This window comes from Gossypium arboreum, chromosome 2, assembly GCF_025698485.1.
Source record: "Gossypium arboreum isolate Shixiya-1 chromosome 2, ASM2569848v2, whole genome shotgun sequence".
NCBI lineage: Eukaryota > Viridiplantae > Streptophyta > Magnoliopsida > Malvales > Malvaceae > Gossypium > Gossypium arboreum.
The window spans coordinates 3,408,505-3,479,140 of record NC_069071.1 but is presented as its reverse complement, the minus strand read 5'-3'; the positions used below and the strand labels follow the sequence as shown (position 1 = coordinate 3,479,140).

At 31.4% G+C, this 70,636-nt stretch overlaps 8 protein-coding genes and 1 long non-coding RNA gene across 12 annotated transcripts; 5 read left to right on the top strand and 4 right to left on the bottom strand.

Annotated features, from left to right (window-relative positions):
- Positions 1-14,660: 14,660 nt before the first annotated feature.
- On the top strand, positions 14,661-17,393 carry LOC108467981 (uncharacterized). The gene is made up of 3 exons (XM_017768824.2): positions 14,661-15,224; positions 15,301-15,458; positions 17,068-17,393. Exons 1-3 carry the CDS (start codon positions 14,975-14,977, stop codon positions 17,212-17,214), a joined length of 555 nt encoding a protein of 184 aa, XP_017624313.1. The 5' UTR covers positions 14,661-14,974; the 3' UTR covers positions 17,215-17,393.
- Positions 17,394-20,310: 2,917 nt separating this feature from the next.
- Positions 20,311-24,156, bottom strand: LOC108469930 (zinc finger CCCH domain-containing protein 40-like). The gene is made up of 5 exons (XM_017771055.2): positions 23,975-24,156; positions 23,420-23,590; positions 22,337-22,606; positions 21,538-21,761; positions 20,311-21,429 (listed from the first exon to the last, which is right to left on the bottom strand). The coding sequence occupies exons 2-5, from the start codon at positions 23,522-23,524 to the stop codon at positions 20,514-20,516; spliced, it is 1,515 nt and encodes a 504-aa protein (XP_017626544.1). The 5' UTR covers positions 23,525-23,590; positions 23,975-24,156; the 3' UTR covers positions 20,311-20,513.
- Positions 24,157-26,438: 2,282 nt separating this feature from the next.
- Positions 26,439-34,630, top strand: LOC108470287 (probable amino-acid acetyltransferase NAGS2, chloroplastic). 4 transcript variants are annotated; one of them, XM_053023694.1, is made up of 11 exons: positions 26,439-26,571; positions 26,739-27,091; positions 30,627-30,714; positions 30,904-31,112; positions 31,324-31,475; positions 31,970-32,393; positions 32,488-32,585; positions 33,004-33,115; positions 33,331-33,490; positions 33,875-33,947; positions 34,154-34,630. In XM_053023694.1, the coding sequence occupies exons 2-11, from the start codon at positions 26,843-26,845 to the stop codon at positions 34,302-34,304; spliced, it is 1,716 nt and encodes a 571-aa protein (XP_052879654.1). In that variant the 5' UTR covers positions 26,439-26,571; positions 26,739-26,842; the 3' UTR covers positions 34,305-34,630. The 4 variants fall into 4 exon arrangements, with proteins under 4 accessions (XP_052879654.1, XP_052879651.1, XP_017627074.1 ...); XM_053023691.1 differs by having other exon boundaries at positions 26,440-26,571; positions 26,667-27,091; XM_017771585.2 differs by having other exon boundaries at positions 26,489-27,091.
- Positions 34,631-36,214: 1,584 nt separating this feature from the next.
- Positions 36,215-39,215, top strand: LOC108468047 (telomere repeat-binding factor 2-like). The gene is made up of 7 exons (XM_017768899.2): positions 36,215-36,366; positions 37,068-37,227; positions 37,358-37,569; positions 37,729-37,813; positions 38,095-38,178; positions 38,415-38,758; positions 38,856-39,215. Coding segments are annotated over exons 2-7 (876 nt in total). The 5' UTR covers positions 36,215-36,366; positions 37,068-37,077; the 3' UTR covers positions 38,857-39,215.
- Positions 39,216-40,006: 791 nt separating this feature from the next.
- LOC108468915 (ADP-ribosylation factor-like protein 8a) lies at positions 40,007-42,593 on the bottom strand. The gene is made up of 6 exons (XM_017769783.2): positions 42,397-42,593; positions 41,392-41,473; positions 41,235-41,267; positions 41,002-41,123; positions 40,492-40,653; positions 40,007-40,416 (listed from the first exon to the last, which is right to left on the bottom strand). Exons 1-6 carry the CDS (start codon positions 42,432-42,434, stop codon positions 40,299-40,301), a joined length of 555 nt encoding a protein of 184 aa, XP_017625272.1. The 5' UTR covers positions 42,435-42,593; the 3' UTR covers positions 40,007-40,298.
- Positions 42,594-45,555: 2,962 nt separating this feature from the next.
- On the top strand, positions 45,556-48,396 carry LOC108467622 (uncharacterized). The gene is made up of 3 exons (XM_017768332.2): positions 45,556-46,078; positions 46,496-46,998; positions 47,346-48,396. Exons 1-3 carry the CDS (start codon positions 46,036-46,038, stop codon positions 48,195-48,197), a joined length of 1,398 nt encoding a protein of 465 aa, XP_017623821.1. The 5' UTR covers positions 45,556-46,035; the 3' UTR covers positions 48,198-48,396.
- Positions 48,397-53,608: 5,212 nt separating this feature from the next.
- Positions 53,609-55,625, bottom strand: LOC108467953 (protein SHORT-ROOT-like). The gene has a single exon (XM_017768783.2). It carries the CDS (start codon positions 55,341-55,343, stop codon positions 53,766-53,768), a length of 1,578 nt encoding a protein of 525 aa, XP_017624272.1. The 5' UTR covers positions 55,344-55,625; the 3' UTR covers positions 53,609-53,765.
- A 7,224-nt stretch (positions 55,626-62,849) lies between these two features.
- On the bottom strand, positions 62,850-65,407 carry LOC108469104 (uncharacterized). The gene is made up of 4 exons (XR_001869041.2): positions 65,054-65,407; positions 64,081-64,353; positions 63,472-63,601; positions 62,850-63,363 (listed from the first exon to the last, which is right to left on the bottom strand). It is a non-coding gene; the product is annotated as an uncharacterized LOC108469104 (long non-coding RNA).
- A 1,363-nt stretch (positions 65,408-66,770) lies between these two features.
- On the top strand, positions 66,771-70,110 carry LOC108467834 (WAT1-related protein At4g15540-like). Its single transcript, XM_053023681.1, has 5 exons — positions 66,771-67,000; positions 68,558-68,768; positions 68,854-69,012; positions 69,391-69,539; positions 69,765-70,110. The coding sequence occupies exons 1-5, from the start codon at positions 66,951-66,953 to the stop codon at positions 69,889-69,891; spliced, it is 696 nt and encodes a 231-aa protein (XP_052879641.1). The 5' UTR covers positions 66,771-66,950; the 3' UTR covers positions 69,892-70,110.
- Positions 70,111-70,636: the final 526 nt, after the last annotated feature.

Sequence of the window (70,636 nt, the reverse complement as noted above, 5' to 3'; positions counted from 1 at the left end):
GATTCTACATTAGTGATCTATCAGTTCAAAGGTGAATGGGAGACATAAGATATCACGTTTTGCTACCTCCCACGAGATGAAAACCAGATGGCTGACGCCTTGACAACTTTAGCTTCTATGATCAAAGTAAACAAATAGGAGCATATGAAACCTATCCAGATGAGTATCAATGAGACTCCGACTCATTGTTACAACATCGAAGAAGAGGAAGAAAATGACGATCACCCTTGGTATCAAGATATATTACGATATGTGAGGAATCATGAATACCCAAACCAAGCGACAGAGAATGATAAAAGGACATTAAGAAGGCTAGCCAGTGACTATGTCTTGGATGAAGAGATCCTATATAAAAGAAGGAATGATTAGGTGCTCTTAAGATGTGTAGACGCTATCGAGGCTAAGCAAATCTTGGAAGAGGTCTATGAGGGTGTCTGCAGAACACATGCTAATGGTTTCACAATGGCCAGACAAATCATGAGATTCGGATATTGTTGGTCTACTATGGAGGGGGATTGCATCAACTATGCCAAGAACTGCCATAAATGTCAAATTTATGGAGATAAGATTCATGTACTGCCTTCAACTCTTCATGTCATGACTTCTCCATGGCCTTTTTCTATGTGGGGCATGGATGTCATTGGGCCGATCTCGTCAAAAGCATCTAACGGGCACCAATTCATCTTTGTGGTTATCGATTACTTCACCAAATGGGTAGAGACCACTTCTTACGTCAACGTCACGAAATCAGCTGTCAGCAAGTTCTTAAAGAAAGAGATCATATGTCAATATGGGATACCTGAGAGGATCATATCAGACAATGCACTAAACTTGAACAATAGCACGATAGAGGAGATCTGTAGCCAATTCAAGATCAAACACCATAACTCGTCACCATATCACCCAAAAATGAATGGTGCGGTGGAAGCGGCCAATAAGAACATCAAGAATATTGTGGGAAAAATAACTGAGACTTATAAAGACAGGCATGAGAAATTACCATTCACCCTCTATGCCTACCGAACATCAGTCAGAACTTCTACCGGGGCAACATCTTTCTCTTTGGTCTACGGAATAGAATTGATTTTGCCTATCGAAGTTGAGATCTCGTCCTTTTGAATGTTGTCAGAGATAAAATTAGATGAAGTAGAGTGGACCCAATCTCGATATGATCAGTTGAACTTGATTGAAGAAAAGAGGCTAAGAGCTATTCGTCATGGACAAATGTACCAAAAGTGGATGATATGAGCCTATGATAAAAAGGTGAGCTCTAGAGAATTCCATGAAAGGGGCCTGGTTTTGAAAAAGATCCTTCCCATACAAAAAGATTTCAGAGGGAAATAGATGCCAAACTGGAAAGGACCTTATGTGGTGAAGAAAGCCTTTTCTGGAAGAGCATTGATTCTAGCCGAAATGAATGGTAAAAACTTGCCCAATTCTGTAAACTCAGATTCCGTCAAAAATTATTTCACCTAAAGAGGGAGAGGCCAAGGCGAAAACCCGTAAGAGCGCTTTGAGACAAAAAAAAATTTTCGGAGAGGTCAAGGCGAAAACCTGCAAAATGACGCTTTGAGACCAAAGGGGCTTTGAGTTGAAAACCCAAGAATGGGCTATTCAAATTTTAATCAAAGATAGGGCATGTGGTAGTCTTGTCTTCTCTGAATTAACAAGAAGGAGGGATGTGACATCTTGAGGCATCAACAAAGTACTCTTGGTCTTTTAAACACATATCAAGTTCAAAAGGTCCTCAAGAAGTTCTGTGCAGAGAAGCTCATGCTACGATATCTGGGGCACCCATTTTCATTTTATCCATTTTGTATCTTAGCAAACTTGCTATCTTGATTATTTTATTCATTTCGAGCTTTGCCTTCAATAAAATTCCATCTTGTCCATTGCGATAATCTTTTTCAAGCATATTTCATTGAAATGATGATTAATGGACTAACGATATTCAAAAAAGAAGTTCTTCATATTACTTTGAGACACTTCTAAATAGTGCAAGAACCTGAAACGGGACCAATTAATTAAAACTAACCCAAATTCCAAAGTTGGAAACATCGGAAAGAATAGCCCCAAATTGTGTTTATTTTTCGGGCTTTCTGCCAGAGATACCAACTGAAGAAAAAACCGAATAATATGTCATTGATAAAACCTCGATGAACAACGAGTAATATCGAATTAAGTGTTAAAAATGACATTTTGCATTCATACAAACATCAGTCATACACATCTAGTTAGGAGCATTTAATTCATTTCGATCATAGCATCCTAATCATTTGGCATAAGCATAGGTTGAAGTTACAAGTCTTATTTCCCTGAAGTTGCAGTGAAGTGAAGAGATTGAAGACAGCGAATCTTATCTCCCTAAAGTTGCAGTGGGGCAGATTGAAGCTACAAGTCACAAACCTAATCCCTCTGAACTTGTGTGGGGCAAGTAGAAGTTACAAGTCTTATCTCCCTAAAGTTGCAGTGGAGCAGACTAAAGATAGCGAATCTTATCTCCCTGAAGTTGCAGTGGAGCAGATCGAAGCCACTAACCTTATCTCGTTGAAGTTGCAGTGGAGTAGGTTGAAGTTACAAATCTTATCTCCCTAAAGTTGCAGTAGAGCAGATTGAAGACAGCGAAACTTATCTCCCTGAAGTTGCAGTGGGGTAGATCGAAGCCACTAACCTTATCTCCCTGAAGTTGCAGTGGAGCAGATTAAAGTTACAAGTCTTATCTCTCTGAAGTTGCAGTAGAGCAGATTGAAGACAGCGAATCTTATCTCCCTGAAGTTGCAGTGGGGCAGATTGAAGCTACAAGTCACAAACCTAATCCTTCTAAGGTTGCTGTAGGGCAAGTGGAAGTTACAAGTCTTATCTCCCTGAGGTTGCAGTGGAGCAGACTGAAGATAGTGAATCTTATCTCCCTAAAGTTGCAGTGGAGCAGGTTGAAGTTATAAGCCTTATCTCCCTGAAGTCGCAGTGGGACAGACTGAAGACAGTGAATCTTATCTCACTAAAGTCGCAGTGGGACAGATTGAAGCTACAGGTCACAAACCTAATTCCTCTGAGGTTGCAGTGAGGCAAGTGGAAGTTACAAGTCTTATCTCCCTGAGGTTGCAGTGGGGCAAGTGGAAGTTACAAGTCTTATCTCCCTGAGGTTGCAGTGGAGCAGGTTGAAGTTATAAGTCTTATCTCCCTGAAGTCGCAGTGGGACAGATTGAAGACAGCGAATCTTATCTCACTAAAGTCGCAGTGGGACAGATTGAAGCTACAGGTCGCAAACCTAATCCCTCTGAGGTTGCAGTGGGGCAAGTGGAAGTTACAAGTCTTATCTCCCTGAAGTTGCAGTAGAGTAGACTAAAGATAGTGGATCTTATTTCCCTGAAGTTGCAATGGAATAGATTAAAGATACAAATCACAAATCTTGTACCTTTGGAGTTGCAGTAGAGCATATTGAAGATACTTGAAGAAAAGAAGCGCCAAAAGAAGTCGAGACTCAACAGGGCCAAGCAAAATTGCCCCTTTTATAGTCTTTGCTTCGTTCTCGTTACACAACAACGAACGAAGAAGAGCAGCTGTAAGACCCAATTTTGGCCCGAGCTAAATAGTCCCAAACAAAACACTTGTTAATAGTCCTTATTACAACTTAAGACCACAAACCCATATCAAACTCAAACCCCTAACCCAATTCCTATAGGCCCAATGGCCTAAAACAATTCAGAAACCCTAGGGTTTCTGAATCACCTTCGCGTCGTACCCCATCCATGTGCGCCCTCGGCACGCACACTGCCCAAGGTTCGGCTTTGCCTGCAACGTTGCACCAAAACGGCCACTTATGGCCCCGTTGACCCATTGTGCGCTGCAAAAGAAAACAAAAAAGGAAACAAAGCAAAACAACAGAGCAAAAAGGCGAAAACAGAGCAGAAACGAAGCAAGAAAATAGCAAAGGCATAGGCAATAGCTATAATATTAAATCGAGTGTATTTTTCGGCTATTTAAGCCCAGAAACTAAATGTTGTAAGATTACGCACACACATAGATATCAATCAAAACAGAGAATATTGAAAAAAAATGTGATTATTTCCTCTAATGTTTTTGTTTTCATTTGTAAGGAAAATAAAGCAAAAAACAAAACTACCAAGCCGTTCTGGTTCGATTTTCTCTCCGGCGTCGAAAACCTGGAGCCCTTAGGGCTCAGTTTGGGGTTCAGTCATGACGGTTTCTTAAAGGAATCGAGTCTTTAGGGGCTCTCTTTCTTTCGCTTCTTTTTATCTTTGTAGATGGAGGGTGACTCATTCGAAGGGGTTTCAAAAAAGGGGTCGAAAGAGCAGATTTTGGGCTCCTCTGGCCGTCGTCTACGGCGGGGCCATGGCGAAGACCTACCGGACCCCTTGGTCGGATTCTGGGCTAATACCCAGAGAGATAAACCCCCTTTCCCTTTTTTTTTCTAAAACACAAAAGAAATGGAGTTTTTTAAAAAAAAATTGACTTTTAAGGGCCCCCTGGTACGACGTCGTTTTGGGGCAAGCATTAGACGCCCAAAACGGCGTCGTTTAACACCTCGACCCAAGATCCAACCCGAAACTGCCAAGGATCCACGTGTTTTTGGACTTAGGGTCTATTTGCGCCATCAGTCCTTCCGCTTTTGAGGTGGTTTTTAATGCGGTCCTTATCTCAGTCTTTTTACTTTTTTCAAATTCGCCCCTATGATTTCTTTATTATGTTATATTGGTCCCTGATAAAACTACGCGTTTTGGGGGACGGGGTTATTACCCATCTGGTCCTCCCATGTTATTCACGTGCTCATCAAGGTCCTAATCCATGTTTTATTGAATTTTACTTTTTAAATTCATCTCCTATTTTATCCCAATTTGCAATTCCATCATTAACCTTTTAGTTTCATCCTTTTTTTATACATTATTTTATTATAAACTGCTTATTTATTTTAATTTGTTTCATGTATTGTATATATTGTTTATTCTAAGTTGTACTTGTATAATTTATTGCAAACTGCTTTATTACATGTTATTTAAAATTGTTCATGCTATTTTCCTTAAATTGCTTTATATTTATATTGCTTATCTTAAATTTGTCTTTATATATTATTTATTTTAAAATAGTTTTATTATTTAGTTTAAATTTTTCTATACATTACATGTCTTTAAATTGTTTCAGTATATTATGTGTTTTGATTTTCTACTTGTCTAATATTCATTTTAAAATTCATTCATGTATCACTATTCAATTTATTATCTTTTTATTTCTTCTTTTTATCTATTTTAAATGTTCACACTTATTATTTGTTTTCAAAATCTCCACATGAAATTTGTTGTTGATGTTGATGATTTCAAATTTCCCTACTCTCATATCATTCATTCTTTATTTATTTTAAAATTTGTCAATTTTTATTCGTGTTAGTTTGTTTGGTATTTCTTTTAAAATTGTCTTTTAATTCATCAGTCTTCAAGTATTAATGATAGTATTTGCATAATGTATGATGTGAGTTTATTACTATTGTATGTATCTTAATTTGCTCTTTTTATTTTCATACTATTGTCACTCATTTGTATAGTACCTTATCCATGTATATTGTTCCATGTTTGTAATTTCGTCTTTCATTCGCGATTGTCGCATTGTAATTTTCAACTTATTGATCCAAAATTAATGATTCCATTTTATTTCAAGTCAAATTAATGTATTTTGAGTCGACTTTATAAAACAAAGGCGATGTTTGATGTTTAGAAATTCGAGGGATCGTGCCCTAACGTGCTGGGTTTCGATCTTTCGTTTGTCTAAATAATCAAATTTCCCTTTAAAATTTCGTCCGCATTTTCTAAACTTTAAAATAAAGGCGATGATTGATGTTTAGAAATTCGAGGGACCGCGCCCTAACGTGCTGGGTTTTGATCTTTTGTTTGTCTAAATAATCAAATTTTCCTTTAAAATTTTGTCCACGTTTTCTAAACTTTAAAATAGAGGCGATGATTGATGTTTGGGAATTCGGGAAATCGTGCCCTAACGTCCTGGGTTTCGATTTTCTGTTTAGCCAAATAATCAAATATCCTTTTAAAATTCCGTTCACGTTTTCTTCAATAAAAAAAATAAAGCAATATTTCGTGTTTGGAAATTCAAGAAATCGTACCCTAACGTGCTGGGTTTTGATTTATCGTTTGACCGAATAACCGAATATCCTTTCAAAAAAAATTTTAATGCATGAGTTTCAAAAATCATGAGATAACCTTGGTATCGAAGGTTTGAAATATCCTATCCTAATGTGCTGGATATGATATTTCATTTCTTCGGAATAAGAGAATCTCTGTATCCACTTCGAGTTATTCAAACATTATTAAAAGGATTGTATCTTAAAACCCTTTTAAATTACGACATTAAGACATTAATTAATCAATTATGTACCAATTTTGGGCGTTACGAGGGTGCTAATCCTTCCTCGTACGTAATCGACTCCTGAACCTTTTTTCCCGAATTTCGTAGACCAAAAATGTTGTTTTAGTAAAACAAAATATTTTATTAAAACAATCGAATTACGAGGTGATCCGATCACACCTAAACAAAAAAGATTGGTGGCGACTCCCAATTTTCGTTTTTCATTTTCAAAACCAAAGTCGACTCCGTTTCTAAAAATGGTTTCGACATCGTGTATTGTTTTTCTAATAAATTTAAATTAATTAAAATAAATAACAAAAATATATTATTGTTAGTTAAATCAAATTAGGTAAGTGATAATATTAAATTATTATTTTATTTTAATTAATTAAATTAATATTAAATAAATAATAAATAGAAGAGATTGATTTTGTAAATTGATTAATTGAAGAATTTATACTCTAAAAGAAGTTTATTTTCCTTTTTTTTTTTACTTTGATTTAGGGCAGTATAAAAATATTACAAGTTTAGAAGTTAGAGAAATTCGAAAACTGAAGCCTGAAAATAAGATTTTGAATATTAGAATTTTTTCAAATTGTATCAGATCTGATGAAAGATGTTTTCTGATTTTGTTGAACCCACAAAAAGAAACTAAATTCAGTTTCAAGATTAAGTCGCATCAATTTTGAAAAAAAGTAGTTCGACCCACAAAAAGAGATGAAATTCATTTTCAAAATTAAGTCGCATCAATTTTGGAAAAAGTTACTCTCTGATTTTGTCCAATTGATAGAAAAAAGGTTAAAGCCATTTTCAATATCAAGTTTAGATGCCTTTTGAAGTAGAATCATTAATCTAATATCAAATCTCAAAAACTTTTAGATCAAAACTCTCTTAAATCCCTTTCTATCAATACAAAGAAGATAAAACTCTTTCTATCAAGTTTAGAAAACCCTTAAAGCAAAATCATTCATTCAAGATTAACTCTCGAATAGCCGATCGAATCTTAACTCGATAAGTATGGACATTATTGCCAACGCAAGAGGACGTGAATTCGAATGCACTGAAGTGCATTATCCTCCTAATTATGGATTGGGAGGGGCTATGAGTAGTTCTAGGTATTGTGTTACAAAGAATAGATATGATCAAAACATATAATAAGATTATTCAAAAAAAAAAAATAGATCAACTCTCGAATACTCTTGCATAAACTCTCTCCAAACTTGTTTTCAAAATTAAATCTTGACGACACTTAAAGCCAACCTTATTAGTTTAAGATTAAATTTCAAATACTTATCAATTCAAATCAAATCAACTTCACAATATTATCTCTTTAAACATGTTTTCAAGAGACTACTTAATCGAAAATCAAAGAGAATGTCACAAATTATCCATAAACAACTCAACTATGGACTATTGTGAAGAAAAGATTAAAACATAGTTAAATAAAATGATTTAGTTGCACTCGTATCTCTAAACTAGGAACTAGATTTTAATTTAATTCATGAAATTTAAAATGTTTTCATTGAGTTCTCGAAATAAGTAAATTAATTTTTAAATATATGAATGCCTATTGCAAGGATAATTTTGATCCGATGTCTAAAAGAAAAAAAATTATTAATAAAATTTAGAAGGGCTATGTCTTTTTTTTAACACGTCAAAATTTAAGTTATCTATGTAATAGGTACAAATGTGTTTAATTTTGATCCACATATTTTAAAAATACTCGTTATCATATTCGAGATAACATTCAACCCTCACACTGATGGCTAGGTTTGTAGAAATACTTAATTGATACAATACTGATATTTTAAGATTCAATTATAACATTTTAAAATTTAAATACTAATTTAAAATTTGAGCCATAGTTGAAGGCTTTGGGTGTAATTAACCCAACAAATATTTGAAAGATATGTAGGAGGTTCAGTTTGGGCCTGAAAATAATGGACTACTTTTTCTAGTAGGCCTAAGTTTAACGATTTGAGGCTAACTCTTTGTGAATTTTGTTACAAAATATTTAACAATTATTGATTTATGGGTAAATATACATTTTTACACCTGAACTTGGTTTCAAGGTTCAAATTGGTACCTAAGATTTTTTTGGTCGAATTAGGTGCATAAACTTGGCCGTAAGGTTCCATTTGGTACCTAACTCTTTTTAATCCAATTAGGTACCTTTACTTGACTTTTAGTTCAAATTAGTGCCTGAATTTGGTTTCATAATTCAAATCAAGTAAGTCATTTACTGTAAGTGCTAATTTGGACCAAAAAGTCAAGTTCAGATGCCTAATTGGACCAAATAAACTTTAGGCGCCAAATCGAACTTTAAAACCAATTTCAAGTACCTAATTGGGAAAAAAAAGAGACTTTAGATATCAATTTAAACCTTGAAACCAAGTTCAAGTGCCAAAATGTATATTTACCCTTAAATTATAAATCCATCCTATACTGAACTAATTATAAAATTAACTTGGTTATCTCTATTTTTTTTTCTAACTGAATTGATTTCAGGTTAACTAGTAATTGTCACTTACTAACAAGTGTTGGATGCAGTAGTAAGACATATTGCACTCTCAAGAGGAGAACGGGATTCGAATGAGATTTCATTGTTTAAAAAGACAACCATAAACCTCAAACATCAAACATAAATTGTAAAATAAACCTGAAAAGTATAAAATAAATATAAAAAAAAAACTAGTAACACTAACTTAATAAAGAATTTAAATAATATATATAATATCACTTAATCACTAATTTAAATAATTGTATATATATGCAGACATTACAAAGTTAGTAACTCCAGCTTAAAGAAAAAATGAATAATTTCAAGTTGACGAAAGTTGGTTGGTGAATAGAAAATTGAATATAAAATAGCTTAGTGTTTGTATAGTGAATCTCACTCACGTGATTTGTCTTTGAAAACGTATAATAGTTTTAATGGAGGAGAGGTGGCGACGGTGCATTGGCCATTAATTATTTATGCGACGGCGGCTAATCGGACCGGTGGGCAGCTACTTGAATTTGGAGTGGTCTTCTACCTTCCAGAAATCAATTCACTTTTCACCCAACTAATTTTGATGTTTATTTGAATTAGATTGAATTGTTTCATGATTATTTGAATTAGGTTGAATTTTGTTATGATTATTTGAATTAAATTGAACTGATCGAGTAAATGATGTAAATTGTAATTCGAATTTTAGTATAAAGATTTTAACAGGCCTGACTTTGAAGGTTATTTGAGAATATAGCCGCTCAGAGTTCAAGGTTGAAAGGAGCCTAAAAAAATATTTTTTCAACTTTTAAAATAAGAAATAAATTTATTAAATGTCTAGAGCTTTCAATTTGTCACTATAAATGCTTCATCTCTTAAGGCCCTAACAAATTTTCAGTTTTTATTGTATTACATTTTATAATTTTTTTTAAAAGGGACCAATTTATTATTTTACCTAAAATCTCAAAAATATCAAAAACAAACCTGAACTTTGATAATAATTTTATCGGATCAAATCATATCTTTGAAGAAAATTTAAAGGAGTAAGAAAATGATGGAATAATATTATATTAGCAACATAAAATAATTAGTTGGTAAAATTCACAATTTCAAATTTTCAATTGAAAAAGAGAATGAGAGAAAAAGAGAGGGAAGAAACTTAAAAGACCAATATATGTTGGAGTGTCTTTTAAGTTTTAACTTATTATGGTGTAAGAATCATTAAAGATTTGATTCCCCAAAAGGGAAGAGGATGAGAAGGTAAAACATTTAAAGTTCTTAAATGAGGTGAAAATAATGTAAATAAATCTAGAAGTTATTACGGAAAATATTTTCAATTTTTTCTATATTTATTTCATATAAAATAGGATGGTCAACTTAAAAGGTTTTCTAGACAACGTAAAATTATCTCTTTATTCACTGTAACATTTCCATACTCGACTCGAACGTTAGGTTAAAGTACCAGGATATTACATTCTCTACTACATTCTTTACTTATCAAATATTTTCTTATAAACTTTCATAACTTTCCAATTTAGTCCCTTTTTGTCATTAAAGTTTAATATTCACTAACTAATCATATTAAATCAAATTTCTTTCTTGTTACACTTTAATAGAATAATTTATCTCAATATTTTGTTTCACATATCAAATTTCTATGTATTTTGCTTCTATCATTTTATCCACATATTTTCTCAAGTTTAACAATTTAGTCCTTATCATCATAAAAATTTCATATTTTTCCACAATTTCACATTTACAATACTTTATGCATATTTCATCATCTCATAACACATTCATTAAACTATTATCATAATTTCCTTATTCACATATTAAATTGTTTCACACTTAAACTTTTGTACATTTTTAATTTAGTCCATTTTTCCATGTAATTTATTTTTCACCATTTAAGCACTTTAATAAAATAATTTATTATAATATCTTATTTCACATAAAAATTTTCATGCATATCACTTTTCTTGTTTCAATTATAAATTTCACAAAATTTACAATTTAATCCTTAACATCATGAAGATTCACTATTTACTATAATTTCACCTTAACATCACTTTGTAATCAATTCACTACTTATCATAAATCTCAACTATATGTTTGTTTTACTGAAAATAACTTTTATGAAATATTTTCAAGAAATCTACCAAACAACAAAAATATTTTACACAAGTTCATCTAAACATTAGAAAAATTAATTTTTTTAAAAATAAATAAATTATTTTTAGAAATCATTTTACTGAAACAAATGGTGCCCAAGATTCAAAGAAAAGTTGCCCAAAACAAGTTTTTAATATGTTTGGTAATAAATTTACTTAATTATATAAATGATTAAAAATATTATAATAATTAAGTTATACAGTACAGGAAGTTGAAGTAATGATGGGGTATTTATAATAATGATGGGATATTTATAGAAGGAGACTAATTTGGCATGAGTCCAAATTCTCAAAACACTCTATCTCATAGGTGCATAGGGTAGAGTGACGAATTATCAATTTAAGAATATTGTTGGAATCGATATGAAAAGACTATGAAATGATCAGATAGGTATCATCAAGCTTGAGGGCGATGGATTTACAAATGATGGTAGGAATTCTTCCTTATACATCTTTTTTGGGATTGTGCGAGCCTCCTTATGTGACGTGATACTTTGGCAATGCAAGCTTGGGGCTAATCTCTTAGCAAGGCTACAAGATCGATTTTTGTCTAGTTTTCTTTTAATTATAAATTAATGGTTCAACAAAAAACGATATAAGGAAGGTATAACAAAAAAAAATACATATTACAACTGTTTTAAAAGAAATTTTTATATTTAAATATTACTTTATGGATTTCATGACTTGTTAATTTTATTTATAAAATCTAAATTTTAGAATCAAATAATTTCTAAAAAAATTAATTTTCCATTTTTTTTCACAAGCCAAGATTAGTGTAATTAATTTTCTGGACAGCTATGATTATAATAACTTTATGATTTTCCTTTTAAGGATTTTGATGTAATTATTTTATTTTCTCTTATTCCACTTTAAGAATAAAAATGCTAAATATCTTTAAAAGATAATATTATTTAATAAATTGCAGTATATATATAATAGTTACATGTGTTTCCTTATTAATAAAAATATATAACCATAATGCGTAGATTTACTTTATGTATATATGCCAACAAATCATGGTACTAATTAATCAACTTATCAGCAAATGATTATTTTATCAATGATTCAATGTATCACTAAATCATGAGATGTTGAATTGTATCAAAATATTCTAAAATAATTATGTTTTCATGCCTTATGATTATTACTTATTAAAAATCATGCAAAGCGCATAAAAAAACACCGCAAAATCAAAAAGATCTTTTTAAGGTTTGAAATTAAATTATAATTTCACCATTTTAAACAATCGGCTTAAATGAAAATTTTTCTCTTTTAAGGAGGCTAAGGCCCCTTTCAGCCCTCGCCACCAATGTCAATAAGGACCTATGAAATAGTAATAAGGTAAAATCTTTATAATAAATATATTTTTCTAAAACTTTATAATTTTATCGACAAAAAGCTTGTTGTTTAATAGTCAGGGTAAAGTGACGGAAGTTGGTAAAAGTTTTAACTCCTTTAAAATGGAAGATTGTTGTTTTTGACTCTCAAATTTATAGTTTGGGCTGTTGAATATGTTAGAATTTTAATTTAATCCTTTTGAATACCATAAAGATATAAGCCAATTCAAGATTAAAATTGTATTTCAACTCTCATAAATATATGTAATTTAATCTCAACTCTCCTAAAAAAAGATTTCTAACTTCACTCCTAAACCTCGACTAAATCTAAAATTTAGATAAATCAAAGTCCTAAACAAAAGATAAAGCTCGTACAATATTATTTTCAATCATGCATAATATTCAAATCCGAAACTTTACCCTCAAATTTCTTACTATTCAGTACATGTATCATTACTCATTAGCCAATAGTCATATAGGTTTAGGGTTTGTGTGTGAAAGTGGGACCAATGGCTTGGTCCATTCCCATTTAAAACAGCAGCAAGGCAAAGCAACGAAGCTTATTGCATCAGCTGACGATAATTCTCATTCAATTGGTAAAGTAATAATGCAATATCCCCACTTCTGTTAGAGGTTACCCAGGTGGCCTTTGCACCTTTAACACGTCTCCCCTTTGTATTGCATTTGCCCCCTACTGGGGAAAAAAAATTAATAACAATCATAAATGGATGGCCAGAAACGAAATTATTTAAAATCCGACACGTTTTATATAGCTATTTTTTCTCTCCTATATTAATTAAAATATATTATATGAAATTATTAAAAATCATTAAAAATTTTGTAACGTGTCATAAATAATATTATTAAAAAAGTAAAAATAATATAAATATTTTAAATTTTATAATTATGATAATTTAAATTAAAATTGGAGTAAGTGTATATGTTTATGATACTTATTATATGAATTAGTATTCAACGTTGATATATTTTTACAATCAATTCTCTCTATAGCAGTCTCATTTGTCTGCCAAGATTTTGACTGCTATAACAACATACTAATTATTTGTCACCTGAATTTGACACTTTTAAAGGTGTTTCTTTAATTATTTCAGTTAAAATACTAACGTGAATATTTTAAAGGTTTATTACATAATTTGATCCTTGAATTTGACACTTATTTTTAATTGGGTACCTATGTTTTTTTTTTTGTCCAATCTAGTACTTATATTTGACAAAAGTTATATATTTTGAAACTCAAATGTACAGTGTTAACTTTATTGTGTTTTAATCCGATTTTTAGAGTTGATTTGATGAAAATTAAATTAAACAAATTTACAATTAATACTAAATTTATTTTATTAACAAAATTATGAAAATTTTAAATCTAATGATATTAGCAATTAAATTTCATCAAATTGACCCTAAAACCCGAATTAAACACTAAATAGTTAACATCATTACCTTTGGGTACCAAAATATATAAAATTTGTCAAATACAAGTACTAGATTATACCAAAAATAACACAAATACCCATTAGAAAAAGTATGAAACTCAGTGCGAAATAATGTATTAAGCCCTTTTTAAAAAAAAATATTATTTCTAACTTATAACATTAACAATTCGACATAATTTTTTTTGTATTAGAAGAGGTGTTTTTAAGAAGACCCATAGTATCAGAATAATTAACGACACTAACTATTTGGATTAACTAATCATTTTATACAAGTAAAAGATTAAGTTATACCAAATTATAGTATAAAAATTAAATTTCAAATTTGAGCATAATAGAAGTATCAAAAGCATAATTATACAAAGACTTTTTTTATTTTGAACCGATACCCTTCAATATACAATAGTCACATTAGATCCTATGGAAATCCAAATTCAAGTCAAGTTAGGTCCTAAACGAAGGGCAAAACACTCCTATGTTATTTTCTTTATTCATAAGACTTGAGTCTAAAATTTTTTTAAAGGATATTGAACTCCTTTATCACTAAATGCAAACTGTATTATTTTTTTAATGGAATTTAAATTAAAATTACAATAAACTTAATATAAAGAATAACAAATTAAAAATTGAAATATACCCACACATTATAAACTTAAAATAATCTAAAAAAATAAAAAATATCAATTTACGCATGACAAACACCCATTGCTTTTGTTTTCAACGTATTAGACCATAACACTTTCAAAAGACATGGATACAATTAATTTCATTTTGTCTAAACATGTAATTGGGTCAACATCTGCCGGAAAAAAAAATTATAAAAGTATAAGATTACAAGACTCCCCCACTGTTTTCTCATTTACGCTTCTTCACTTTGTTTTCATCATCATCGTCAGTACTTTTGCAAATCCCTTACTGATATAATATATATAGATATATATATGCTGCCAAAGACCCCTCACAACTCACCATTGCCTTTAATTTCCCATCATTTTCCTAAACTACCACCACAACCATTGTTTCTCCTTCAAGCCATCCCCCTTCTCTCCCATGGCGTAAAACTCCTCTTTGGGTTCTTTTTTAACGATAACACAAATACGTTTTCGTTTTTCTTTTTTTAAGTTTTTGACTGTGAAATTTTTTATATATATATCGTATATGGGAAACTGTCAAGCAGCTGAAGCAGCCACCGTGGTGATTCAACACCCAGGGAACAAGATCGAGAGGATTTATTGGTCGGTTAGTGCAAATGAAATCATGGGGTCGAATCCAGGTCATTACGTTGCCCTTGTGGTGACTTCACCGACGATGAAGAATGAAAATGGTACGCCGGTGAAACAGCTTAAGCTGTTGAAACCTGATGATACTCTGTTGATCGGTCAAGTTTATAGGCTCGTCAGCTTTGAAGGTAAAAAAAATTTTATTACATGATCTCTTTACGTCTGCTATGGAATCTTTTCTTATTTGCTTTGATATATTGGCAGATGTTTTGAAAGAATTTGCTGCAAAAAAGTGTGTGAAATTGGGGAAATTGTTGAAAGAAAATGGAGGACTTGGGCTTGGAATGGAGTTGAAGAAGAAGAAAAAGGATTTGCCAAGAACTAAACTTGGTTCTGAATCTGGGAATTGCAGTGGTGTTAAGGTAAATTTAATTTCATAAACCTCGTACCCTCAAAACATTGTGTCGAATTTTAATTATATTTTACTCTCTTTACTTAGATAAAAAGTAACCTAACTGATTATAATTATTTTTGACGTACCATATATACCTGATTGAATGAATTCTTAATCCATTATACAATACTTTTCCTATGTTTATAAGAATGGACTAATCTTACAAGTTTCATGTGTGAATTATCAGAAAAAAATTGTCAGAAACTGAAATGAATAATATTAATTTGGGGTCTCGAATATTGTAGCCATTTGCAGAGAGGGGATGATAATTCAGGGCTTATGATTTCAATGCAGAAAAAAAAAAGTAAATCTTTTATGATTCTGAAAAAAGTTTTGAAGATAACAAAAAAAGTGGGAAAGGAAAATCTTCAACTGCAAAAGGGCTTGTAATTTTGTATACTACTTTTTAATTTCTTTTGCCTTTTTTCTATCTCTTTCTGGTTGTGGGTTTGATAAGTTAAAAAATGTTATCATTTGAAAAAAAGAAAAAAGAAGAATTAGAAGAACCTGAAACTTTGTTTAAATGATAGATCTCTCAAGGTATAATTGCTCTTTGAAAACAAATTAATTTAAAATTTAACACACTTTTATATCATGTTGAAATTCTTCTTCAACCAATTGTTTTTGTGGAATTTGGCACCCTTTTCTTTTACCTTTTTAATGTTGAAGTGTTATATGAGTCATTGGTCAATATATAAAATAAAAAAAAGTTTTTTTTTTTTCGATTGACTCTTAGTTTGATTGTCGCCAGTATTATTGTCAATGCATGAGGATATAAGTTTAAATGCGCTGAAGCGCATTATCATCTTATTTATGGATTGGAGAGAAGCTATGAGTTAGAACCAACTTAAAAAGGAAAATTTTTTATTTTGGCCCTTTACAATTTTTAAAATTTTAAATTAGTAAAGCTTTGTCCCCATAAAAATGATAAAATTTTGATTTAATCCTTTAAAAATTACATTTTTTACTATAGTTAAAATTACAATTTAATTTCGGCCCAAAAAAACATTCTGACTTTACCAGTGTGTTTTTAGATTATATGAAATGAATGATTTAGGGTTAGTTTTGAATGTGAAGTTACAACAATGATCACCATTCATCATGCATTCTTATGCTAGATTTTATGATGTCTACTTATATATAAAGAGACAAATGACAATATTCTTATTGATTATGAAATTTATACTTTATGAAAAAGCTAGAGCTTTTTTATTAGTGGGGTGGAAATTTTTTTAAAATAATATATTGTTAACATGAAATGACCATATACTTTGTTTGTATGCATTTACTGGGGAATGTGTGCACGGGTGTGCCTTTTTCATCAAAAGCTTAATTAGACACATAAATTGTCCATAAGAATTTTAGTCCAACAATATCTTGTCTTCTCCCTATGGTCGTAATTTAAATTCCAAACTCCGAAATGAATGGATAAGGTCAATGAATAGGATCCAAATGTCATGGAAAAAACATGGTTTCAAAATTGACTTATTACACAAACTTTTCATGGAATTGTCATTGTCTTATGGGTGCCATTGCTTTTGTCCTTTGTTGTTGTGTTTTTTTGAATCTTTTCATAGGTGGAGCAGGAAGTTAATAGGGTTGGAACCAGTGGTGGTGGTGGTGGTGGTGGTGGGGGCGGTGGCAGTAGGTACATAGGCAGACATCATGGCGGTGGTGGGCAATGGAGGCCAGCCTTGCAGAGCATTGCAGAGATTGGAATTTGAAATGCAGTACCATTTGCATGCTGTCATTCTCTTCCCCCACCCAATAAAATTGCAAACAACTATATATATAATCAAGTTATTATCTCTTTTTTTTTCTCCTAGATGGATAGAGTTTGTGTTAGATGTAAAATCATTTGGACATTTAGAAGATTATAATATGTAATGATCAATTTTCTAAATTTTTATGGTTAATTTTCTTTAATAATTTTTATATTTTAATATTGAAAATTTCTAAAACTTTATAGATTAATAATTGAATCTTGTGGATAAAAAATAATGTGAAAAGAGTTCTATCTTTCATTTAAAGGTTCGATTCAATTCAACTCTAAACTCAATAATCCAATATTATAATCAGACAATGATCTTAAATAAAAATAAATAAAAAACCTTAATATTTCAAATTTCTCCATAGTTCAATGCTCAATCTAAGATTATATATAATTCTAAATTTTAAATTCAAGAATGTAATCAAAAGTATGTAGAAGGACCAAAAGCAAAACTATATAAAAGTGTGGGAAAAAAACACCATCATGAAGTAGTTACTTTTTTTGAAAATAGTAGTAACTTTTTCTTGTTATAGGAAAAGGACTATTTGTATTTAAGACATATTCAATATAGATATATGATATAATAATTAAAATTTTTAAATATATTCGTATTGAGAATATATATATCTTCAAATTTGAATAACTTAAATATTATGATTATTTGATGTGGAAAAGTATGGAACTAATAATGAAGCAATTGTATCAAATTTTGCTTGTTAAGTTTATGGTTTTGTTACGATATAAACTACAGGTTATTTGTTATAGCGGTTCACATCGTAAAGGTGTAAAGAGTCATTAGGATGAGGGTGGTTCACATAAAGGTGCAAAGAAACATTATATTTGGGCATTCTTAGAAGATTGTGGAAAGGAGTTTTGGCAGAGTAAGGTTGTTTGTGTTCTTGTGTCTCTTTGCCCTTGTGTTGAAGGAGTATTGCTAGAGCAAGGGAGGTCCCAACCATCAGGCATAAATGTCATTGGAAGACGGATGTTAGCATAAAGCATTATTAGGGTCGACCTAAATGGACTAGACAAGGGGTTTGCTAGATATAATGAATTGATGGGTATCATTAAGATTCTTTCTCAATATATCTTCAGCAAATTGTGTAAACCCGTTAAATATGATGTTTAAGAGAAAACGTGAGGCTAAATTCCTCTTACGAAGCAATGATAAAGCTTTATCACCAACCCCATAAAATGATTGATTGTTCTAACCATGAGGAGGCTTAAGGTAGAAGTTCCTTTGAAAACCCTCTGAGAAGGACCCTCCATCTATATTACAAAGTATAGCTTTCAAAGAATTTGGAGGACTCAAATTGAATAAAGAATAGTGGAGGGGACCGTCTAATTTTCATTGCAAACAAACATTTTTCTCGCGGATACAATCAATGTGTTCTTGCTTTAGTTGCCACTTAACATGTAAATTCGACTTAAAATTCAATTCAACTTAAAATCAATCATGAATGTTAATAGTTCGGATCCATTTAATTGAACTTGAGTTTAATCCAAACCAAAAATAACTTGAGTTCTAAAATATTAGAATTCTAAAGGACCCGACCCCAAAAATTTAAATTGACTTTATCAAAATTATCCTATCTAAGTATACAACTTTCTAGTAATTCTTAATTTTTATTTTTTTTCCACAACTACTAAAGGATAAACTATATTAATAGTCATACAATTATTTTTTTCTTTTTAGTCACCCAACTATAAAAAGTTACAAAATAATCATTCAATTATTCAATTATTTTTTTCTACAACTCGCTAATGTAAATATGAAAACCCCAAAAATCCAAGATAATTGGGTGGCCAAAAAAATTTACTAATAAATTTTATAATCTTTTATAGTTGGATTATTGTTAATATAGTTTACCCATTATTAAAAAAAAATTACAGAAGAAGGGTTCCAACATATTATAGTGGTGTCTCCACTTAAATGACCTTTTTGCAAATGTAAAAAATGGTAATAATAAAATTTTATATTTTTGGGGTTTAAATATGTAATGTTTGAAAGTTCAAATAATTGAGCAATCATAAAACTTGCTTTTCCCAGCTTTAGGTTACATTCTCCCCTTTAATGGATGCTTTGTGGACACCAAAATTTTTCTTGGGGTTTGCATTTTTGGCTGATTTTGCTTTCACCTCTCATTACGAACTACGATATTTAAGATTTGATTTGGTGGGTTGTAATGTCCACACGATTTTCCCAATAATTATTTAAAGATATTAATTGCTTTTCATTATTTTCATTATTATTCAAGAATTAGAATTTTTGTTTTTATGGTAATAGCTTGTCTTATCTCGTTTTATTTGTAAAAGGGTAAAATTACTTATATACAATAAAACAAATAGAATATTAACACAAAACATGTCAAGTGTCAAATTGCAAAGCAGTAATGGATTTTACAACATCCATTTTTCACCATTCCATTACTATCCCGAATTAAATATTTTATAAATGTTAAATTCATTATTTTTAATAAATTTGGGTAGGAAGATTTGATTTCTTAAATATTAACAATTATGAACATCCGACAATGTGGTGTTTATTGTTGATTACCACGTGTGGCTTGCATTGCTTTATTGTGCATTTTGTAGGGCTCTCAGATATGAGAGTCCATTATGATAGGTATTTCCTAACTGAATTTCTTCAGGTTTAAGCTTTCTTTTGCAGTAAGATACATGAACGAACCGTAAATTATTTAATGGTTTTGCAAAGGAAAGCAGTACCTTTGAAGCCTCCATTTGTTTGGAGGAAATTGAAACCGACACCAATTTATTCACATGCTTAATGTTGGATAACGATGGGATTATGAATTGCTTAAAATATGTGATAAGTTTTTATAAATTTTAATTTTAATTTATGTACTTTTATATTTAAATTTTGGTCTCTTTTGTTAAGATTTGTTAAAATAGTTTTTGTTAAATCTAAGTTTATTAGAATTTGACCTGAATTTTAAAATTTTAAGAAATAAAAATATTAAATTCTTGAAAATAAAAAATATAATAATTAAACTCCAAATTTATGAAAAGTGTATTAACCTATGAAATATTTTAACCTTATGAATTTAACCAACTTTCTCTAACGATTAGGAACAAATTGTTTTGTCTACAACAATTCACAAAATTACTAACAAAAAAGTACTTATAAAGCAAAAGATGTGTTTTTGAATGCGAAAAAAAAACAAATAGTTGTTTCGAGGGTTAAAAAGTTTTATGCTTACATTATCAAAAACAAACAGTACGGGAAAACCTTCATTGCTGAGAAGATCCAGATGCAGCAGCAGATGGGACGGGCACTGGTGGTGGCGGTGGTGGTGGTGGGGCAGAACCTGATGAAGTAGATGCTGGTGGTGGTTGCACGCTTGTTGAAGCTGGTCCACTCACAGGTGGTGGAGGTCTTGATGGTCCAGAGTGTTGATAATGTTGAGGTGGGCCTCGAGGTGGAGGCATTGCTGAATGGTATGGTGGATACTGTTGATAAGGTGGCATTGGTTGCATGTACCCGTATGGCGGATAATGTTGATGAGGATATTGTCCAGGAGGAGGCGGCGGCGGCATACCTTGGTAAGAATAGTGTTGTGCTTGTTGTTTATCTGACCCAAGTTTGTTCTCCCCATCCTGAGACGGAACCAGAGCACCCATTCTTTGAGGGTCCATTGATGGATAGTAGGCTCTATCCATCTGAGGTGGAGGTGGGATATTAAAGTACTGCATAGGTGGTGGTTGGTCGTGCATGCCAGGTCCAGATGGCTGGAATTGATTCTGCTGCTGAGATATTACTGCCCGGGGCAACATTCCGCTATGAGCCACTGCTGCTTGCTGCCTGGATCCATCGGAGGTTTCTGACTCAGGCCTTGGAGCTTGGGGCTTACCCCACATTAGCTTCAGCCTAAGACCCTTTATGACTAGCTTGCTAGAAAGCTCTTCTGCAGCCTTCTCAGCTCCTTCTCTGGTTGTGTATGTAACAAAGGCGCATGCCTTGTCAAGGACCATCTTTATCGATTCGATTTCACCATGTGCATAAAAGTTATCCCTTAAATCTTGCTCGGTGATCCTTTTATCCAGCCCTCCCACATAAAGGGTTTTAATGCTTTCATCCTCAGGCGCTTCCAAAGAAGGCATTTCACCAGCCTTGTTAAGTAGCTTTAGTGCCACTGGATCATTCACCCTGCAAATATTTAGGGGAGGAAATAGAGACAAACAGTCATTCGCAATATTAAAATTTTTATCACTAGCAAAATATAAAAATAAAAACAAAAACCAAAACCGAGCTTACCCATAGTAACGGTCTTTTATATTTTGCTGGGACAACTCCCCAGCTTCCGGCATCTCATGCCTATAAGGGCACTCAGCACCTCTTGTACATTCACCCCGCACATAGAAACTGCAAATATGTGCTCGGTTTCTCTTGTAGTAAGGTGTTGTCCTCTGAAGCTTCAGAATAGTGTCGTTTGGACGTACCTTGCCATATGAGGATTCGTAATCTAGACCAGCTCTCGCCTGCAAGCCACAAATATATTTAACTAAGGATAAAGAATGAACAAAAATAGAAAATAAGAAATCATAGCCATCTAAAACAAATAAATTAGGCACACTTAAAACCATCAACTTATATAGAAGATTACGAATCAACAAAAAAATGAAGAAAAGCTGTAACATCTTGTTATAAACATCATAACAAATTTATTCTCGTAACATGTGATAGTAATTAGTAAGTAAAACTGAAAATCCATGAACCCAAAAAGCAGTGAATACCCCAAACTCAAAGCCTCGCATGACCTAAACTCTGGCTACTAAGAGGAAATGGAGGAGAGATAGGGATATCATATCAACTGAAAAAAAATGTAAGATGCACTTGTGTACTTCGCATGTATATGACAGAAATGCAAAGTGTCGTTATAGCAAGTATGTAATGCCAAGTCCACATGATTCAGCAACTGCAATGACAGTAATAATGACTATATTCTAAAAAGTAAACAGTTTACCAGGATGTTGCTTGAAAATTTTCATACGACACCTTTAATTTCTTCATAAAATGATGCTAAAAGATAACTGTTAAGCATGAAGCTACATACCCTCCTGTCATGCTCCTCGGCGAAATACTCTCTATTGACATCACTCTTTGGAATGGCATCATTGGAGTTTATACTTAGAGCAGTATCCCGAACTTGAACTGGCAATCCATATTCAAGATCTAAAAGGCAGACTTGACACACATTTTTCAACTTACTGCAAGTCTGACAAACCTCAGTTTTCTTATACCTTGCATCACGACCAGGTCTCCACCTAAAGACTGTAAATGGCCGTGTACAAATCTTGCACTCCTTATCATAATCAGCTTTAGTCTGTAGTCAAAGTGTAAAGAAGCCCATAAGAGTAAACACAGAAATTTTTATTATTGAAGAAACAAAAGGATATTTTGTACTATCAGAATACCACGGTGAATCTATAGGTTTAGAACCATAGTCTAACAGACTTAATATATCATAATCCCTTCTTGCTGCTTATTTAGATGCTGATTTGTGTTAGTATCTCATCCATTGTAACAGAGAAAATACAAAAGGTTAGAAAATTTTCAAATATGTCCCATTAGTATTACCATTAATACCTATATGCCAGTGTACATGTTGTTTTGCATACAGAAAATCCATTTTGAAGAATCTTATCTCAAGTTTAGCTAAGGTTATAGAAGTCATAGAACTGGAAGCATAAAAAAATGTAGGAATAAAGAATATAATAAGTCTAGTAGATCTTCTCATTATTAGAAAGTTGCAAGAGTAGAGAGACAAGCACAGTCAAAGAACAAGCCTTAGACTCAAACTTGATAATCCATGTCTACATGAAAATGTCCTTCCAACTGTATTTTGATTTACTTATTCTACATTTTCACCTCCAAAAAAGAGAGGCTCGACCATGTTATAGAAAGTATTGCCATATTTCACAACTCTGCTCACATCCACAAACATGATGGTTAACGTATATAGATATATGACTAAAAGCACAGCCAAAAATATAAACAAAGACAGAAACCATATTGATTTAGTTACAGAAAACTTGACTTTACAGTTCCCATATAAAAAATACAATTTCAGATCCATAAATAGGGGCTGGCCTCTAGAGTGAGTGAGAGAGAGTATTAAAGAGATAATGATTAATACCATTCGGACATATGGATTGTCACCAAGGCATGACTCGCAAATGATAGGAAAATCAGAGCGTTCCCAGCCGTCCGCCTCATGATCTCTTAACAATCGGTGTGCCATCGAATACTTCACACAACCTCGTGTAGCTATTCAGAGCCTTTAATTTGCACTCTATTTCCTTTATTCCTACCGCAAGTGAATATAAGAGACAAACACGAGAACACCATATCAAAATCTGATTTAACATAAATACAATTATAGAAACACAAAACATAAATACGTGAACCTTTAGCAGATCTTTCTTATTTAACATAGTATTTATCATTAGAACATTTTAATTTTTTTTTCATTCAATTGCTATAAACCCTACCGACTCAAATAAACGATAATTTCACGCATCAAACTATTTGGAAAGAGTTTCAAATTTGTAATTTCATTTTTTCTCGTCTTTCCTACTCAACTGATCAAACTAAAATCATATAAACACCAGATAGAACAAGAAAATCGCAAAAGAAAATGACAAATGTTTAAAAGGACATCAAAAGTTGAAATTGAAAGTCTAGAAAGTACCTGAACCGCTATCGATAAGGTGGACTAGTAGAACCGCCGGTTGCGACTGCACGTTGGCAATTAACAGTCAACGGTAAAAGAGATCGGAGAGTAGAACCGAGAGAGCTCTCGCAGGGCCGCCGCGAGGGAGGGAGGGATAAGGGTTCCTTTACGCACTTGATTTTTCTTTTTCTATTTTATTAGCGGTTTTTTTTTTTTAATTTCTTTCAAAGATTTCGTGTTTGGACTCGGAATGGGCCCTGACAAAGCCCAAGTCGCTCCGCCTTCTGCTTTACTTGTGTCATGCTAAGCCCAATGATTAGGCCGCTAAAGAAAGCCCCAAATGCATAGATTTTAGGTTAAAATGTGCTTCAAGTCCCTAACTCTTAGTACATTTGAAATTTAGTCCCTATATTTTTATTTCTAGAAATTTAGTTCATCTTCTTTTCGAATTTAAAAATCCAAGTCTGAGCTTAACTACTTCCCATAAAGTTGTAAACAATTAGATTTTATTTATCATATTAAAAAATTATTTAAGTACTTTCAATAGAAGAACTCATATTTAAATTTTGAAAACAATATTGTTACAAGAAACAACAATGAGCCCTAAAATGATTAGTCTATATAAATAATAAAACATATATGAATGTGTTGAGTAATATTTTGCCTGTGTCTTATTGATATGAATATACAAGTATTTATATATGTTGTTACTATTACCATTACAACTCATGATAGGACCTTATTATTTTGTCTTAACTTTGCTGCCTCCATTATTGACATTCTTTGCGAGCTCTAGGTTTGTTGGGCATGTGTCTACAGAGCACGCAGTCCTTTCTGTTCTGAGACTGGCGTTCAAAGCGAGCTCTGTACCTATTGGATGCGTGCTTGGGTGGCCTGTGGAGCACGTGACACTTCCTACGAGTTCCTTGGGTACATATGAGGTGAGATTGTGACCTTCCCTAAGTCCTCACGAGCTAGGTCCGTAACCTTATCTTGGGAGTTGTACCTACGATTTTGCACTATAAATTAGCGCAAGGTTCCGACGAGCTGGGTTGCCTTGCTTTACGATCTAGTTCGCCTTATTGTCCTCTCGTGATCAGGTCATGGATTGGAGACTAGGATCTTTTTTAGGGTTCGGGTCTCAACCTATTAACATATAACAATCTACTCCCCCCTAAAATGGGCTTAAGAGGTGTCATAAAGTGGCACTCCTTAAGTCCATCATATCAACATTAAATGCAACTTACTGGGCACGTTTGCGAGTAATTCTCATGTATGCGTATCTAGTCGTTGAAAATTGAACCATTTTCGTTTGTTCATATTTGGGCCGTTGATTTCCTTTAGTCACACGAATTGTCTAAGAGGCGAGAAGGGAACTTCTTCTTTAAAAGGATGTCTTTGAACCCTAAATCCCTCATATTCACCATAACTCAAGTAAAAGAAGAAAATATAATTTTAAAATAAAATCAATGTTTCTAAAAATTTCCTTTGTCTTGATTGCGAAAATGCTAAAGATGAAGGATTTATACATATATTAAAATATAATACATCAAAATACTAAAACATTAAAATAAATATTTCTCAATAAATTTAAAATATATATATACTTAAATAACACTAATATAGGTGCAACTTAACAAGCAAATACCTCTAAAATAGTAGCAAAATTAACAATAAAAAAGAATTATACAATATCCAAATAATAATAACAAAATAGTAGCAACATAATACTGAAATGATAACAAAACAGTGAGAAAGCAATAAGAAAACAAAAGTTTTTTTTTTTTGGCAAAATCAGATTAGGGCCAGGCAAAAAGACCTTACATGAGGCCGAACTCGTTTTCTATAGGAACTTTATTTTTTGTTTAAGTCCATTTTTCGAGCCTATATTTTTGTCCAAATCCTTCCACTTTTCGGACGAGAACCCCGTGAACAATTTTAGTTGTAATTGAATTTATATTATATATTAAACTATTGATTGAGCATTAATTTAATTTTGATTATGTTTTATAAAATAAATTATATTATAAATTTTTGTTATTTTATATAAAATAAATAAATAATAAATATAAAATAAGAATGAAATCTATTATATTATAAAAGTTTAATGTTATCATTTCAATTAAAATTTTATTTAATTTTTAATAAATATATTTTTTATAAACATAGTAATTCTACTATGATGAGAATATTCTTTTAATGATGAGAATATTATACTCAATTATTTTGTTATCAAAAAATAGTAAACAAATTAAAAAATTCATTCAAGCGAAGCCTGAAAAGTTTTTTTAGGGATATATTAAAATTTTATTTTTTATAATTTATTTCTTTATAATTTTAAAAATTAAATTAATTTTTATAATTTTATTTTTATTAATTTAAAATTTTAAAAATTTAAAACCTAAATAATAATTTTCTACCACAGATTGGCCTTTGCATCCATCAACTTTAATAATTCTAAAAAATAAAGTCTAAAAAATTCCCAAAATAATGAGGCTAAAAGTTTAAGTCATGGACGAAAATAAATAAAGAAAATAAACGGCATCCATGGCCATGGGGGCCACCATGTATTATTATTACATGAACTCAGAACAAGTGTGGGCTTAGATTCCCAGGTCAGTTTGCTTGTTTTTGTTTTTATTTTTGTCTCTCTTTTATAAATTTTTTTTTTTTTTTATTTTGGTTCAAAGCCTTCTCTTTCACTATCCAGCCACCCACCTCTTCACACCGTTTAGCCGCGTTTTCTGTTTTTTTTTTCCTGGTTCAACGATGGCGACAGCAGCTAAATCAAACCCTCATCATCAACCATGGAATTCCCGACAAGGAGTTTGCAGTTCATGTTGTAATAAACAGGGTTTTAAGGGTTTCGTAAGGTTCAAAAGGAGTATGTTCTTTAACCAAGGTTTTCAAGGGATGTTATCGAGATCGGTTGTTAATGGTGAAGCGAAAACCATCAATGTCTGCTGCTGCTGCTGCAGCTTGGAGAAGGTTTATGATGTGGCCGAGGAAGACCGGCGGTTCGTGGCGGCGTTGAGGGAGGCTCAGTCGTATGTTTATTTGCACCGAGGGAGCACATTTGTGTTGCTCTTGTCAGCTGAAATTGTCGCTAGTTCTTACTTGGATGCCATTCTCAAGGTATCTCAATTTCTTTCCTTTTCTAAAATATTTTGGGTAAATATATCTTGGTTAGTAGTATTCTGCTATTTTATTAAAAAAAAATTAATCTAATAAATGAGTAAATTAATATTTTCTATTAATAATTTTATTTATTTCTATTATTAAAATTTGATGTGATTGATGAAATAACTAAACAGTGATACTTGATATATTTTGTATATCTCATATTGGTATATAATAATTAATTTTTAACTGTCAAAATAGATAATATTTTTAAAAGAAAGACTAACTTACTTTTTATCTACGTAGGATGATTTATTTAGTATTTTCAGTATATTTTTGGTTGTTTAAGTTAAAACAATATTCTGCATCCTTAAAATATTAAAAATAAATAAGATATTCATTTTTAAATATGTTAATTTAAATTTGGTAACATATGAGAGAGAACTCGCTATTGGCAAATCTAATCACAAACTTGTGGTGGATAATGATTTTATTTCATTTTGGGTTAATTCCAATTAACATTCTCAAACTATAGTCTACATTGTAAATTGGTTCTAAAATTTGAAATTGTTCTAATTAAATATCAAAATATCAATTAGGTCCTTTTTTTTAATTTAGTGTTCGAGTGTTAAATGTTAGCTTAGATTTAATGAGAAAATTACTTTTTAATCACTTTCCAAAATTAAAACATTCAAATTTATGTTTTTTTTAGCCAAATATTGTATCTTTGTTCCCTTTCAATGATTTATAAATTCACTTCAAGCGCCTTTAATAAAAAAAAAAAATTCTAGGTTTTTCAACCAAAGTTTTTATAAGTTTATCTTCACATCTTAAACAAAATTCATTACTTCACCTTAGTTTTGTTAGTAAGTATACACATGTTTAAAATTTAATCCACGTATTTTTTTCTGAGAAAATTCATGTGCTTTAAATGTGTTCTACATTATATCTAAACTAGCATTTAAGGGCTTGATTGATATGATACTGAAGGTAAAAAGATCTATTCAGTTCTTCTCAATTTCGAAATTGAACAAATTGATCTCTCTCAAAAAAATTTGAGCAATTTAATTCTTATCAATTTTAAAAGTGAGCAACTAAGTATAATTAATCACAATGTTAATTTCTTTCATTAATTGTACATAATTTTTATTGGTATAGTAACTAATTTAGCCTTTGATGTTTACATATTTTGTCATTTTGGTTTTAATTCTAAAAAATTCAACAAATTCAGACTCAATATTTACACAAATGTTGTGAGTCCTAACTTTGTTAAATTAGGATCAAATTGACAAAATGTGTAAACTTTAAAAGCTAAATTTATTATTATACCAATTAAGATCATATGCAATTGATGAAAATATTAACGTTATAATTAATTCTCTTTAATTGCTTACTTTTGAAATTAATTTTATTTAAAGAGATCAATTTATTCAGTTTTAAAATTTTATCGAATTTAAGGACGTCAACTGAAATTAATTATTTTATTTTAGTTATACCTCGTTTTTTTTCTGTTGTCCTTTGAAATACTTTCCACGTAAGCAACAATGAAATGGTTTTCGACCGTAGTCAGATTGTCGGCTTACGGACGAGATGGGAATATGTCACGAGTTGATATGGGGGGCTCACTTGAATTATAATAATATTACATGTCCCTTCAAACATCACAAAGGTTTCGTATGAAAGTGTGAAAAGTTATTAATATTAAAATTATCGAAAATATTGATTAAATTTTAGTTTGATTGGTATTGATATTATTGTTAGTATAAAATAAGATGGATTTAAATATATTAAAATTCGTTATTTTTTATTTAAGAGATTAAGGAGGAGTTATGAATAATTTTAAATATTATATAAAAATTTATAATAATATTAAAAAATTATAGAAAAAATTTAATATATATAAATAGGTTAAAATCTATCCTAAGTCACTGTACTTTTGAGAATTTACCTCATATTTTTATTTTTAAGAATTTAGTTTTTACTGTCTAAATTTCAAATTTCAAGTTTAAGTATTAACTTTTTTTTTGTTAAATTCAAGTTAATTGCAATGTCTTTTTTAGTTACATGGTTATCAAGTGAGTTTTTTTAATTTCAAAATATTACACAGAAAATTTAACAAAAATAGTATTAATAGTTAAACCTAAATTTTAAAATTTAAAAAGTAAAATAACTAAATTTTGAAAATAAAAATATATGGGCCAAATTTCAATGTTTTGAAAAGTATCGAGAATTATGGTATATTTTAATCATATAAATAAAGAAGAAAATTAATTTTGATCTTTTAAAGCTTTAAGTAATTGATCAAGCTAGTATTAGACATTAATTTAATTAATAAATAATTAAAAATTTATTCATTTAAGGTGTAATGATTTTATTTGACCTCTAACTTTACAAAAAATCATTTTAACCTTTAATTTAAATTTTGCCTCTCTTAACTATTAAATTTGTATTGTTTGTCAAATCAAAAATTTATTGACATGACATACACATGACAATTCACATGTATGCCACATTAACAATTAATTAATATTTCTAAAAAAATTAAACATATTAAATTTTCTTATAATTTTCATACTTTTTAAATTTTTTGAATCTTAAAATATTAATTAATTGTTGATGTGGCATTCATCGTATGTCACGTTAACAAAATTAATAAATATCAAAATTTTTGGGTGATTTCACAAACAATATAAAATTAAGAGCTAAAAGAGATGAAAATTAAATAAATAACCAAAATAAATTTTTAAAAGAAAGCTGAATAGCTAATAAGGGATTATGCATTCTTTTAAATAAATAAAAAAGTTAAATATTTAATTTTTTAACTAAAAGGACTAAATCTAAAATTTTGTTGAAGTATAGAGACTAACCGCATATTTTAACCTAAAATGTAAAGATCAAAAGGTAAAGTCGAATTCTTTCTCCACGCTTTTTCGTATTGAATAATTTAATAACTCCAAAATTCATCCCCAGGCCCCACAATCCACGTGTCATAAATACTATTATCGATATTTTTCCTTATTTTTTCATATTTTGCTTTTAAGTTAAAAAAAAAAAAAAGAGGTTCACTGCTACGTTAAAACAAGCTATTGAGGGCCGCCACCCACAATGGCCGCCTCATGTTCAACGGCTCGCCTTCCTCGCTTTCTTCCCGGTCGAACCAAACCTTTTTCATCCCGCCACGCCTTCCAAACCGACATCGTAAGGCTCAGATCGGAATCGAAGTTCCGGTCTCATTACCTTAAACCGGAACCCGGGTCCAAGAGAGGTGATTCGGTTAAGCGCAATGTGATTATTGAAAACGATGATGGCGTGGACGAAACTTACAGCTCCGTCGACGATAAGCAGTTCGTGCGGTGGTTCCGTGAGGCTTGGCCTTACCTCTGGGCTCACCGTGGCGGCACTTTCGTTGTTATAATTTCCGGCGAAATCGTTGCTTCCCCCTTTTTAGACACCATTTTAAAGGCAAAATTAATAAATTCGTAAAAGCTTTTAGGTTTTTTATGATCAAGGCTTTAACTTTTTTTCTTTTTCTTTTTATATAAATTTGCAGGATATTGCGTTTTTGCATCACCTTGGGATCAAATTTGTTATTGTTCCGGGAACTCACGTTCAAATCGACAAGCTTTTGGCTGAGAGAGGTGAGCTACACAAGAAAACGGCATTGTTTCATGTTCCTCTTATTTCACTTTGTTCTCATGATAATTGTAGCAGTTAGTTTATTACTTGAGTTTAATTTTATCTCATGTTTTAGTTGATAATTCAGTGTTTGTCTCTCTTTTACTATAAATAGAGTAGTGATACTTAAATGAGCCTTGAAAATCATGCAGGGCATGAACCAAAGTATTATGGTAGATATAGAATAACGGACTCGGAATCTCTTGCTGCTGCTACGGAAGCGGCAGGAGGGATCCGTTTAATGATAGAAGCAAAACTTTCTCCTGGACCTTCTATATGTAATGTTCGTCGGCATGGTGATAGTAGCCGTTGGCATGAAGTTGGTGTCAGTGTTGCTAGCGGTAACTTCCTTGCAGCTAAGGTTAGAATGTTTCTGTTTTGAAAATAATGTTTGATTTGGGTTGTGGATTTATGTGCATCGATGTTATTCCGATTGAGACGATGGCTAAGCCCTTGCAAATTGATTGAGTGGGGATACATATAGTGATGGGTAGCCTGCAGAAGCATGTTTTTGGTGTTGGCTCTGCTATTAAACATGTTATGATATTGCCTCTTTTAAAACACTTTTGCAGAGAAGGGGAGTTGTTGAAGGTGTTGATTATGGAGCAACTGGTGAAGTAAAGAAAGTAGATGTTGCTCGATTGCGTGAGAGGCTTGATGGTGGATGTATAGTAATATTAAGCAACCTGGGGTATTCGAGCTCTGGTGAAGTTTTGAATTGCAAGTATGCTGTGTAACTTTTAATGATATTTGGTTGCAGCTTGCACTGATCTATTTTCCTGTGAAGTAAAAATTCCTAGAGTTGTCACCCTAAACCAGCCATTTTAACATATTCTGCAATTCAAATAGTTTAGTAGTAGCAGTCATCAGCATTCCAAAAAGCAAGCTTTTACATTTTACTATTTCTTTCTGTAAGTCCTAAGTAGTTTTTTCTCAGATACAGAGGGATTATAAGTTTGGTGCCCTAGTTTGTGTTTTTGTAGGATTATGAAGATGTCAATCAAAAGGATTTAGTGAGGGGAGGGGGAACCCAACTCCCGAAGTTGCAATCTCTTTAGGTGTTGAATAAACCTTTATTACTTCGTGTTAGCATTTTTTGATCTTAAAAGCTAGTTTGTTTGCTTTATGGTGTATCTTGGACCAGCCTAGAAGTTTTATTTTTACTTGCCAATGATTTAGAACCTGATTGGTAATGCTTTATGTTTTCCTAAATTTCAGCACATATGAAGTTGCCACGGCTTGTGCATTAGCTCTTGGAGCAGATAAACTTATTTGCATTATAGATGGCCCTATTTTGGATGAGAATGGACGCCTTATTAGTTTCTTGCCTCTTCAAGAAGCAGATATGTTGATCCGTCAACGGGTCAAACAGAGTGAGATAGCTGCTAAATATGTTAAAGCTGTTGGTGAAGAAGATCTCACTTGCATTGGACATGATGATACTAGTTCAGTTGTTCACTCTTTGCAAAATGGGAAGGCTCTTAATAGTATACGTAATCCAACCTTTCAGAATGGTGTTGGTTTTGATAATGGGAATGGACTATGGTCTGGAGAACAGGGCTTTGCCATCGGAGGTCAGGAGCGGCTAAGTCGAGATAATGGTTACCTTTCAGAGTTGGCTGCCGCAGCCTTTGTCTGCAGGGTAAGTTCTAATAGCTTGTCTTCCAGCTTAGCATATTTAGATGCTTTCCCAAGCGAAAACAATAAGCCAATTGTATTTTCTGCTTGATTGTCAGGGTGGCGTACAAAGAGTTCATTTGTTAGATGGCACTATTGGTGGGGTCTTATTATTGGAATTGTTCAAAAGAGATGGAATGGGGACAATGGTGGCTAGGTATCTAATATTTACAGTGAACTTAGCTTAGAATTATGGGAAAATGGATATTTGCTGATAGGCATGAAGTACAAAACATGGTTAATTCCCTACGCATTCTCAGTCTTTCCATGACTAGTAACCTATTCCGATGTTTCAATGGGCTCTGCCACTCAGGTGGAGTTTTAAATCTAAAATATATGTTATATGCTACCAAGTACAAGTGCTTATAGGTGAATTTGGGTGATACTTTAGAGGACCTTATATTATTACCACAAATTCTTTTCCAACTTTCATGGTCTTAATAGGATGAGGGATCTCAGATTAACTCAATCTGGCCGATATTTATTAGTTTTTATGAAATACCACTGCAAGATTTAGCAAGTCATTAAGCTATTTTGTATTCAATTCCCTGACTTCAGTTTTACTTGTTATTTAGTGATCTATATGAAGGGGCTAGGATGGCTATGGTGACTGATCTTGCTGGAATCAGGCAAATCATACAACCTTTAGAAGAGTCTGGCACATTGGTTCGCAGGAGTGATGAAGAGGTCTATACTATTTTAGACTTTTGTTTGATCAATCTCGATCTCTTTTATGTGTATACTTTTTCAATGAGGTGCCTGTGCCTGTTGTAAAATTAGCTTTTGTTTCAAATCTCACCAAAAGAAAAACAAAATGGAAGGTGAAAAATGGTTTCATTCTTTTGAGTCAGAGCCAGCTAGAATCTGAAAATTAAATTCTTGTCTCCTTTTTATTCGCACAGCTACTTAAGGCCCTAGATTCATTTGTTGTTATGGAAAGGGAAGGTCAAATCATTGCTTGTGCTGCTCTTTTTCCATTCTTCAAGGAAAAGTGTGGAGAAGTTGCTTGTATTGCAGTTTCTCCTGACTGTCGAGGACAAGGACAAGGAGATAAATTGCTCGGTACGTTGTTGAACATCTATAACTTCACTGTTTGCGCTATGTTTGACACGGTCATACTCTGCTACTTATTCTGGTGTAGTTGAAAGAGATGCAATGCTCGAACTTGTGATTTCATATTTGATGGAAGCATCTTTTCCCATTTCAGAAGAATAATTAAGAAAGGCACACGTCTTTTAGCTGTGCTAGACTGCATATAAAGCATTTTCTGATAAGTCCAGTTCCCATGGCCTAACCATAGAATGATGCTCGATTTGATCTGACTGGCTTTTGTTTTTATGATCATCCCTGCGTTGTGATACTACTACGGGATATTTGTTTTGGTCTACAAACCATATGATTCCTAATGATAATACTTACTTTTTAATATCAATAATATATTTGCAGATTACGTCGAGAAGAAGGCATCCTCTCTCGGATTGGATATGCTTTTCTTGTTGACAACTCGCACTGCTGACTGGTTTGTATTTTCTTATTCATAAATTTTCGAGCACATTTGATTATTTTCATGCACCATCTAATGATAAATTCGAACTTTTTAGTCATCCTAGCATCGTGGAGAGAGAGTTTCAGTTACAGTGCAATGTTCATTTAGTATATCAGCCATTATTTACACCCAGGTTACTACAAATAAAACCATGCCAATACTTGCTTCCGGTTTTACAGGTTTGTTAGGCGCGGCTTTACTGAATGTACGATCAACATGATACCGGAAGAAAGGAGGAAAAAGATAAACCTATCCCGTAAATCCAAGTATTACATGAAGAAACTCATACCAGATCGAAGTGGAATAACAGCTGATAAAGCATTTAAGTAAAGCTTACAGCCGATGGACCGGAGCTACGGAGAAGACGATGCTACCTCATTGGTCCGATTTGGCTTAGAGAAACCATTTACTTCCAAGTTAAATGTTTAGCAGGGATTGGATTTGATTTTCTATGCATCTGGTTTTTGTTACGAACTGTAATTTTATTATTACCACAAAAATAGTAGTAGTTGACATAATTTTTTAGGCGAATTGTAATTATGTAGTAGTGCTTCAAAATATGGTAAATAAATTTTCTTTAGGAGTGTTCTAATTTGTTATTATTATTATTGAATTAATTTTCATAAGCTAATGAGATCTTGGTTTAATAGCTATAAGATTTTTGAGATTTATTCTGCTTTGGGTTTTGTATAAAATTTATTTTAGTTTTAGAAATATTTTTTTCGGTGAATTACAATAACAGAGAAAATCCGAACAATAAATTCGATTAGTGCGACTTAAATTCAAATTACACTTAGGACAGTGAACACCTTTGATTTTAATTGTAATTGTTTAAATTGCTTGTAATTATCATTATATTTATTATTTCACAATTTTTCCTTTTAATGGACTGTAAAATGGTAGCTTGACTTTATAAAATAAATGTATATATGTTTCTATTTTTAAATATTTTTTAACTTTACATATTTATGGTTTTAAAAGAAAACTCAGAATAATTTTTTTCTTAAAAATATGTTTGTTACTAGGTTTCTTACAACTTTTTCTTCTTTTATCACATTATGAGTACGAACATATACAAAACAGAATCTTCTAAACAGATTTTAAAAATGAAAAATAAGTGTAGCTCAATAGTCAATGTATTAAATCATTTTAATGAAATAAAAAATTTAGATATGACATGAACACAATAAAAAATAATTAAAATATGAAAGTCGATTGAGTCTTAGATTGATATGGGTATGAGCATTATCTTCTTATTTATGAGTTAAGAGTTATAATCATAACTTATAATGAAGAGGTCAAAAGTTAAAATAAATAATTTTCTAATTCCTTCCTAATTAAAATTTATTATTGATAAATATTTTAAAAATATAAATAATTAATAAATTAATAAAATATTTTTAAATATAATTTTTATAAAATTTAAAAATTTTAATGGTAATAATTATACTGGAGATTTTATATAACAAAATGTACATATCAAAATTTAATATAAAATAGATTATTAACTTTTAAAATGAGGTAATATATTTTAGCTCATGAACAAGTAATTAAGTTTACTCTGGTACTTAAATTTTTTTGTGGTTCACTTTAGCACTTGAACTAAACAACGAAGTTTATTTTAGTCTTGAACTTAAAAATATAAAAGTTTGATGATATGTTGTTTGAATAACAAAGTTTATTTCTAGCGATGACGTGATATAGTCTTAGAGAATCACATCTAGTATTTTAATAATTGAATTGATAGTTAAATCGATCATATCACTTGTTTCCAATTCAACGATTTGATTGATTAAACATGTTTAACTATTAATTTTTATCCCAATTTTTATCTTTACTTATTTCAAGCAATTTCTGATTCAATTATTCAATATCTTATATCGATTAATTCTTAGTCTAATCAATTTGACCAATTAATCTAATCTTGTTCTACTAACATTGGTTACATAATCAAATCTGTACAGAATTTAAATTCAGGGACCAAAATGAATTTATTTACTAAATTGGGGAAAAATTATATTACCCTTTTAAAATTAATATATACTTTAAATAAAATAATTAAAGAAAAAAGTAAAAACACTATAGAAAAGCACGTAAGCTAAAGTCAAAACTAAAATAAAAGAGTAGCAGCTACACAGTAGATTTCAGAAAGCCAAATAAGCAAAATTAAATAACTCATAAAATAATAAAGTAAAGTAAAAAAAGAAAAATTTCTATTTAAATTAAAATATTTTTACGGACATAAAATAAAACCAATCTCTCCTTACATGTTTTTTATTTTATTTTTGTTACTCCTTTTGTTTTGTAAGAAATAATTTTTTTTTCGTTAAAACAAAAATTTCCGATGCTCCGCGCGTGATCTCTTCTTCCCTTCCCGCGTTTCTCCGATCAGGTACTCCATTTTTAATCATCAAAAATTCTCCAAAATTATCCCCTCTAAATATGTTAAAATTCAGTGCTTAATGTAAAAGTTCTGTTCTTTTTTTTTTTTTTTGGGTTTGATTTTTATAGATAAAATCGATCCTTTGATGAATTTCATTAAATTCTAACCTTTGGATGAAAATGCATCAATCTGATTTATTTTTTTTGCCGTTATTGTTAACGTTGTTTTATTGGAATTTTAGTTTTTCAAATATTTCAGAAATATATAATTTTGATTGCGTAGTTTGATGGGGCATTAAAGATTTATGATTATACTTGTATATTTACTACCTCTGATTATCTGCTGTGATGGGTTTGAGTTTAAATTCATGTATAATTTGAGTTAAAAGAGAATTTGGAACTTGAAACTTTTTGTGCTTAAAGCTGGTTTTGAATTTGTAAATTTTTTTACTAGAATTTTGAAACTTGATTGCATTAAATATATATATTGGTAAAGTTCTGAAATTTGCATCATTTAGATATCAGAATGGTTGAGAATTGGAGCTTCAGATGAATTTTTTTAGAACATGTCAGCAAAAAAAAAAAAAAGAAAAGTCTAGGAATGTCAAACTTGATGAATAGGCATGAAAGCATATATGATCGATTAGTATTAGTGTTCGATCTTTTTCGAATTCCAATTGTTGATATTTTCATGTATTGATGGGATTTCAGGAATTTGTTGATGGGTGCCCCTAAGCAGAAATGGACAGCAGAAGAAGAAGCTGCCCTCAAGGCAGGAGTTCTCAAGCATGGAACTGGAAAATGGCGCAATATACTTTCGGATCCCGAGTTTAGTTCGGTCCTGCGGTCTCGCTCGAATGTGGATCTCAAGGTTTGTAGTTGAGCCTCGAGGAGGACTCACCAATCATCATCACAATAAAAGTTTTAATGTTATGCATATTTTGGTTGCCAATGTTATGTCATGCATAGAGGTGAATTAATGTGATAGTTAATATGACCAGGATAAATGGAGAAATATAAATGCCACGGCCATATGGGGATCGAGACAAAAGGCTAAGCTTGCTCTTAAAAGAAATCAGTTAGCCGCTAAACACGATGATAACCCCATGGCACTAATCACTGTACCTCCGACTGAAGAAGTCGTTGATCCTAAGCCCCTTGCCATTTCTAGTGGAACACCAAGGGTAACTGGTCCCAAAAAACCGGTTTCAAGGTATTTTTATGTATTTTCTTATACCTTAAACCAAGTGCCTTAGATTAGGGCTTTAGATCGGTCCTTCTCGGTCAAACAATTTTGTGTTGAGAGCCTCACTATTCTGATTGTATGGGCATAATGAATGCTGCTTAAATGATATCCTTTCGATGCTTGTAGGTTGGAGAATATTTTATTGGAGGCTATCACTAGTTTGAGAGAGCCAGGTGGTTCCGATAGAGCTTCGATTGCTTTATACATAGAGGTACTTTTCTTTCTTGGGTTGCTCACATTCTAATTACTTTAAGAAAAGATAACCCATTTGATTAAACCACTGAAGGCCTTTGCTTCTTTCAATGGCTATATATGACAACAACTTTCCTTCTGTCTCGTTCCGAGTAAGTGTGGAACTTAGGGTTTCTGTTTCTTCTTATTTCTTGTCCATTCTATTTTCGAGCATTAAAATCCAAATCTCATCTCTGAAACTATCGCAAATGACTTCCTGAAACATTGAAGCTAATTTGAGTTTGTTTTTTCACATTATAGGAGAAATATGCTGCACCGCTGAACCTCAAGAAGCTTTTGGCTACGAAACTAAAGCTGTTGGTAGCAAATGGGACATTGACAAAGGTAATTCTACTGTTTGATTATTCGTGTAACACTATCTTAGAATATTATTCTTCATTATGTATATAAATTATTTTAGCCAATGATGTAGCATGAATGCCAGAAATGTCAAAAGTTCTTTGCATTTGATATTGGTTTTTCTGATGTACTTGTGGAAGTTATTGGCGTGTTTGCAAAGAAGATTAACTTGAATGTTCATAAGACAGGATTGGTTCATTTTATGATGTATATGTTGATAGGTAAAGCATAAGTATAGGATTGCACCACATTCAACTATTTCCGAAACAAGATCTCCTCTGCTTGCTTTGGAAGGAAGGCAGAAGGATTCTTCGAAATCGGAGAAGAAAGCCATCAACATTCTTACTAAAACCCAAGTTGATGTTGAGTTGTCCAAAATGAAGACCATGACTGCCGAAGAGGCCGCTGCAGCTGCTGCACGAGCTGTTGCAGAGGCAGAATTCGCAATTGCAGAGGCCGAAAAGGCAGCAAGAGAAGCAGATGCCGCGGAAGCTGAAGCTGAAGCAGCAAAAATTTTTGCTAAAGCAGCAGCTAAAGCTTTGAAGTCTAGGATGCTCGTTACCTGGTAAATCCTTGTTCTTATATATAATGTTCATACATCTCGAAACACAGGGTTTCTTTTTGCTGTTTATCTTCTTGATTTTGGCTGTAAACTTGTGCAGATGGTATAAGGAGACACCATTTGGTCTTTAGTTCGCTGCTGAAACCACGCATCACACTCGACATCATGCTGGCTTGGTATATCAAACTATCATCATGTCTATAAAACTGTAAATATATTAGGCTTGTAAAGGATAAAAATGTGAGATTAATCCATGAAGTCGTGCTTCTTTTTGGACGATGAACATTCGTTGAGAAGCTTAGAGGGTTTTTTTTGGTGTTTCTATAGCTTTTATCTTTAAGTAAAGAGGGTATATAGATATAGCAAAAGAAAAAGAGATGGCATTGTGATGGCATAATTGAGATTATGATCTGTTCTTTTTCTGAAAGTCCATCTGAATAAATTAAACTACAGTTTTGCATGTTGGTGTTCAAGCAATGTAGTGTTATTGTTGGCTATTGGCCCCTTAATGAACCTTCTCTCTCCCTTTGGGGTATAGCATGCATGCATGCATGTGCGCACACACAAATACATGAAAATTTTGAACATTTTTTATTACCATCATGGAGGGTCCCAATCTCCCAACAAACATTGGCCAAAGCCTTTTGGTCATCATGTCATCTTTAGAACACCTTTTTGATGAACGCTGCAATGAGCACTACACAAGGGGTTGTTTTTTTTGGGTTAAAATATGCTGTTGGTCCTAGTACTTGTATAGAATTTGAGATTTAAAGTTAAAAATTCAATCTTTTTACTTTTTTTCAATTTAAAAATTTTAGTTTGTTAGTAGTTTCTATTAAAACTTGTCAATTTATATGTTTATTTGTCACGTCACAGCATAATGAAAGTTTTTAAATAAAAAATAGAAAAATTGAATTTTTAATTTTCTAAATACATAAATTAAATCTCAATTTTATCAAATACTTAATAGCATATTTTAACTTTTTTGTACCCACTATCCAAGCCATCGCAAAATTTTGATATTGATTAGTCAAAAGCATCATAGAAATGGCTTTAGAGTTTACATTTGCAAACCCTCTAAGATGGCTCCACTTGTACCTCACAATGGGCATCGATTGATGATTACTGTGATGATCATCATCATCATTTCAAGGGCTAAAAACCATATCTCCAATTTCAATTGAAGGAATACATGCATGCATGCATACATGCATACATACATATCATCATTTAATCATCAATACTCAAACATTGACTTGAACCGAAGTTTCATTGCATTCAACTATTAGACTTGAATGATAAGAATACATGAAAAATCTTGTTCAAAGATTTAAGCCTACTTGAATCACAAATGTGATGACCCAATGTTACATTACACGATGAGAAAACAATAATTAAAACAATCGGGAAATCAAGTTAGGGAGAAACCGAAAACCGAAAACCGAAAACCTCAAAACACGAATCGTATCCCTTTTCAGAAACTTGATACATAAAACACAGATTCATCACAGAAGAGATTAAACAAAGAAACCCCTTTTTCATTTCAGCTCTTAGATTTCGAATGCTTTACGAGCCAATCGATAACTGAGTCAATGTTGGTCGAGTTCTTGCATGATATCATGAAGCAGCATACTTCTCTATCTGTAATTGACTTGAGTCCCCTGCATAACAAAATATTCGATGTCACAAAGAAGTTTCTAGTTAATCGAGCAAATCAAGTGAATGTCTTCTCTTACATATCTTCAGTTAAAGCCTGTTTCGACAAAGCTTCTGGCTTGTCGATTTTGTTGCCTAACAGCAGAAGAGGGATACCACTAAGTGAGGGTTTACTCAACAAATCATGAAGCTCACTTCTTGAGATGCTCAAGTTATCGGGATCAGCGGCATCCACCACGTAACTGCAAGAAAATCAGGTTTAATCGAGTAGATTATACTCAAAAACTAAGAAAGGCATTTCTCGATTCGAGAAGTAGAAAGTACAATGGCATGCAACTGAAAGCCAGTAACATACTGCAAAACTTATATAAATAACAGGATCAGATAACTTCAGTACGTTAGCTACAGTTTTCAAAGACATAGACCTAAACCGAAATTAAGAACGGTTCGATTTTAGTTAATACTACTACTGAGCTAGCATTGAAATTGTGACTAGCCGAAGCAGAGACAGGCAGACTGTTAGCAAAGAAACTATCATTGCCCCAAAAGTGTTAAAGCAATTAAGAACAAATAAACAAGTAGCTTCTTACACAATTGCCGAAACCGCACGGCAGTATCGTTCCCACATGCTACGAAACCTAGGTTGACCTCCGAGATCCCATAACTTTATCGTAACATTTCCTTTTGTCACTTTCCTCATGTTGAATCCGACCTGAAAAAGAAGCCATTCGACATTAAATTACCTTTTATGACAGGAAGAAAAGGACTATAAAAGTATTGGAAACGGAATATCATCGCAGCCCTCAAAATAATACAAACTCACCGTAGGGATCATATCTTCGCTATATCCACCAGTCTGGGGAAAAAAACAACCAGCCAACTTGAAGTTAAATCACGGGATAAGAGAGAAAATGTTCTAGATCGCTCTTAACCAACCCTTTGTATGCTGCAACGACATTTACAAGTTCTAATTTACTTACTGCAACAACATTTACTAGTGAGGTTTTTCCCGCGTTCTGAAGTCCGATCAAAGATAGCTCCATTTCCTGCTTGAAAAACAGGCTGCAAAGAACAAAATACACGAAAAGTGAACCTTAGTATTGTGAAGACCAAACTACCATGATTAACTCGGAAAAGCCTTTAATCAAAGGTTCGAAAACACTGCAACAACAGGCAACCTACTAACATAAATGAATTAAACAAAGCAACATTCAGCAATACAGCAAGTTTAACACATACACATCCATGAAGAACCCCAAACATAATTGGAGAAGAAGTAAAAAACTCGATATACAAACCGTTCCCTGACCTGAATACATTCAAAACACCTTTTACAACTTACACTAGAATCTGAAAACTATATCGTGGAGCGGATAGAACTAGCTGTAGCTTTGATCAAAGCCAGTGAAAGACTAAACACACAAGCTACTGCATTTAACTTCACTTAACACCTTTTACAACTTACACTAGAATCTGAAAACTATATCGTGGAGCGGATAGAACTAACTGTAGCTTTGATCAAAGCCAGTGAAAGACTAAACACACAAGCTACTGCATTTAACTTCACTAACATAACACTTATAAGTCTATGATTAACATAATCTAAACCATCTTAATGCAAAAACAAAAATAAAAACCATTGACTCATTTGAAAATTGCAATCGATATGCTACTGAAAATCGAAACATTCTTATCAGAAAAAAAAACCCAGATTTTATTACCCTATTTTGTTCATGATTTTAACATCAAACACATTCTTTTGCAAGCAAAAGGCTGGAAAATTCACTGGTTTTTTAATTCTAAACTCCAATGTCAAACACTAAGATAAAAGGATAAAAAGAATGAAAATTTAGCTTAAATATGTAAAACACAACTCTATATAAACCATAATTCTCAATCCAATAGGAATATTTTTCCTAAAAACTCAACAGAAATTTTGTTTTTAAAAGTGACATTGCAAGATATGTAAAAAAAAAAAAAAATACCTTCGAAGCCAATTGAGAAAAGCTTCCCACAAACCCATTTGGGAATTCAAAGAGAAACAGAAGCAAAACTAAGAAAAAAAAATTGAAGCTTTTTAGTCAATTTTTTCAATGAGAGATAAAAGGAGCCAGAGATCTCTCTTCCTTTAATTCCCTCCTTCATAAATAATATAATACACGGATATAATATAAAAAATAAAATAAAATATGATACTATCATAAAAAATGAAATAATAACATTATTCAAATTAAAATTTAGATAAACTGATAAACATAATGTTTTTAAACTACTTGCGGTTAATTTCACCAGAGGTCCTCAACTTGTGACCTACATTTTAAACTAGTCCAAGTTCCAAAACTTTTTAATTGAGTCCTTCATTGTTAATATCCTATAAATCAAGTTCTTCTACCAGTTTCATTGTCAGTTCAAGTATTAAATTTTAGCTCAAATTTGATACGTATGGATAGTTTGTATATGATGATATCGTTAAAATTTTTAATGTCTAAGCTGATGGTTTAAGGACTTGATTAAAAATGTTTTGAATTTGGAGGATTAATTTAAAATAAAAGTAATAATTTGAGGATGTTTGTCAAAATTAATCCATTATATTCATTTAACTAGAGTGAAAAGAAAGAAAAGGAATACCAGATGGACTTAAATATCAATGGGCGATAATTTAAAAAAAAAGGGTAATTATTAATTATGAATAGAAATCTCAGCCGTTGAAAGTGTGTGATGATGACATTTATGGACGGTTAAGATCTTATTTGGATCTTTTACTTGCAGTTGTTCGAATTCGGACCAATTGGGAGGAAAAAGATTCCGTGAAAAATGTGAGAGAATTTCGGTCGAAGAAACAGTGTCATTAAATTAAAATCTCGGCAATGGCGAGTGCAGTTCACGGGAAAATATGATTGGTTGAATGAAGGAGAGATGATCGGAAGGTGTGATTCAATCGCGATTAATGGAATATCCAGAGAGACGTAATAAAATACATGTTATTACAGAAGAAGTGAGGTGGCAAGAAACTATTACTTACTCAACCGTAACTGACAACTAACCGTTTGCTGGATAGTATGGTCCTAAATCATATACCTATTATAATAATAATAATAATAATTTTGTTGGTTGACTCTTAACTCGAATGATATGAATATTATTATCAATATAAGAGAACGTAACTTTGAATGCACTGAAGTTATCCTTTTATTTATGAGTTGAGGGGGGATTGTAAGTAATTTTAAGTATTGTGTTTAAAAAAGCATATATGATTTCATTCATAATTGTTTAAGTTCGATTAAATTTAAAACACGAGTTTCAAATTTTGTCAAGCTAATTTAAATTTACCATTATTTTGGAGAGGTGTCGTTGGTTTTGGAGAGGTGGTTGTTGGCTCTGACGGTGGAAGCGATGCAGAGATTGATTTTTTTGAAAGTGATGTCACAAGATCTACTATCAACACAGAATTCCAATAATAGACTTCTCGAACCGTATTCAACAAATCCTCTTTAAGGAGATGGCGATGACGATCATGCTGAAATTGTTAGGGCGTAATATTAGTTACGTCCAACTTCAAAATAGGATCAGTAGTTTTTGACAACCCTTAAAACAGTTTCACCTTATGGATATGAATCCTAATGGCTGCGCACTATTCCCCTTATTGCAGCAAAACCCAAATCAATCCTAACGGTGCCATCAATATTCAAACAAACCCAATTGCCAGCTGATGGTGGAAATGAATTTGATCTTTGCGACTTGGGCAATGTTGCCTTATTAGGGGAGGCATACTGTTTTGCCCAACTATAAAACACCTTGATAATTTCGTCACAACTCCATGAAATACCCTGAAATGTGAAGAGTTTTCGATTCTTTCAAATACGCCAGGCAATAATCCCAAAGAGACACTGTCAATCCACCTCACCCAAGCACATATTTTGTTGATTCTACAAGTTCGATACAACCCACTCTAACAACTCTTTGAGATAAAACCAATTATACCTTCTTACTGAAATTAACTGATTCCAAATATCTCTTTGTATAAGACAGTCTCTAATAACATAAATATATTTAAACATGGTGCTTATAAACATAAATATTTACACATAATACTTTGTATATTATATATATATATATATATATATATATATATATGCTTATATGATTAACAAATAATTAAATCTACATCGAACTAAAGAATATAGTTGAGCTTTTAAGAACTGACATTATGAGATAATTAAATATTAATAAATTGAAATTAGTTCACCCAAACAATTAAATAAATTGAATGAAAAGCTGTCTAGAGCACGTGAGTTTGTGTGTTTAGGAAGATAGTTAGAAATAAAGTACCTAATCTTTTGCCTTTTATTTATAAATTGACCTCTCAACTATACTCCAATTTTCAAATTGGTTCTTTAAAGTTCTTTTTTTGTCAAACTGATCCTTAATTATCAATTTTGTTAAAGTTTACTCAAAAACGATATCAACCAATAAAAATAAAACATGTGTACACTTTTTGAATAAAACTGGACAAAATTGAAAGATTATTAGAAATAATCTATGTAATTAAACATAATTATTTAAAAAAAAAAGGGAGGAGGAGAGTAGATCTAAATGAGTTGATGTGGCATCTACAGTTCTGATTGGTTGACCCAATTTTAACACCAAATCTTTTAAGTGTAAATTATATCGGTAATCATTTAAATATTAATAATTTTTTATCACTCAATTATAAAGTTATAAAATAATCATTCGATTATTAGTAATTTTTTGTCACTTAAGTATTTAATTTTGTATTTTTAATCACACAATGCTAAAGGTGGTAGATTTTAAAATTGGCATAATAACAACTTTATTCTTCATTATTTATAAATTATGTCAATTTAATCTATGATTTTAAAAAAATTAAATTTGGTCTTTTTTTTTCAGTTTGTTTTTCTTACGACATTAAGAGTTAATTTTTTAATCATTATTTTTGTATATTTTAATTAAATTTAGCTGATAATATTTTTTAATTTTTAGATGAAAGGATAAAAAAAACTCAGCTTATGCATTGGCCTCTGTTTTTTTTTCTTCATTACCCTTTTATTATTATTTAAAGAAAAGGTAATTGTTGGAAAATTGAACAGCTCTTAACCCTTTTATTATTTTTTTTCTTCAACTGTTGAACTGTCAATTATACACCTCATGCATAGAAATCTTAACAATTATAAAATACCCAATAGTCTCCTTAATTAATTAATCACATGATAATTACATATAAAAACCATATAATCAATTGCTCAAAATCAATTAAATCATCATTTGCTCAAAATGTTATCCAAAAACAAACAAAATATCATATTAAAAATCTAACATCTGATCTGAAAATCAGGGATTTTGTGTTGAAAACATAGGGAAAAAGAGTAAAACATACACAGAACTAGATAAAAAAGAAAAAAGGAAAATTTTTTTTGTTCAATAGTCGTAATCCATCTTCAAAGAAACCTTCTTTAGATCTTTATTTTAAATAACTATACTTCTCCTCACTTTGTCTTTTTTTTCTTATTGTCAAATTTTACTCCTTTCTGTGAAGTTGGGTTTTTTCCCCCCTACTATTTGCTGGTTTTTGTATTTGGAGCTTTGAAGAACAGGGTAAAGCAGAGATGGCCATATCTGGAACTGGGAATCTTCATAGAGCTTTGTCAGGTTCATTTTCTTTTCTGGGTATTGATAGTTTTCTGCAAAGGTCATGTTTTTTTTTGCATGTTCTTTGAATCTGCTATAGGGCTTTTAGATTTTACAATTAAAGTGATTATTTGAAAGTTTAGTATTTGATACTGAACTTAAGTGCTTGTTTATGCTGAAAAGATGGTGAAATTAATTCAAATTTACATATTTTTGTTTCTTTCAATTTGATCCTTTTTTGTTTATGATTAGGAGTTTATAAAGGTTGCATTTTCTTTCTATGTTTGAACTTTGCTGCTGTTGATTCTGAATCTAGTATTGGTTTAGGGTTTGTTCTGCATAAATTTCAATGGAATTTAGGATAAAGAGTAGCTGAACATTGTTGGAATTCATATTTAGGCCAAATACTTTAACAAATATAGGAAACCAACCGCGCAGGGTACAGATGCTCGAGGTCAGCTATGGTGTGGAGTTTGGTGGGATTACTTCTTCTGCTCCAATTGTACTCACTTGCTAGCCGGAGAAATGTAGTGAGAGGAGATATCCAATTGCATGTGAGTCGTCATCCGTTAGTCCGGGAACTTGAACAAGTGGAGGAGGAGAATATTCAAGTTCCACCTCCTAAGAAGAAAAAATCTCCGCATGCTGCTAAACGGAGACGCAAGCGATCAGCCAATCTGATTGATGAATTTCTCGATGAGAATTCCCAGATTCGGCATGTATTCTTTCCGGATATGAAAAGTGCCGTAGATCCAGTAAAGGGTGTGGAAAATGGTAGCCATCACTACTATCCCGGGAAAATTTGGTTGGATACCGAAGGAAATCCTATTCAAGCTCATGGAGGTGGTATGCTATATGATGAAAGGTCCAATACATACTATTGGTATGGAGAGTACAAAGATGGACCCACGTACCGTGCTCATAAAAGGGGTGCAGCTCGAGTAAGTTTATTATTTTGAAGACGTAATCAAAGTTTATTATCTTGTTTTCTTACTAAAGAATATGTTGCTTGCATTCATAGAGCGAAAGCAAAACATGATGTAAGATTTGTTTAGTGACGAAATGTTTTTTGAGGATTTTAGTGATTACTATTGAGGACTAAGGAACTACCTAAATGTTTATTGAGGATTTTGCATTCATAGGTATATTGGTCTTGGTTGTGACTCGTACAAATTCTGTTTTAGAAGTACTAAACTCCGAGGAACCGCCTAAATGCAAGTAATATGTAACTCGTTTTTAGCTCCTATTTCAGCCTTTAGTTCTAAGAAGTTTTCCTTCTTGTAATCAGGTTGACGTTATAGGAGTCGGTTGCTATTCTTCAAAGGATTTATGGACATGGAAAAACCAAGGTATCGTGTTAGCTGCAGAACAAACAAATGAGACCCACGATCTCCACAAATCCAATGTGTTGGAGCGGCCAAAAGTTGTTTTCAACGAGAAAACAGGGAAGTATGTAATGTGGATGCATATTGATGATGCGAATTACACTAAAGCTTGTGTCGGCATTGCTATCAGTGATTACCCAACAGGTCCTTTTGAGTATCTCCGTAGCCAAAGGCCCCATGGATTCGACAGCCGGGACATGACCATCTTCAAGGACGACGATGGTGTAGTGTATCTAATTTATTCATCTCAAGACAATAGTGAACTTCACATTGGACCACTAACCGATGATTATCTAGATGTGCAACCTGATATGCGAAGGATCCTGATTGGACAACACCGAGAAGCCCCAGCTCTTTTTAAGTACCAAGGAACATATTACATGGTCACGTCGGGTTGTACCGGATGGGCACCAAACGAAGCATTAGCACATGCAGCTGAGTCAATCATGGGTCCATGGGAAACAATGGGAAACCCATGCATCGGTGGAAACAAAATGTTCCGGCTAGCAACTTTTTTCGCACAAAGTACATTCGTAGTTCCTTTACCAGGCATTCCAGGTTCATATATCTTCATGGCAGATCGGTGGAATCCAGCTGAATTACGGAACTCAAGGTATGTATGGTTACCTTTAATAGTCGGTGGCCCTCCTGACCGTCCTCTTGAGTACAATTTCGGATTCCCACCATGGCCAAGGGTGTCAATATATTGGCATAAGAAGTGGAGACTTCCCTCTAGTTGGAAGGTATCGAAATGATCTGCTCGTTTTTCTTTCAATTCTAGCGTATATGTACATTAAAGCTCTTCTCCTATTCTTCCACCGATTCACATCGTTGTCCCGTGATTTTTTCGATGCTGTTTGAGCATACACACCTCAATATTTCAGTGTACATGGCTTGACACATTCATACATACATATTTATATATCTGGTGTATGTTTTTTTGCCCCAAAAGAAGGGGGAAAGGCCCCATTTTACTTGTGCCACAAGTTTTGCCAACTCATGCTACTTTGGGGGACATGGAAATTGCTTGTGAAATAAATTTCTACGTGTCTCCCTTACTAAACAAGGGAAATTGGTGTTGAAACAAATAACCCAAAAAGGGGACAAATGAAAAAAGTGAAAAAGTGTGGGTGTTGTTGAGAATGATTTAGGACCATAATTTACAGTGACAAGTTGACAAGGTTGTCCTATACGATAATAATGAAAGAAAAAAGTTAAGGTCCCCCATTACCCCAAAGCTTGTGGCCTTTTCTCTCACATACAAATGTCCCAATATCTTAATTAAACTGTAATTAAAACCAAAAGAAAACATTTCTCTACATACACCTTATACTACAAAGATGTTAAATTTGACCAAATTAAAACTATGTCTTTATCTCACAATTTACTCTTCCAAATATACTCATTTCTCATTTTAATATTTAATTTTTGTCTTATTTTAGTAATTATATTATCATTTTATTAGTTTTGGTTCAAAATATTAACTATATAAAAAATAAAAAAATAAATTAAAAGATTCAAAATTTATTTTATAATGTATCATTTATATAAAATAAAAATAATTCAAAAAATTTTAAAATATATTCTGTCAATGATTAATATCAACAAATGTCGGACAATTTTTGATTAATAGTTTCACGTAATTGGTAACATGAGAAAAGACAGACATATGGTAACATTTTCATTAGTTTGATGCGGTACCTATTTTTTTAATTTGAGTACCAAAATAATTTAAGTATCAAAATAGAAAATGAGTGTAATTGTGAAGCTAAATAGTAATATAAACCAATTCATATTTATAGACAAACCTTAGCTAGTGTTATACATAAGGATTTTGGGGGATAAATAGAAATTTTGGAACATACTTCAAGCAGGGAAATTGTTTGGGACATTTTGTTTTGCATAATTCCTAAGTTTGGCATTTAGTGTGTTGGAATGTACACTTAGACAACTCCCTGGAAATGTTCCCTAATTCCCCCCATAAATCTAATTAAAGCATTATCATTATTATAATGATTATTCTAATATAGTAAACTTCAACTAATTATGGTCAAAGTGATCTATCTTAGGGGCTCATCCTTTGCCATCCACAATTCGATTTAAATTAACTTAATAAAATTTTCATTTTATTGTTTTGGGTATACAACAAAATGTATTTATATTTTACTTTCCATTACCAAATTAAAGTAAAACTTAAACTCATGTGATGGCTTGATGATCAATGATGTTCATTGTCCCAGTTATGACTTGGGTTCAAGTCGTGTTAGTCGCGTTTATTGTTTGAGTTTTGTCCTGTTATTGTAATTCACCAAAAAAATTAAAACTAATGTAAGAAGAAGTGGGTTGGAACGTGTTTATCTTCCAATTTAGGGATTGTGGAAGGATTATAAGTAGTTCTAGTTATCGTATCAAAAATGATATTTTTAAGAGCTTAATATATTATTTGGTACTTGAGTTAGACACTTTTTTTAGTATGATACTTTTTTTTTTTCCAATGTTACTTATATTTGAAAAAGTTATACATTTTGGTATCGGAAGGTGATAGCGCTAACTTTTTTGTGTATAATTCGAGTTTTAAGGTTAATTTGGAAAAAAAAAATCACTGCCTTTAATTATTGTATTTAACAAATTAAACACATAAATAAACAATTTTATAATTAACACTAAATTTGTTCTATTAACAAGATCATGAAAAATTCAAACCTAATTTAACTTTCATCAAATCAACACTAAAAATCGAATAAAATACTAAAAAATTAACATCGTTACCAATAAAAAATGGGTAAACTACAAAAATGGGCACTAAACTATTATCTCCCTTCTATTTTGGACACTGAACTATTAATTTTGTCGATCTAGTCACTAAACTTTTCGAAATCAAATATTTTGGTCACTCAAAATTGATATAGCCATTTTTTATTGTCTAATAACAAATTTAGCCCTCAATGTTTACAAAATTTGTCATTTTAGTTCGAATTCTAAAAAAATTCACATATTTATAATTAAACAATCCATTTTCCATAATTTTATCTTCCATTTTGAAGCTGAAGATGGCAATTTGAGCTGACTTTCTTTTTTCTATTTGTAGTATTGAATTTTGTTGTTTGGTAGTGTTTTTTATTATTATAAGCTAGTTGGTTGATTGTTGCAGCCTATACCAAAGATTTGTAATCAACTTTACTTCATCAATTGTAACGTTTTAAACATCATTACTATATGGTGTTCTTTTAATTTATTTTTTCCTTTTTTCTGGTGTTGGGTTGGTAAATAGTGTGTATAAAAATAATTTATGCCAAAGACGATGTTCAAATTTTATGTTAGAGTAAGATAACATTATAAAATTTGAAACCTAAAAGCTAAAATTTTTAGGTTAAGAAGTTTAAATTATTAATTTTGTAAAGGACCAAAATTAACTTATTAAAATTTTTAGAATTGAAACTAAATTGAAAAAATTATTAATTTTGAGGGCTAAATTTATTGAATTTTTAGAATTCAAACTAAAATAATTTTTTTGTAAACATGGAGGGTTAAATTTGTTGAATATTTTATATTTAGGATTCAATTGATATAATATGTAAACATCGAGCGCTAAATTTTTATTAGACCAATAAAAAAATCAAGTCGACTTTAAATTATCAAAATATTTGATTTTTAAAAGTTTAGTGACTAAATAATAATAATAATAATTCAGTGACCAAAATAAAACGAATACAATAATTTAATAACCATTTTATAATTTACCCTAGAGAAAATACATGAAGATTTTCATCCAAAAATCTAAAATTGGTAATGTGGCTTTGTTTCCCTCATCTCAATTAGAAAATTCTACATAATTATAATCAGAAATATTTAGCATTTAATGTTTATTGAATTTTAGTTTTGAAGAAAAAAAAGAGAATTTGGGGTTAATTAGTGTATCATATTTAAAAAGATACTTTTATTTATAAGAACTATAAATAATAGTAATATACGATCGATACATAATATATATATAATGAATAAAACACTACAAATTATTGCGCAAATACCACGGCTGCAAAAAAGAATAAAGCCCAATGGAGGAGAAAGATATTGCCAATAACTGCTAATAACTACTAACCTTGATCAACTGTCAATAATTACATCCTAGCTCATTGATCTGAAAACAAACTACGATCAACCAATTAACTATTGCAAAAGACCCCTAAGAGTCCCTTCCGCATAAATGATGCATGAAAAGTTAAGTTTCAAATGGTTTATATATTTTCCTCATCTTAGGGTCCAAATAGATTTAGTAGCGTGTTTATTTTAATAAGCCTCATTCATACATTTAAAACTAAAACTAACATAACTTTTAGAAAAATAAAGTGAATTAAAACTAGAATCATTATAGTTTTTAAATAACCTCTATTATTTTTATAGTAAATAAAGTGGACCATTATTTATTTCTTCTCGATAAATCTAATGAAAATGAGATTAAATATAAAGAGACTTAAACCTATAATTTTTTAATATATATATATATATATATAACTTAAGTTAAACTCTTATATAATATAAAAGGGCCAATTAACAACCAATATTAAAGAAATTTAACTGAATAATCTCTTTGTGAACATATGATTAGTGTCTTCTAACTTAAACTTAGGCTGGCCCTCCAATCAAATATATATATTGAGTCCAAATATACAGTAGCTAGGTGGTCATTTGTCAATGACATAAAGCAAATTCAAAGCTTAATTAATTAAAGCTTAATGAACAAACATATATGGACCGACTCAAACCCACACACACACGTAGAGTAGTTGCATAAAATGATAATAATAATATTATTATTATTAATATTATCAACTCTAAAAGCAAAAGGAAGTAAGGGAAAAATGATAATCAGAAAAAGTAGTACACAAAAGATAGAAAGAAAAATAATTTAAGATGAGAATTTAAAAGAAAAATAAAAGTGTGGGTCTTATTAAAAGATTAAGATGTGAACCATCTTAAAAAGAAGCTACCCCACTAACATATTTAATTTTAATTTAGTGTTTGATAATTATATTAAATTTTAATTAAATTTAAAAGTAAATTGAGTTAAACTCTGAACAAAAATTGAGATCAAAACTCATTCAACGTTATTTCCTTTATGTATAAAACTTAAACTCAATACAAACTCATTATCATTTAACCCGATAAAATTTTGGGTTTTTATTTTTATTTTTAAAATTTTTTCTTCTTAACTTTCTTTTTCCTTTTTATGTGTGGGCCAAAAAGCAACACTTGTTAACGTTACCACACCACCATGAATGCACTTTTTTAGGTTATGGTGGGGGCTAATTATTTGTGGAAAAACCAAAGCTTTCCCTTTCTAAGAATTAAAAAGTAAAAAGAAAATATTGATTTCATTTATGTTTATAATTAAAAAATATATATATATTCTTCGAAAGTTTCGGAGTTATTGCGATTTTATCTATTGAAAGAACTTTTATCGTTATTTATGATGAATTATAATGTTTCCGTATTAATTTAGAATGTCCCTTTATATCTAGATTATTTTACTAAACAAATAAAGAGATAAAATAAATCTAAAATTAGTTCAATTAATCCTATACAAAATATCCCTAATTGGAACCCAAATCCCTAACCAATGGCCGTCCTAAGACTCTAAACTAGATAAAGACCTATTTCTATTTATATTTATATTGAGATGGATAATTTATAAATTTAAACTTTTTTAATTATCAAAATAATTAAAATTTCATAAGCTGATATCACCCTTTTATACCAAATACCAAACCCATTTTAAATTTGGACCTATTTGCAAACAATTATTTATAAAATTAAAGATTACTTAGCAAATGCTAATTATTTAATTAGTCCAACACCAACCTTATGTTTTAGGCTAAGAAAATTGTTCATTTTTGTCTTCAATTTGTGCAGGCCAAATATGGGGTCAAATTAAGTTGGTGGTATTGATTAAATTTTTAACTTTTGATGGGGGAATGAGTCGAAAAATTTATATAAATTCAATTGATATTGTTGTTATAAATTTTTTTGAAAATTTTTATTTAATGTAAAATCAAAAAATTCTATATAATAATAAAATAATCACAAAAATAAAAAATAACAATATTTAATTATATTTAGTGAAAATTAATTTTAATTACTCCCAATCCTATTGAAAATCAAAAGCAAATTCTTGGCACTCCCCAATACCATATTATAAAGAAAAAATACGCCAATACACATTACACGTACGAGAAAAAACCATAACACACGTGTGAACCACTCCCCTTGCCATGCAACAAAAAGGAAAAGAAAAGAAAAACGCCATCTGCCACCGGTCGCCGTCGTCAAGGCCGCCATGCACTGGCCCAAACCACCACCTGATCTTTCCACGACAAGAATATTCCGGCGTCAGGGCATTGTGTCATCGACCAACCATCTTTATACCTTCTCAACAAGGCGCGTACATCATCACAGACTTCATCACTCAAACCCACAGGACTGAACCCACTTGCATGGAACCGCCTTGACCAACGCGCGGCTGGTTCACGCCTCTCTATCGACTCTGCCGGCGAACAAGCCACTAAGTCAACGATGGCCCGGCCGGCGGCTCGTTCAAGCATCAACTTTTCGTTGCTTGTTCTATTGAAATTTTCATCTAAAGCTTCAAAATAAACCCTGAACCATCTTAAACATTCGTGGAAACCTTTAATGAACTCGACCCCATCGACACCGATATCGAGATCGGCTTCTTCTTCTACGACGGTGATTACCCTCGGTTGTAATCGCCGGAAACTCGATATAACGATGTCCCGACGAGTATCCATGATCGAATGTAATGTGCCAACACAGTTGATGGCTAAAGCTTCATCGTCTTTAACATCAAGGTTTGATAAATCTAAGTCATATAAATCACCGGTATGGTGTACAACATTGAATTTAAAAGGAACTCCCATTAATCTAGCGAATTTTTCCATCCTTTTACCTATTTCTTTCATCACTTTTTGGACGGCGGCTCCACCGCCGGATGTTGAAACGCCGCCGTTTTTGTTGGTGACGATAGTTGTAAGCCTTAAACTCGGCGTATCGTCACTACGGGTAGCTAGGGCTTCGAGTAAAGTAGGCCATTGAGTGCAATATGTATTGCTTATATCAATTATATGTAATTTACTTTCACCTTCAAAAGCTTCCATGATTGCACCATTACAAGCAACATGACCAAAAGTAGTCCATGGACTTACCTCTTGAAATTTCAATACCATCTTCCTCGTTGATTCAAACGAACATGTTTTCTCCGATACCGATGATAAAGTCCGGTAACAACGCTCACCGGAATCCGTCATACGACTGAACAAAGCTTGAAGAAAATAAGAACTCAGCTTTTGATCAATATCACCGTAAGGTGAACCAAGTTCATTCAACATCCACATCAACTGTTGAACACGTCCACTGTTCCGATCAGCAATAGCCGTCGCCGTTTCCAACAACACATCGGTTGCCCACTTGCCGGAGAAATCAAAGTTGTTCAAATCACGAGCTGGAGATGAAAAAGAAAAAGCAGCAGTTGAATAATCAGAAGATTCAAAAGCATGAGTAGTGGTGGGGGTGGAAGTGTTAGTGGGAGTCGTAACGGCTGCTACTCCTCCACTACCACCACCTCCGCCGCCGCCGACGGAGGAAGAATGGGTATGGGGTTGATTTTGTTGCTGGTAAGGATAATAAGGGTAATAATTCCTAGAAGAAGACGAAGAAAAGTCTTCTTCATCCATGAAAACGTTGAAGCATTCTTCGTTATCTTCTTCTTCTTGATGATGATGATGGTAACGATGGTTTTGTTTTGAAGATCGAGAACTGCTTGATGTTCTACTAGAATTCAAAGATTGATCAGATGATTGAAGACTTACTAACCTAAACAAAGTATCCATCAAAAAAACATGAAAAACAAGACCCACATCAATGAAAATTTTAAGACTTTGGATTTAAGGTTGTCGGGGCAAGGGAACAGCTATAACAGTGATGAGAGTTTATGTTTTTTTTTTTTTTTGTTCTAACAGTATATACTAGATTGAAGAAGGGGGGGGGATCTTAAAACTATATGATTTTGCTAATTGGGTTTTAAAATAAAAATAAAAATAAATAGAATTAAGAAAAAGAAAGTAAAGAGGGCTGGGGGAATCTATGTCGTGACAGTCAAAATTATGCTTTTCTTTTTGTATAATCGATGGAGGTGGCCGGTTAGTGGTGATGCCTTCTTTTTCTAGCTTAGCTTATTTCTTTTAGGGCATGCTTTTGTTTTTTTTTTTAATTCCATGGAGGAATTGACTCATAGGGGCTTTATTAGTATTTTTTGGGTTTTATTTTTTTATTACTATTTTAATTTTTATCGAATCATTCTGTTGAATAAAATATCAGTTTAATAAAAATTTAATCGACTTTTAAGCTAACTATTTAGAATTAAAAAAATCGACAATTTAACTAATTTTTAAATTTTTAAAATATAATTTTGATGGAAAAGTGGAGAAAATAAATAAATATCATGAGATGGATTAGTTGGATAACCTTATTTTTAATATAATAATCACTTATATAATAAATTATGATATAACTATCCTTTTAATTTAATATAATTTTTTATTTTATAATATTATTAATAAGTTCAAATTATTACTTTGGTTTATCAATTTAGACCTATTAACAAAAAGAAAACAATCAAATTATGTCAAATTATATTAAAATGGATTAAATTATAAATTTCAACATAATAGAGGGCTAAAACTAGAATTAAACCCTAAGTTTTCATAATGTATATTTTAAGATAGAGAGAGAGAAATGGGTATAGATTGAAGTGAGTGTAGGCGTGCGAAATGGGGGGGGTTAAGAAAGAGAGTAAAAGAGGGTAAAAGCTGCCGGCGTGCATGGGCAGCACCAAAACCCACCACCACCATTATCATCATCATCATCAATCCAATACAATACAATACCCCCATTCTCTATTCACATTCTTTGCCTCCTAATCCCTTACAAAACCCTGCCAATTTTTATACTTTTTTTTTACCCTATTTCTATACTAATTTATTATATTACACTATATCCCATACTCTCCCAATTTGTCATTATAATAAAACTATTATATACTATATTCCATTGCAAAACACTACTACCCTTTCCCAGGGGCATATGCATTGTACCCTTGCTTTCCTTTTTCCTTTCTTTTATCATCCAATAGTATATAGAACTTATTGGTTCGAGATCTTCCCGTATTTGATAGTTATATTGAGTTTTGATAAAATTTCAAGTAAGGTTAAATTAGACCCTTTAAACAGGGGAATAAAGCTTTTCCAGCAACATTGTTTTTTTATTTACAAGATTCGAACTTAAAACCTTATTCACAAAACTTTCTATAACAATTCAAGTTTGATTTATAACTAATTTTTTATGTTATAATTTTATTCTCTATAACAACAACAACAATCATAAAGTATAAAGTATACTCTTTATTAAAATAGATCTCTATAATAATCCATTGTCTTAAATTTTAGTAAAATTAATTTTATTCTTAAGTGAAATAAAAACAATAAATTTTAATTAAAATATTTTTCAATAAAATATTTAAATTTTATATAAAAATATACTAATTATATTTTTACTAAATGATAATAATCTCTAATAAATAAAATTATTTTTATAAATTTTATCAAAATATAATCTAAATCTTAAATTTTGTTATAGGTATTTGAATGTTATTATAAATATATAACATCTTCTTCTCTATAACATCCAAAATTTTAACGATTAAATAAAGTCATTATAGAAAAGATTAACCGTACCTTCCAATATTATCTAGCATAATTTTCTCCATCCACATAAATCAAACCCGAAATCATAATTTAAAATATTAATCTTTCACTATCACTGTCCCCCAAAATCTTGCAAATCAAAATATCAAAACTCTTCCCCCTAATGATTTCACCACCTTTAAAACACACACATACACATATATTCATGCATATATCTATATAACCTTGAACTAAGGGTTGGGAAAAGAGAGATTTATGGTGTGTAAATATATTGTTTGTGTATTGGAAGGTTCCCAATTTTTGTCCTTTATCTTTGGGGGGGGGGGGGGGGTCAAGGCAAAATAGTAGTAGGTGAAGGGGTATGAGAAGAGAGATTTAGGGTTTAGGGTTAGGGGTAGGAGTGTTTATTATGTTGTTTTATTTGTTTCTCCAATGTGAAGGGGTGGCTTAGGCTATGCATTTATTTTGCTGTGGAGATATTCTCATGTGTTGTTCTTTCTTTGTCGTCCTCGATTTTGTTCAACAATCATTAGGGGGAAATTGCTGGCTTTCGACCCTTTGTCCCTAGTCAAGATGAGCGCTTGCAGACAACTACTGATTTCAACCTATTTTTCTTATACCTTCCATTTCACCATATGTATACTCAGTAGTACTTATGGGGTTCTGATTTTGATTTTGTATATAGTAAAAAAAACAAAGAAATAAAATAAAGTAGTGTTGGAACTCAATTCCCGAGAACCAAAGTAAATTTTTTCCTGTTCAAAATGTTCCAAGTTGCCAACCCCATTGCCCAAACCTATCTAGCTAACTTAATTAGGATTTAATATAATTAGTTAAATAGTTTAACTATTACTTTAAAAAAAACATTTAATGCATATTTTTAATATATCAAATTTTCTGTGATACAATGATAGTGCAAATGAATTAGATGATAATATATTATAAAAAAAATTAAAGTTAAATCAATTTAACTTCATTTTTAAAGATGGAACGTTATTTAATTTATTGATAATATATAAAATTATACGTTATTAATATATTAAATATTAAATTTTATTATGACTAACATTTTCACATATATATTATAAAGTTCTGAGTTGATGTCACGAGTTAATCATATATCAATTCAATTGAGAAAAGATAAAAATATTCTTAAATATGGAGCAGCTGTAAAACTTGTGGCCAACAGCTATCCTCTTTATCGATCTACGAATGTGGAAGATTAATTATTGGGTTCGCTCTGGTACATACCTTGAGAAATCAATAAAAAAATACATTTACTTTTCAAAATAAATTGTATTACTTTGAGGGTGCTTTTATTATTTTATATTTTATATATAAAAAATATTTATAATAAAATTTGAACTTATGCCTCATGAATTTGACATTCATATTTTATCATTCAATTAAAGCTTCATCTATTACTTAAATAAACTTTTTACAAATATATTTATTACATAAATTTATTTTTCACCTATAATATGAATGTCTCATAATCTAATATATATATAAATAATAAAAGACTAAAATATAATAATATAATATAAAGACTTTGAAAGCTTAAACCATGGGATGTTTGATGGAGTTGTGGGGGCCAAATTTTGTTCACATGATTTTTGCTTTTTAGGATTATAGAAACAAGACTGTGAGGTGAAATGTCACACTACCTCAACCATAAAAGAAATTTTGCTTTAGATTATTTGGGAAGGTGATGATGGCCAACTTGTTAATTTTCTAACACCTTTTTTTATTTTTATTGTGTTTTTTTCCCTGTTTCATTAGTTTATTGTTTTGATACCTTATAAATTGCATAACTGAAAAAAGCAACTTTAAACTTAATATTTTTTAAATTCCATAAAGTACGTTTGATATACTCGAATCCCAAATTCGTATAATCTTACTCTTAAACAAGTAATGTTTGAATTTACTAAGAGAATGAGATTAATTGATTGAAAAGCCCATTCCAACTTAATGTAGAAAATACGAAAATAATTTATCAATATCGATTTAATCAAGTCTTTAAACCAATATTATTCAATTAAGTCGGGTTAGTTAAATCAATTATAATGAATAATTCAACTTATAGGTGATTAAATTAAAATAAGTCAAATTGATCGATTATTTGATCTATAAATTTTAATAACTAAAATTAACTTAATTTTTAAATGTATAGAAAATTTTTAACCAAAACCCAAAACGATTTCCATTTGTGCTATCATACTTTAAAAAAAAGATTTGATAAATCGACTGACGTTAAAATCAGTTCAGTTAAATTAATTATGACTTAAATTGGTAAAATCAAATTTTCTATCATGATATATTTTTTTAGCTATTCATCTAATTGAGTTGAATTGTCTTAGTTTGCACTTTACACCTTTATTTTCCTTTTTGAATAGTCTACCATATCTCTTAACCACACAAGTCTGATTTATAAAAGAAAAATGATAAAATTTGTGGAATCCAAAAAACCTTTATTTCCCCATACCTTGATAGAATGATGGATGAAAATAATAAGGTCAAAAGCAAAAACTGTCACAGTCTTATGTTAATAAAAGAAGGACTAAGATGTAAAAGAAAGAAAAGAAAAGAAAAAAAGAAGTAACTGTGAGTCTGTGTGACCACAGAAAGGACATGGTTTCTGAGTTAGTCAATCAAATTTTTGCCTGAAACATGCTTTCCTCATGGCCTTTATACAAAACATTAACCCCACCATAACCTGAGCTAATATCAAAAGAAGTATATAATATATATATATGTATGCACCAAAGTTATGAGCTATATTATATATATATATATACATCAAACCTGGCCAAAGATAACTTTAGTGGACCTGCAAAAAAAAAATATAAGATGGGGTTTGTTTTTGCCTGACATGGCTTAACACCATTAGTCACCAAAGCTGTAGTTGCAGTTGGACCCCCCCTCCCCCAACCTCTCACTTTCCCTTTCCCTTTCCCTGACTTTTCTTTTGCAACTAATCTGTTTGATTACTATATACATTTATTTTTTCTCATTGATGATGTTTATGAGGCCCCTACCTGTTGGATTAATAACTAAGAGTTCCTTAAGATCTGTCTTAAGTACTTTCGGTTTTCAATCATAAAACCGATACCTATGAGATTCGAATGAATTAATTTCATGGGAAAAAGACACCAAATTTTTGTTTCCACAATCTTATGAGAAACAAGTTGTTGATCAATAGTGGAAAAAAAGTAGCAGGTGTTAAAACTTGAAGGACAATGGAAAAGAAAAGAGGAAAAAGCAAATTTCTACCTCTTCTAAAGTTGGGTAGAAAATCAGCTTTAAAGCAAAAAGCAGCCTGCCCTTCTTCTTCTTATTCTGAAGAGTTTGAGTAGATACATACAATCAAAGACAGCTTGAAAGATGAATTCTGAATTGACATACTCATTATGTTATCAGAAACTGTAAAAAAAAAAGGAGAAAAAAAGAAAAAGAAAAAAAAAAGAAGATAAAAGATAAAAAAGTGAGAAATAATAATAATACACAATCCATCAAGAAAAGGAAAAAAGGCACATCAGCTTGACATGGATGTTACATGTGCAAGTTTATACTATTATGTATAATAAATATTATAATGAAAGGGATTAAAAGTATGTCATATGTTGTACTATTTTTCAGTTCATTGTGTAATATATCTTAATCTAAAAAATTATATGAACGAGAACACAAGTATATTTTCAGTTGATAAACAACAAGATAATGTTTTATTTAGTAAATTTGTGTAAATTTTCTGTTCTTACCAAAGTTAACATCAATGCATAAAATAATATTCCAATTCATCTGAAGCTATATTTCCATCTTTCTTTTCCAGTTTTAGTTTTAATAATCATTTTTATTCAGAAAATGATTTGGAGGAGATGGGTAACAAAGGAAATCTTAAAGCTGCAATCATATAAGCTTAAAAAGGGTGACAAACTCACCGACGATGAAGATAATTAAAGAGTTTTGCTGTGGAAGAATATGTTTAAAACCCATTCTTTACTTACAGAATGATTGATTCAAGCTTTCACCGAAAGTTGACAATCATTTCCAATAAAGAAGTTTTTTCCCCCAGTAAAAGAACAGAAAAAAATATTGTCCAGAAAAGCACTGAAAATCAGCTCATGAAGTTGTGGTTAGACAACGTCAAGAATGACATTTTAAGTTGGAAATTACTATTGGCTAGCAATGTCACTAAATAGAAGTGGTCCATATTGGCTATTTCTAGCTACTCTACGAGTTAGAAAAAGGCATTCATTCACAAAAGTGTTTTTTCTTTGTAATGCATAAAACTAATATGGGGAAGATAGTGTCAACTGGAAACATCCAAAAACTTCTCCTACTGAATGATAAAAAAAAACTGACCTGTTTAGTTGAGAATTCTGCAGCTGGTGGGCCACCAATTGTCTGTCTTTTATCCAACTGCCATATAATCATATTGTCTTCTCTGGATCTTGACGTAGAGCAATGAGCAAAGATTCTATGAGTGAATAGCAAAATGGAGAAAACATAAGTACTTTGGAAATGCATTTGTAAGATGTCAGATAATTGAGTGTCAAATGGACCATCTTTTTTTCTTTTAAATGCACAAACCTCAGAGATTTGATAGATTTTAGGATGATCTGATTTCCACTGTCTTTTATATAGTGTTTTGTTTTGTAAGTACAGAAGTAGTAACCATTTCCAATTCTCTAAATGCTAACTCAGCAGCATAATCCCTGCTGATGCCAATCCAACCTGAGAAAACTGGTAATCTGTTTGATGTGTGGAGGATGTGGCTAATAAATACCTTATGGGCTGACAATTGTTGACATTAAAAATAAGCTTAACATGTAACTGATTGCGTGGACAATACTGTATGCAATTAATCACTGCATAGTTCATCAGTCTCACAACCCTATACTAGATATATGGCAGGACCTTGAGTTTACAGCATAATTGTCAATCAATTAGTAAAAGGATCCAAGTAATGCATGTAGCAAGCACAGTATGACCCCTACCAAATGAAATCTAGAAAGGAATTTCCATCCTGACTTGTCAGTGTGCAGTTCGAGAAAGGTATGAACTCATTCCACAAGTTCAGATACATTATTCTGTAGTACAGAATAGATGGTTTTAATGAAAGCTGCAGCAGTATGAGAATTAATCATATTCTCAAGGAAAACTCCTATATGAAAATATGGCATACAACTTATTCACGAAAAATTGCTAAAAGACGGTCACGCTTACCTGACATCTGAACCTGTTGTGAACCAGTCAAAAGGGATCACCAGCATGTGGCAAGCATGCAATGTGTCAAAAGTTAACCTCTTCTATAGCAATGAACTGAGAATGAGCATTGATGGAGCTCCACATTGGTTCAAATCGTGCAGGAAATTGTATGAACGCAAGTAAAATTATGGTGGTCACAGAAGGCCATACACATGGGATGTCCCAACAAATGCTAGAGCAGGTATACAGAATTGTAATTTTTAAATACATTATTGAAAACGGGAAATGTACCTTGGGTCCCAACTAGCATTTTGAAAGAAACTGGTTTGGAAGAAACAAGAAGTACAGAATGGAAAAGAAACCAGAAAACTTAGAAAACACATCCAATTTCATGGAAATAAAAGTTCAGAGAAAGAGAGATCATTTAGACGAAATCAGTTTCTTATAATTGAATAACAGGGAATAAAAGTGTTATCTTATGAGAACTGAAAGGAAAAAAAAATCTGATCCATATTCATTACAACTTCATTTATACGACCAAAGATACAAGTGAAAGGAAGGATGCTGATTTTTCCTTCCTCTTCTTTTTACCGCCTTATTTCACAATGCTGATTTACACTACCTCTACCAGCATATCCATTGTATATAAGCATGGTTCTTACTGACAGAAAAATGAAATCTGAGTTCTTCCATTGAATCTCTCACTCCAAAGCACAATCTCCATCATTTAAAACAGGAGTTAAGCATTATTGAAAAACACCAAGAAGACAATTGTTTTAAGTTCTCCACCTGTAACTTTCCCTCTTATTGTTATAGAAACTGCTGATACTGTCTCACTCCGCTACTCCTAGCCTTTTAAATACTTAACAATCCCAACCACGGCTTCAGATTCTACTGTTCCAGTACCTGGATTGCTATATCAAGGCCCAACCTTATCCTGGAATTGAAAGAAATACAAATTGATCAGCTTTGGAGAAGAAAGTAACCTGGAAAAGCGAAAGAGACTAGAATAAAGAATCTCAGAATTAGGGGTCCAGAAACTAACATTATCTTCATCCTCAGCGGTATTCTCACCTTTTCCCTTCTCTGCCTCTCCCGCTCCCTCTTCCTCTTCCTCTTTATTGGGTTCCATGTGTGGAATCACAAATATTGTGACTAATTATTTTAATCTCCTCCTGCACAAGTAATGGAAGGAAAACACTCAGAAATTAGGCTTGGAACAGAAGGTATCTAGTGGCAAAACCTTCTGATACAGATGCTTAAACGCTACAGGGACATTCCAGAGGCATTACAATCACCACAAGCAGAATTGTCCATTACAAACAAATATTCAGTTGCAAATTAGACATGATTAAAATTTAAAAGGGATGCAGTAGCAAATATAGCTCAAACAAACATGCAAAGATTTATAGTAAAGAGAAACAGATTTTGACCTCAATATCATCTTTTCTCTATACAAAAGTTAACAAAAATAAAATGCATGAATATCAACTAAACAGCTAACAATTTATAATTGGAAAAATAAGGGGAGCTGGCATTTGTATTAAAGAAGCAACCAACCATGCTGCTGATGTTAAGCATGTGCTAACATGGAAAAATGCAGAAACTTGACAAATCAGTAATGACATAAAGAATACTAGACACAAAAACTCACCAGAGGTTGATCATTCTCATCGACAGGAACCTTCTCCATAGCTGATACTATGAACATCATCAGAAACTGCACGTTTGATGTTTATATGATTTGCAGAGTTGTAGAGGATGAAAGACCGGGAGTCATTTGTGTGAAGGTCACTGTTTACATACTAACAACACTTTTCCTGAGTGAACAACTTAAAGTCCATTTTCAAAAGACTTTAACCACATGGATTCACTTCCTCTCCCAGTAACAGCTGAATCACCACCTTGAATCATAAATTCCTACAAACTACAAACCAGTAGGTATAACTTCATTAGCTTGAGTCAACCTATTAAGCCAAGTAATGACGAAAGATAGAATTTGAGCTGCACAATTGTCACCATACTGAATATTTCTATTGAAGGCCACTCCATTGTAGTAACCACAATCACAATGAGTGACGAAGTTCTCACATGTCCTTACAGTTATGTCAGTGTGTCCTCATAAGAAATTCAATGTTAAAACAGACCAAGGCTCGAATTGTTTAGAAATCTTAGAGTCATTTTCTACGTGCTATAAACTCATCGCGGATCTAAAACAATGACTAAGAATCGAAAGCCGTGATCATCTCCATCGGGAGATATCCTTTTCCCACTTTCTAGATAATTAATATAACAATTCTCATATGAGATTAACACTATCAACTGATTGATGTAGACTGATAGTTATTGTAGGTCATTACCACCACCAATGTCTAATCAACAAATCAACACCAAAACGTCACTAAAGGAGTACCAGTAAAACAAGCAACAAATGAAAATAAAAAGATGCAGATTATTATACCGAAGACCTTGCCATTCTTCGTGCATTACTGATATATATTAAATGGCGTAAGTCCAGGACTAAATAAGAAAAACCATAAAAAAATAGAAAATTAAAATGATGCTAGTCGATAAGCATAAATTTTAATAGAGATATAAACAAATGTAAAGCAGAGAACGAGGCATACCGGCGTTTGAAAATTGTCCCATTTTCTTTAGACTAAGCGCCGTCGCCCCAGTCCGTCTTCGTCATGAACATTCGATCTTTACAGTGCTGTTTCTTTTCCCATCTTCGCGAAGCTTTTCAGGGATGATACTGTGTTAGGATTTCTGGTTTCGAATAGCTTTGTATTGTTGGAATTAAATGAAACTGAGTTTGGCGAGATTGCTAGGGTTTATGATTTGGGGATCTTAGTAGGGTTTTGACAATCGACGATTTGAGTCAGCCGGTGAGTTCTCTGATTGGCGGTTCTGGTAATTAGTTAATTACCAACCTTTTGAATTGGCAAGTAATACCACCGTTTAATTCCTGTTAGAAAAGAGTAAATTATATAGTTGATCACTCAACTTTCATAAATTTTTATTTTGGGTATCAAAAATAAAAATTTACAATATAAACACTGCCGTTACATAGTTTTATAATTTAATCAATAAGGTTATATGCTTTTATTCTTTTAGTCGTCTGTTGTTAATTTATCGCTAAAATACTCATTTTAATCACTCAAATTTAGTAAATTTTTATTTTAATAGCTCAATTTTTTTTTAAATTCAACTTTTATAGAGAATTGAGTTATTCAACTATTAAAATAAAACCCAAATTTCTCACATATAACTTAATTACATGTAAAAACTTAAATTTTCCCTATAAAAATATAATAATTTTCTTGATATTTTCTCTTTTATTGAAAACACTAAAATTAATTCTAAAACAAAAAATAAAGGAATTAAAAGATAAAATCAGTTTCACAAATCAACCAGCATATCCTTACCCAAATCCTCAATTTTATCCTTAAAACGAAATTTCCTAAGAATCAAAATCTCCTTTATAATAAAATAAATAAAGTACCTTTAGAAACAGAGACGTAGTTAAGGGTTGGTAAGGCTCTAGTCCTATTAAAAATTTATATTAATAAAATAAAATTACACTTTTATCATCTTAAAATGATAAAAATTTAATTTAATCTTTTAAAATTATAAATATATAAGCTATTAAAATAGTAAAAATTATATTTTACTATCGTAAAATTATAATTTAATTTCATAAAAAAATTATAACTTCACCCCTTCTTAAAAATATAATATTTTTTAATCCATTTATCTTTTTCAGCCCCCGTTCTACAGCCGTTAGGCGTTCCTTACCGCAGAAAAACTATACATCTTTTTCTTATTTTATTCATTAATTCACCGACAAATCAAATTACACCAAATTTCAACCATCAAGTATAAACCATGATCATTATATTTCATAAAAATCAACTCACTGTATATCAATAATAATTGAACTATACATAAAAATCAGTAGCAATTGTAGTTAGTAAAGATCGTCCTACCATTTCTTTTCTTCCCAGAAAACCAGTGAAAACAGAAGGAGACTTAAATGGCAAGAAGGTACTGTTACAACGATGTTCTACCATTAATAGCCATGGTTACAGCAGTATCCACAAATGTAGGTGTAAACATCTTGTTCAAAGAAGCAACATCAAAGGGTATGAATCAATATATCTTCATTACATATTCTTATGTTGTTGCAGCTCTTGTTCTTCTCCCTTTATCCTTTATTTTTCCCAGGTAATTTCTTAATATACCATCCAATTTTCTTTTCACACAGTTTATGATCTATCCCGACATACCATTGAAAACTTTTGCTTCTTTTTAATGCAGAAGAGCAACGGTTCCCTCATTGAAATATTTCTACCTTGGCTCTAGATTGTTCCTTATTGGGCTTATTGGGTATGTGTTCATATATTTTCTTTCGCCAATTTGAAGATGGAAATGTGAAAATTAAGATTTTTCTCGGGCAGGTTTTTAGCTCAAATATGTGCATACAAAGGTATAGCTTATAGCTCCCCAACTCTAGCTTCTGCAATGAGCAATCTGGGACCAGCTTTTACCTTCATACTTGCTATGCTTTTCAGGTTTCTTCTTAACCCTAAAACTTAAGAAAATGGAAAATCGATTCGAACGTAGTACTCGATTATGCTTTTTTCTCGATTCGGCTCGGTTTGGATTTGGGTTATAGCAAAACAAAAGGGTCAAAAGTTTTTAGAAGAGCTGAAAATGCAAATTTTCATTTAAGCAAAGAGATTAAATTGGAGGGTAAATTACACCCAACGTTACTAAATTATGAATAAGTTTATGTTTTAATCACTCAATTTTAAAAAGTTATAAAATAATCACTGAATTATTCGAAAATTTTCATTTAAGTCATTAGGTTGTTAATTTTTTTAAAAAAGGTTTGGTTAGTGATTTTCATGTAACAATCCGTACGATAAATTAATACCCATTAACGAGTAAAAGAACATACCTTAAATCTAAGTTGATCTAACGGTCAATGTTTGAGATCAACGAAAAAACTTATTTAGATATTGGTTCGCAAATTTGTAACGTTCAAAAAAAAAAGAGAATAAGAGGTTTTGATTAGTGAAAGTTGTGCAAACAAAAAATGCCGTACAACAATAATTTGAACAATCCAATTACTTAAATAAAATTTTCAAATAATTTAATAATCATTTTGTAACTTTTAAAGTTCAGTAACCAAAACATAAATTTACTATTTTTAAATTTAAATTAATAAGAATTTTAAAACTTTAATTAAAATTTTCAGAAGCTTAATGATAAATTTTAAAATTTGTTAGGGGCATTAGTCCCTTTTTGACTCCGTTTATCTCCACCCCTGCTCTAGCCTATTTATCGACTTGCCTCGTTCATAATTATTAAAAACCAAAATAAATATCAAAATCATAAATAAATTTTGATACAATATGCAATGTTATACATCAACTTTAATTTGATATAATTGTAGTTATTAAATTTTAATTTCTGTTTATGTTTCATATTTCACTAATTCCGTTATTTGTGATACAATTAAGGACAATTAATCACACCTTAATATCTTTAATCAATTTCACATAGTTTTGATTGGTATAATAACAAATTTAACCCTTGATGTTAACGTATTTTGTTAATTCATTCTTGATTCTAAATAATTCAACAAATTTAACCTCAACATTTACACATTTACAAAAATATTGCGGGATAAATTTGTTAAACCATGACCAAATTGATAAAATATGTAAATTACGATAACTAAATTTGAAATCATAACAATAAAATTTATGTAAAATCAATGAAAAAAATTAACCTTGTGATTAATTGCTCGCTCTTACTCACTTTTGAAATTGAAAAGAACTGAAGAAGTCTTTTCACTGTTTTTTTTTTATTTAGGCAAAAATAATTCATATTTGTTTGTTTGTTTTTAACTTAATAAAATGTCATGTTAGCAATTTATACATAGTTTAATGAAAATTTGTGCCACGGGTTAGTAAAATATGAAAGTTGAACCAAATTAAAGTTTGATATATACAAATACACTAAATTAAAATTGAAATATAACATTATAAATTGTAGCAAAGTTGATAAGTCAACCTAATTCTTTGTTTTTCTCCCTTTCATTTGAAACTATAATTAACAAGATTGGAAAAAGTAGCCTTAAGAAGCTCAAGCAGTCAAGCTAAAATCATGGGGACCATAACATCAGTATCAGGAGCATTACTAGTTGTTCTTTACAAAGGCCCCAAAGTTTTACTTCAGAGCCCCCTGGAAAGTTCAGAGGCAAATTGGATCATTGGTGGGATCTTACTCTTTTTTGCTTATCTTCTGTTTGCAATCCAGATGATTGCTCAGGTACATCATACATCTCTTTGGGCTCCTTAGATCCATTTTTTCTAAACTGAACTGAACTAAACTTGGGATTTCGAAAACTTCCTAGACCCTAGTTATGGAGATTTACCCAGCTGAGTTGATGGTTGCATTGTTTTACAACTTATGTGGGGCAATGGTATCTGCACCAGTTTCCTTAATACTAGAATTTGATTTGAGTTCCTGGATGCTAAGGCCTGGTGTTGCAGTTGTAGCAGTCCTATACTCAGTAAGAACTTGATGATTAACTACAATTTACTAATCGAGACATCTACATCGGTAAAAATATCATGAAATTTTTTGTATTAGGAGTTGAATTGTATTTACTTTTGTTAAATTATATATGTTAAATCAAAGAGTAATTTAGTATTTTTGTTAAAAATTTCATCTATTTCTACTGTTAAAAATTAGTCCCTGTATGTTAGTACGAGGAACAAAATTTTTTTTTACGATAGAATTAGATGAAATTTTCAACAAAAAGAACCGGCTTATCTATTTTAAAATAAAAAAAATATATATATATATATAATCTAATTTTTAATACATTGTAATTTTCACTAAATCCGAATTTGAGTAGCATAAATTTCTTTTGTCTATTTTTGTCTAGGGTGCTATCCAATCCTTTATGACACTTGTGATGACATGGGGCCTCCATTTGAAAGGACCTGTCTACATTGCAATTTTCAGTCCACTATCTATTGCCATTGCTGCTTTTATGAGTGCCATTTTCCTAGGTGATTCTTTACATCTTGGAAGGTACTAAAACTCTTTTTCCCTAGTTTGAGATACCAGTTTTTATAAGAATCATTTGAGATGCAATTTAAACACACATATATAGATGAATGTGTTAGAAATTCAAGAAAAAATAATAATTGTTTGTAAATATTAACTCTGTTATAATTTAGATTTATTTGATTCTTTTTAATAATACAGGAATTAAATTAATCAATTTAATACCATATATCTATCTAAATTTTGCAGCATAATAGGAGCAACTATTATATCAATGGGATTTTATGCTGTAATATGGGGACAATCAAAAGAAGATGAAAGGGTTTCATCTAATGGTAAGGCTCCTCTCTTGGAAGTGGAAGACTGCGAAGAATAGCTAAAATGATTCATGAAATCATCAAAAAGACTTGTTCAATGTCAATTGCAATATGAAAACACCATTTGGTGTTTTAAGTTCCCTCAAATTTTGGATTAAACCAGGTCCAATGGGTTATTTTTATGTGTTTTTTTTTATTAGATAATATCATAGTGGGGGTGTGAATTTGAACTTGTATTGTATAAAAAATTAAATAAACAAAGTTTGAGGTTTATTTAATCTTTTAATCCTTAGGATATCAATGTTAGACGCAATAGGATCACGTGACATGGAAAAAATAACTAAAACGAATATTTGAGCATGACAAAATATAAATACATGAATATATCAAAATCTTTAAAACACAAATTACTTGTCAAAAATTATTGGTGTCCAATGTATGAATTCTTAGTGAGAAATGTTTGAACACTCGAACAGAACACAAGCAAAAGAGTTAAAAGTAACTAAAGTGTTACATCACTTCGAATGACATCGCATGTGTTTTATTAACTGACAAATTTTTATAGATTTATATACGACAAATGTAAGATTTAGCAACTTGACCTTTGTTTAGGGGGATAATCTTTAAAAAAAAATTGACCAACTAATCACAAGCTCATTTAAAGGATTCGATTTTAGATTTTGGAGTTGTCTGTGATCATGATGGATTTTGGATTGCGGGGTTCACAAGGAATATTGGGCGTTGCTCAGCGACTATGGCAGAGCTATGGGGCATTCTGGATGGACTTCAAATTGCATAGAGTCT

Excerpts from the sequence above, each read along its gene's own strand:
- LOC108468047 (XM_017768899.2), top strand. The coding sequence starts at position 37,078 with ATGGGTGCCCCTAAGCAGAAATGGACAGCAGAAGAAGAAGCTGCCCTC. Across the intron at positions 37,814-38,094 it reads CGATTGCTTTATACATAGAG|GAGAAATATGCTGCACCGCT; the intron begins GTACTTTTCTTT and ends TTCACATTATAG. Across the intron at positions 38,179-38,414 it reads CAAATGGGACATTGACAAAG|GTAAAGCATAAGTATAGGAT; the intron begins GTAATTCTACTG and ends ATATGTTGATAG.
- LOC108469930 (XM_017771055.2), bottom strand. The coding sequence starts at position 23,524 with ATGGCACACCGATTGTTAAGAGATCATGAGGCGGACGGCTGGGAACGC. Across the intron at positions 21,762-22,336 it reads CCGAGGAGCATGACAGGAGG|GCGAGAGCTGGTCTAGATTA; the intron begins GTATGTAGCTTC and ends TGTGGCTTGCAG. Across the intron at positions 21,430-21,537 it reads ATAAAAGACCGTTACTATGG|GGTGAATGATCCAGTGGCAC; the intron begins GTAAGCTCGGTT and ends AAATATTTGCAG.
- LOC108467622 (XM_017768332.2), top strand. The coding sequence starts at position 46,036 with ATGGCCATATCTGGAACTGGGAATCTTCATAGAGCTTTGTCAG. Across the intron at positions 46,079-46,495 it reads TCTTCATAGAGCTTTGTCAG|GGTACAGATGCTCGAGGTCA; the intron begins GTTCATTTTCTT and ends CCAACCGCGCAG. Across the intron at positions 46,999-47,345 it reads ATAAAAGGGGTGCAGCTCGA|GTTGACGTTATAGGAGTCGG; the intron begins GTAAGTTTATTA and ends TCTTGTAATCAG.
- LOC108467953 (XM_017768783.2), bottom strand. The coding sequence starts at position 55,343 with ATGGATACTTTGTTTAGGTTAGTAAGTCTTCAATCATCTGATCAATCT.
- LOC108467834 (XM_053023681.1), top strand. The coding sequence starts at position 66,951 with ATGAGCAATCTGGGACCAGCTTTTACCTTCATACTTGCTATGCTTTTC. Across the intron at positions 67,001-68,557 it reads ATACTTGCTATGCTTTTCAG|ATTGGAAAAAGTAGCCTTAA; the intron begins GTTTCTTCTTAA and ends ATAATTAACAAG. Across the intron at positions 69,540-69,764 it reads GATTCTTTACATCTTGGAAG|CATAATAGGAGCAACTATTA; the intron begins GTACTAAAACTC and ends TAAATTTTGCAG.
- LOC108470287 (XM_053023691.1), top strand. The coding sequence starts at position 26,726 with ATGGCGACAGCAGCTAAATCAAACCCTCATCATCAACCATGGAATTCC. Across the intron at positions 30,715-30,903 it reads CAAGCTTTTGGCTGAGAGAG|GGCATGAACCAAAGTATTAT; the intron begins GTGAGCTACACA and ends AAAATCATGCAG. Across the intron at positions 31,476-31,969 it reads GGTGAAGTTTTGAATTGCAA|CACATATGAAGTTGCCACGG; the intron begins GTATGCTGTGTA and ends CCTAAATTTCAG.
- LOC108468915 (XM_017769783.2), bottom strand. The coding sequence starts at position 42,434 with ATGGGTTTGTGGGAAGCTTTTCTCAATTGGCTTCGAAG. Across the intron at positions 41,124-41,234 it reads GCGAAGATATGATCCCTACG|GTCGGATTCAACATGAGGAA; the intron begins GTGAGTTTGTAT and ends CTTCTTTTTCAG. Across the intron at positions 40,654-41,001 it reads CGTGCGGTTTCGGCAATTGT|TTACGTGGTGGATGCCGCTG; the intron begins GTAAGAAGCTAC and ends ATTTTCTTGCAG.
- LOC108467981 (XM_017768824.2), top strand. The coding sequence starts at position 14,975 with ATGGGAAACTGTCAAGCAGCTGAAGCAGCCACCGTGGTGATTCAACAC. Across the intron at positions 15,225-15,300 it reads TAGGCTCGTCAGCTTTGAAG|ATGTTTTGAAAGAATTTGCT; the intron begins GTAAAAAAAATT and ends ATATATTGGCAG. Across the intron at positions 15,459-17,067 it reads GGAATTGCAGTGGTGTTAAG|GTGGAGCAGGAAGTTAATAG; the intron begins GTAAATTTAATT and ends ATCTTTTCATAG.